At 35.4% G+C, this 72,089-nt stretch overlaps 1 protein-coding gene, 3 long non-coding RNA genes and 1 pseudogene across 6 annotated transcripts in view; 2 read left to right on the forward strand and 3 right to left on the reverse strand.

Moving 5' to 3' along the window:
• Positions 1 to 5,573: 5,573 nt before the first annotated feature.
• LOC131740162 (uncharacterized) lies at positions 5,574 to 7,015 on the reverse strand. Its single transcript, XR_009330790.1, has 3 exons — positions 6,836 to 7,015; positions 6,230 to 6,366; positions 5,574 to 5,875 (listed from the first exon to the last, which is right to left on the reverse strand). It is a non-coding gene; the product is annotated as an uncharacterized LOC131740162 (long non-coding RNA).
• Positions 7,016 to 15,933: 8,918 nt separating this feature from the next.
• LOC131740163 (uncharacterized) lies at positions 15,934 to 16,819 on the reverse strand. The gene is made up of 3 exons (XR_009330791.1): positions 16,675 to 16,819; positions 16,314 to 16,411; positions 15,934 to 16,040 (listed from the first exon to the last, which is right to left on the reverse strand). It is a non-coding gene; the product is annotated as an uncharacterized LOC131740163 (long non-coding RNA).
• Positions 16,820 to 21,893: 5,074 nt separating this feature from the next.
• LOC131740164 (uncharacterized) lies at positions 21,894 to 24,371 on the reverse strand. The gene is made up of 3 exons (XR_009330792.1): positions 24,255 to 24,371; positions 23,619 to 23,716; positions 21,894 to 22,715 (listed from the first exon to the last, which is right to left on the reverse strand). It is a non-coding gene; the product is annotated as an uncharacterized LOC131740164 (long non-coding RNA).
• Positions 24,372 to 29,235: 4,864 nt separating this feature from the next.
• Positions 29,236 to 46,211, forward strand: LOC117417972 (gamma-aminobutyric acid receptor subunit pi-like; annotated as a pseudogene).
• Positions 46,212 to 62,737: 16,526 nt separating this feature from the next.
• LOC117417637 (adhesion G protein-coupled receptor A3-like) overlaps positions 62,738 to 72,089 on the forward strand; it is an 80,787-nt gene continuing 71,435 nt past the window's right edge. For 2 of the 3 annotated variants that reach the window (XM_034029786.3, XM_034029787.3), the window contains exons 1-2: positions 62,795 to 63,567; positions 72,000 to 72,071. In XM_034029786.3, coding sequence (XP_033885677.3) covers positions 63,344 to 63,567; positions 72,000 to 72,071 — 296 coding nt within the window. In that variant the 5' untranslated portion in view covers positions 62,795 to 63,343. The other variant, XM_058985245.1, reaches the window with a different exon arrangement.

A 72,089-nucleotide genomic window follows, 5' to 3' on the forward strand; every position in this document is an offset into this window, starting at 1 on the left:
AAAGCCCTGTGTATTACATTTATGTTGTAAATAATGTTTGCTAAATTAAATGCAGGAGTCAATATAATTGATAGTTTCTAATGCTTATGAACAAAAACAATTATGCTAAATTCCAATTTTGAAGTTACCAATTATTTTTTATTTATTTATTTTTTAAAACTGTTTTACTGTCACCCCACCTTTAAAAAAAAAAGCTCCTTTGAAAAATATTGCATAAGAGGACAACACTTGCACTTTTTAAAACTGACATTGTTTGAGAATCATTTGTTTTGATTAGCTGAGAGGGACATAATGGTTCATAATAAATAATAAAATAGGCGTTTTTCTTTATTTATTAAGAAATTCAGGGCAAGCTATGATCCAACACTTACCAAATGAGTTAACCCTGGTTTCATTATGTTTTAATGTGTCAGTGAAGTGATCTCAAGTGACCCTTGACTATAAATCTTTTTTTATCTTTACATTTCTTGTATTCAGAAAATGACAGGAGTGCTCCATCATTTGCCTAATTTATTTCAGAAGGGTAAAATGAGAACAACACCCATTCCAAGCAGCACACACACGTCTGTGGTTATCAGAGTCCTGGTTACAAATTGCTATACAATTAGCAGTTCAGAAAACCAAAGGAGTCCGAAAGGTGTATAGCAAGATGAAAAAAAAAAAAACAACATACCTGTACTGCATTGGCTTGGGGTTTATAGTGTTATAGGGTTATAGTTTAGTCCTATCCTTAAGCCCCACTCTAAAGGGGTCATATGGTGTCATATTTTAATTACCCACAATGTACCCAAAGCTGATGGGCCCATATTTCGTGAAAGGAAAATTGCATCAGATTATCTTAATGCATGTACAGGTGAGTTATTTGTCCCAATATTGAAAAGCCTATCGATGCAAAATAAGTTTTACAGACACATACACTTTTAAATACACATTGAGTAAAGAAAGATAACATTGAAATCACCAAAACACTCCACGCTGTGTTGGGAGAACACAAAACACAATGCCGTAGATTTTCAAGAAAAGCACTGTGAGAAATACTTGAAAACCACTGTTTTACAGAAGCATGAGGCTTTCAAAATTGAAATAAAAAAAATACATTGGTCATTACGGTTCATTTGCAATATCAGTTGTTCTGTGTGATACATACAAAGTGTAAAGTGTATTCAGGTTTTAGAATTTTGGGTAACGGTAGCATAAAAGAGAGAATAGCAATAAACAGGTGTGCGTTGAGATGTTACTCATGCTATACAAAGGGGACACATTGTATTTGACATGGTATTAGCAAATGCAGCATACTATTACCATTACTGCTATACTCACTGACCTCTAAAATTCAAAGGCTGCAGGATTTTAAATGTACACAAAGCAGATCAGATGGTAAAAGCTGATACAATGTGAAGTGGTTACCCTGTATTTAGTATTCAAGACTAGTGGTTTCCTCTCCTAATGTGCTAGCATAATTGTGTGTTATTATTTATTATTTGTTTATTTAGCAGACGCCTTTATCCAAGGTGACTTACAGAGACTAGGGTGTGTGAATTATGCATCAACTGCAGAGTCACTTACAGTTATGTCTCACCCGAAAGACGGAGCACAAGGAGGTTAAGTGACTTGCTCAGGGTCACACAATGAGTCAGTGGCTGGGGTGGGATTTGAACCGAGGACCTCCTGGTTACAAGCCCTTTTCTTTAACCACTGGACCACACAGCCTCCTGTGTGTGGCTTTTAAATCTAATGGTACAGGGACCACTCCTGCAATAACGGTCGTCTATCCTAATTTCAATTAAAGCAAGCTAATTATACTCAAATGCAGAATAAAGTCAATTCAAATGAATGTATATATTACTGATTGTTTTTTTAATTAACAATGCATTATTTATATGTTCAAATGGAACATATTTATGTATGCCAGCAAGCAGCAAATAGTCAGGAATACAACAGTTGCTGAAAAGTTTTCTCCAAACTTCTTTATCCACAAAATCTACAGCTTTTTTGGAGTCTAAAATATTGTACCTTAAAATACAGTCAAGTAATTTTAATATTGAAAGATGGCATTTCTTTATAATAATTATGGCATTTTATTTAAGAAATAAACCCCACTCAGAAGGCAACAATTATACATGTTATTGACCATACAATCCATAATCTCTGGTGATGTTATTGGGATTATATGTTACTGTATATTTTAGTTTTGTTTTTAATGAAATATCTTTTCTTTTTCAGAGTTGTCCTCAGTTCAACCTGTTTTTACTGTAGTCTTAAAGAAGTTTAATTTCATCTGTTTTATTTTAAGAGGAATCCATTAGTATAGTATTACATCTCTTTTTCTTCTTCAATTTCACCTCAGATATATAAATATATAAATATTTTCCTTGATATTATTTTCTTGAAAATTTCGTTTAGATGTTTAAATAATCGTAAATATAAAAACGGTTTGTGTCCCATACCGTTATCCAATACTTTTTGAAAACATAGTATAAGAAGAAAAAGCAGCTTCCCAGGTATTTCTAAAATCTGACCTTACCACACAAAACATCACATTCCTGTTTTGCCTTTGGACCTTGTTTGAAAATGTTATTTTTAACCCTAAAACGGTGAAGGGAGTGCACAGTAGACTGGACTATTGAATGCCGACATCTACGAAATATATTTCCATGTAAAATTGATCATAGTTGTAGGATGCTCAGCTTCCCTTCTAATTTATTTCAAAATGTCAAGATTATAATCAATATAGCTCAATGCGGCGCTCAATGGCAAGCTGTGAATCCATCTCACATTAAATTGAAATATTACAGAAATTTATCCTCGGTGTGTTTGAATCGTTTATAAACGCAGGTGAACAGCTGAATATCCACATACACAGTTGACATAAACATTTTCAGAATAGGCATCATTGTGTTTGTTGTTTTACTTATTAGGAGGTTATCTAACTAGTACACCAGTAAGCTTGTGGACTGCAGTTTCATTTTTTGGGGCACAAAGGCTGTGTCTGGGATCAGAGGCAGTGTTCAGTTCCAAAAGAGACTTTTCTATGGTTACTATACCTATACGTGAGACAAGCACAAACTATATTATTTGAATATGGTAAAGATAAAAGCAAGTGGAAAGCTGTGAATTTAAAATAATCATCTGCAAAGCTTTGATATTGTGTTTATATCCGTGTCAGTGTGCTACTTACACTTGGCCAATATTAATCGAAAAGAGTAACTGCAAATATTAATGCTTTAATGCAGTTATACAGTATATCGGTTTTACTATTGAAAACATATAATTACTATAAAGAGAAAAAAAATAGTATAATGTCCTGACTTGTAGCCCTTTGTAATCTGTGATTCAACATACCTTTTCATCAAGTTCTGAATGCCTTTGTTTTTCATCTAGAGTTTTGGCATCAATATCATCTCCTTTCTCAAGCAGAGATCATATTGCTCTGGTTGTTTTGTGTTCCTGAGTTACAATACTTTTGCCACTTGCTCCCTTCAGGTTAGTTGAAATATCTTCCCTATCTTCTTGACATTTTGAAAAGAGAATTCCATTTTCCATACACTGTACACTGTACTGCTAATATTGAAATGGCTGGGGTTTTGCTCTGAAATGTTACTGTCCAGGAGGCAGAGGAGTACATTTGTTTTAACCAGGGGTAGTGGGTAAGATTGTTAGTTCCTCCCTATCCATCCTTTTCCACAAGCTGTCATGGCCAATAATGGAAATAATGGAGTTCTGATTCCAAACAAACAAACAATTATATATATATATATATATATATATATATATATATATATATATATATATATATATATATATATATATATATATATATATATATATATATATATATATACATATATATATATATATATATATATATATATATATATATATATATATATATATATATATAATTCGTTTTTGGCTGTAGATGAATGACCTAGGAATAGCAATAAGCTGACATGGTTGTATGATAAGTACATATATCTCCAGCCCAAGGTTATCAGTCATAGAGAATACAGAATAAAGGGTCCAAAATGAATGCATGGTTGATAAAACACTGTCCTTGAATTGCAAAGAGAAAATACTGGTGTCTGCATTCATTCAAAGACAAAAACAACATTAATCTGGGTGTCTGTGGCCTACAGCTGCATGTTGTTGTAGTCACTGAGGAAATGCAGCACATAAAATGAGAGCTTATGAACAATTTGGATGATGTATTGTGCCAAGTCCGAGTATTAATGTGATTTTTTATAATACAGTATACTCACTATTTAATGATGTTACCTTTTTATAAATATTGTTTCTTAAAACGCAATCACAAATGTTTTTATGTTTATTTTCATTGTACATCATTAATCATGATTTGTCAAGGATTAGGATTACAACAAGTTTTGTCTACAATGACATATTAGTAGTGCAACAGTGCAAGTAACGTGGTGCGTAGGTCAGCAAGTCCTGTGCATAGTAGGAGAGGTAGCTCAAGAGATCTACAAGTGCATTATTAATGATTATTCCCTTATTTATGTAATATTAGGAGTGATCTATAAGATCATATTATTTGTGTATTGTTCATATAAAAACAAACACTATTTTTTATAGAACAAGCTTGGATTATGTTTACATGCTTTCTGAATTAAGAGTGACACGAGGCTATAGATGAAAGCAGCGTTTGCTGCTGACAAGTGCACATAGGGGTGAATAAATCTTAAAACCCAACCCTGGTACTGGACCTCGTAACACTGCTCCTTTCTTCATATGGAGAAGCAGATATTTAACTGCTGCAATACTGCCCAAGGGAATTAAAGAATGTGTCACCTTGCTGGTTTGGCAGACTAAGGTCCAAACACAGCATTTTTTTAGCTGACATTAAATTCCAGCCAAACATGCAATGGGATTTCAAGTCACAGAAGGCCAATGAAACTTGTTTTTCTTCAACCTTGATTACCTAACTCAGTGCATTATTATGCCCATTAAGCAGAAGCTTTGTTCTGCTTTTAAACACTGAGTAGGAGGCTTTCACTTCTAGTGTTTTGTAGTGTATTTATTGTTGTCAGGAACACAATGTTTGTCCTTGTAGAACAAGCCTTTAAAAGATTCACTTTGTTGACCTTGCAATGCACATAAAAATAATAAAAAAGGCACAAATGAGATAGGAAACCATATTTCAAAAACTTCCCAGGTAATTATTATTGTGTACATATTGGGAATACAAAACAACATTGTTTTATATTTATTTCCAAAGACAATATTTTATTTTATTTTATGATACAGTTTAAGTATATTTTATGACGGGGGGGGGGGGGGGGGTATAGATTGTATTACAAATATGGAAAGCTATGGAAAGTAGATATATTACTAGTCTGTTCACTGTGCACTCATAAACATTTAGTTTTAAAAACTCATGTTATAACTAGGTTAGGAAGACCATATAACACATAGTTGAAAGACGAATGCAAAAGGACTGCATGTTCTGGAGGATATTATTATTATTATTATTATTATTATTATTATTATTAATAATAATAATAATAATAATAATAATAATAATAATAATAATAATAATAATTACAGTATAACTCTTCACTTAAATAAAACCAAAACACGTGTAATAAAGCACAGTGAAAGCATGGCAAAGCTGAGGTAAGCATTATAAAGCACAATGAGGTATGGTAAAACATATTAAATAAAAACATGGCAAACCAGGGCAAACTGTGGTAAATGCATAGTATAACCATGGAAAAAGCATAGGGAAAGTGAAAAAATGCACATTCATTGTTAATGGCTGATCTGGGAAGCTCCTCTGCTTCTATAGGTTCATTCTGCATTCCACGCTTTTGGACAGCACGCACTGACTGGCCAGCCGTCTGCCCCAGCTTCAGTAGATCTAAAAATAAAATTAAAAAAAAAAAATGAATTGAAAAAACACATAGTTCAACATTTTTAAACAATAATTAACAGGCTAACAATGAAGCACAGCAGCTTGCATGCTTTGGTGCAGGGGGTTCAATGACAGCATTTGACAAATCTCTAAAATCCAACCTTGGGCAACAGTCTGTTGAGTTTCTGTAAAAGTCTAATCCAACACACAGACATATCTTCTTACTATCTAATTTCTTAGATAGCCTGCAAGCCTGAGGCTTATGACAAAATGTGCTTCAGACAACAGAAATGAATTCAGTATCAGTAAGATGTTTTTTTTTTTTTACTAGTAAAGACTCTGCAGGAGTAAAGCACCTACTTTCAAATATTGTGTCCAGTTTTGCAGCATTTTGTCGAAGTGTACTATGCCACTGGTTAGCCATGTTGGAGCGAACACCAGTGAGGCTCGAAAGAATGGCTGTATCAAGAGGTCTTTCCAGTGATAACTGCAAAGCACTGGAAAAAATAAATAACCAAATCAACACAGGCATTACAGTTGTAATAGATATTTCACATGACTTTGCATCCTGAGGTCCCTTACTGCCTTTTAAGGAACTAATTAAATTGTTTCCCTTAGTTCAGAAGCGACAGTGTGGAAGGATAAGGCACCTGTGGGTGTTTGATGTGTGGTGTTTGACAAATCATTTTCCAAAAACTGATTTGCATTATACTGACAGTCACTGCTACATGCACAGCTTCCTTAGCAGCATACAGATATGTTTCTTTGATATACAGATTACTGATAAAATAATGCCTGGAGGGATCCCTATCTGAAAGGTATCAATCATTTTCACTTCACAAATGATACAACACGTCATTTACAATAGATTACATGGGCTACATTTACTGCCATTCGTTTTGTGTATCCTATAAAGCTGGATTATTATCTATGAATATATAAAGGAGCACAAAAGTTCATGTTTACCTTTTTTCTACATCCAGTTTTGACTGTCGCAAGAAACTAAGACTGCTCTGCACCAGATCAAATATGATCACCAGCTGGCACTCTAAAAAGAATAAGAAACAACATGGCTAAAGTTATAATTAGTGGAGTTAGAGCATTAAAATTGCACTATTATATAGTTTTGTAACTAAATAAGATTGTGATATTACTCATTGTCTCAACCCCAATAATAACAAAACTTACTTACAGTATTACCCCAAACATCTTTCCTTATACAATAAGCCACACCTGTGATATGCTGTTAAAACATTGCATTTTTGAAATATGTGCAACTAAGCCAATGCTTATATATATACAATTAAAAACTTCACAGATAGAATCAGCTGATAAACGTTTGAGTAGCATTGTCATTATTCTATGATAGGTGTCCTCAAAAAGCTAACCTGATTTTAGAATCTTAAAACTCGCTTTAAACACAAACTTAAATTTCAACAAGACAAAAATGTTCACCCCCAAAAATGGCCTGTGGATAATTAATTGCCTACTATATTACACTACATTTTTCAACAATAAATATCCACAACATTTCTAAATGGCTACTTCTAAATGGCTCTTTCCTCTAAAAGTATACCTTCGCTTACCCTTCTTGCCTAAGCTTGGTTGTTTGCTTTCCTTAGCTTTAACAGGAGCTGTATTGTACCATTTTACACCAAAAAAAAACCAAACACAATAAACATATTTCTCAAAAAAATAACGGATATGGCTATTGATGTAATTTTAGTTACAACTGTATAACAAAAATTAATAATAAAACAGATATACTGGTATATTCACTTTAACGTGTCAACCATATATTACTTATGTTTAGTTATTATAAATAAGGTACTAAAGGATAATGCAAGCTAATAAAGTAGATTTGGCATTTTGTGAATGCTAAATTGCTAGAAGAAAGATTCATGCATGCACAAACAAACTACTTTGTAATTGTAACCCTTTAACCCATTACTGCCCAGCGTATGTTCCGATTCTTGATGTCAAATATACTGGACACTGAGCAGCAAAGGATGTTTCTCTAAACTGCTGTTTCTCTAAAGGATGAACTGCTGTAAATGTGGGCAGGTGAACTTTAAAGTATTAAGGATGCACTTGCCCATCTTCCAACTACTTAAAACATATTTCAAGGAGAATATTATCTAAACATTTAAAGTGTACAGAAATGTTATACCAAATGTATTTCCTCAGATCCCCTCAGATGAACTATCATCTACCTACAATGTGTTTGCAGCATTATTCAAAACTAAACCCTCAATGATCCAAACTTTGATTAAGAACAGTAAACGTATTGGAAAGCAGTATCTGCATTGCAAACTCTGGTTCATTTATTGTGATGTTTAACTAGTTGAAAAGTGGTACCAAATAATGACTTTGAGAGTAAAATGATATTGTTTGTATTACCTATGTAAATAGTTTTTAAAAGTAGGCAATTGATGTGTTTGCATAACATAGCTAATTAAAAAGCACTTGCCATATGTTCTATGCACATGATATACATATAAATACTTAAATATATTACCTGAAAAATTCATTGCAACAAGTTTAGAAGGCATGAAGTTTGCCAGAAATCGTTCTGTCCCATAAAAAATAAATGCACTACATTGATATTGTAAATGAGGACACATTTAGGACAAAATTAACCTTAAATTAATCCTAAATTACAATCAGTAAAATTTATGAAATATAGGGCAATCTGGATTAGTTTTGTAACCCCCTTAAACCTAACTTTGTACCATAAAGACCCACAGAGAACATGTCATTCTACACTAAACTGCTGTAATTGCTCTCTCTCTCTCTCTCTCTGTTGATCTGAGTTTAAACTATTTTAACTAATTTAGTTTTATTTATTTCTATTTTTTTGTTTGTTTGTTCTAAACTTGCTGACATAATGTAAATAGTTATCTGGATTTATAATTGAAAAAAAAATGAAGGAAGAACATATGCATATGTAAACACGTGAAGTAAATAAGTAAAAATGTACCTTTTTTCTACTGCTAAATAAAAAGTTTAAAAAAATATATATCATGCTGTAAAAATTCGATAATTGTAATAAGTTTTGTTCAGTGTAACCTGTGTTGGTTTGAAGCAAACCAAGTTCATCTTTGGACAGTCTTATATTTAATAACTTTGAAAGGGCTTAGTGAGTGCAAAATAATGCCATGACAGTGATTTATTACTGCTCTGTTGAAGTCGGATATATTTCAGCATCTAGGACATAAATCATGAATTAAATGTTCTTGTCGGACCGTATAAGGTCCATTCCAAAATACATGATTTCTTTCACTTCTGTTGCTGCTTACTCTCTACTCAATTGTTGTTCTTCCTTTTGGGGACCTATATAAAATTACATTTGTAGTTAAAAAAAAAAAAAAAGTGCATCTGATAAAGTACGATCTTGCTGTTATTTGGCAATGATTTACAACCACCTTAAAGCCAGGGACAGTTCAGTTCTACAATAAGTATAACATGCCGTATTCTTCTGGAGAAAAAAGAGAGGTTCACTAAATATAGTACGCCATGCAATTCTACTTTTTGGTTACTTTTGTAGTAAGATCATTGATTACTTTGCTGGGCACAATCTTGGTTAATATACTCTGTGGCAACACATTCTCCTTCAGAAATCTCTGGGGATTAAAGTAAAGCAACTGATTAACTATCCTTGAGATACGATCCCCTTGAGAGGGCTTGATCTTAATCCATGGGCATGCAACTACGTATCTGTAAATATGGTAGATAAATGGAAACAACATTAAAGCAGGTCAACAAAGTAATCATTCCCATTTTTTTTGGAAGTCACCTACTGTTGCAAATGGATAACTTAATTTAAATACTAACAAAATATAATCACTCATATTACAGAACTATGATTTGAATATAAAACTTAATAATTGATTAAAAAAGTAAACTCTTCCAACTTATTTCAATTAACTTTAGAACAGTATAAACTATGTGCGGAAACCTGTTTAAATGAATAAAGAAAATAGAGAATGAGATAACAAAGGTTCAAAACAGATATTGGCTTATACAAACCCTGGAGTTATGAAACTACATTTGAAAAGTAATTTATCTATCTATCTATCTATCTATCTATACACACACACACACACACACACACACACACACACACACACACACACACACACACAGAGTCTACCTGACAAATAATAGAGAGAAAATAGGATTGTAAGTTTGAGATGTAATAAATGATGCACAGAATTCAGTGCCTGGAATTCAGTAAGAGGGTTAACAATATGTCAATTACGGTGAGACAGGCAGCAGCATGTAATGATCTGTATTAAAAGATAATAGGTTATATTGGTCAAATATTTTTTGTGTCAGACAGTGCAGTGCTGTCCAATAAATGTAGACATGCTGATACTTAATAATATCTTAAAGTATTTTGTTTCAAGAAATTGTCATTCTGTAATAAAATGGAAGGCCGTTTGAATTTGCAGAAGCTTTGAAAAGTACATCCAAATTACGTTACTTTAAAGGGTACATCAGCACTACATGAAAGATGAAATATAAACTATCACACCTTGCTGCCCCGAATGTATTTGGTCATTGTATAACAATCCCTATGCGCCCAAACATCGACATAATGCCACACTGCTATGTCCAAAATCACTGTTCTCAAGCATCTCTTCGGAGCCAAAAAATATGACTTCCGCATGTACCCTCACATGTACTCTGAAACATACCGGATAAGCTTACTGCATAAGCTATATTACCTCTGTGTGGAAACACACTAGTCTGTGTGACAAACATGGTCCATCTAATTTTCCATAAGGAAGGAACTTGTACCTGCTTTTGTTTTTTCACACTGTACAGGTATCCTTCGCATGTTGTACTTTGATGTATTATTACAATTAATGTTGCATTAAAAAAAACCAAAAAAAACAACAACAACAACAAAAAAAAACAGTCTGTGCTGTGTATGATGTGGTTGCGGGAAAAGGAAACCAAGACGGAGTTGTTCTCATTTCCAACTAATAAAAGGACCTACTCACAATTATAGCTCCAGCTGATTCGGAAAGTTTACAGAATTGACACGTATCAAATAAACTAGCAAATGAGATTCGGAAACAATGTATTTCATTTCGGAATGAGGTCTTTGAGGTCATTTTTTCATCCTTCGTATTTGGTTTTCAATTTGAATTTAAACTGTTAAGGACACAACTTCGATATGGCAGTGGAACGGTATGTTTTTCTTTCCATTTGTAGATTTTTACTTGTCATCACAGTTGCCAAGTCTGCTTATAATAAGCGGAATTGGGCTTGTATTTTTAAAACGTTGCTTTAATTTTTTGAGAGTCGTGGGGTGCGTGATTCCCTGGTGTAAATGTATATGCACGTCATTAGAATTTTAGAATCATCCTATCCCCACCAGTTCAACTAAGAAAAAATATGGAATTGGTATAAACACCCCACTTCCCTCCCTCTGAAATGTGTTGGGCTTGTTTTGAAAGGCAGTGCTGATTTTTTTTCTCTCGTGAGACTTGGCAACACTGCTTGCCATTGTTTGGGTGTTTTTGTTATCAGACACCTTGGGGTATACAGAACAAACTAAAACACTCAAATAGACACAGTTACAATGGCAAGCAAAAATCTACAAACGGAATAAAAAACACACTGTTTCACTGCCACAAGCTGTGGGGATTTACAGGGTGAACTGGAAACATGAGCGTTATTATAATGGAACCTCACGCCGTGTGCTTTCGTTGTTAAATATCAAAGTTGTGTCATTAACAGTTTCATTCAAATTTTCCTCAGCAACACAGTGTGACTGTATACAGGGAACGTCCAAAATAGCCAGACAATATTTCAACATCAGATTGTTCAGAAACTGATAGGGAGATGGAATTTGTGGCCGAATTCGACTTTCCCACTCAACGGTGTGTAGACGATTGTACAAGTGTCGTGTCAGGAAATGCAAATTAAAACCAAATACGAAGGATAAAAAAAAATTCAATATTCTTTAATTTTAGGTCGGATCATCCTCAAATACCACATTCCTAAAGGAAATGCATCGTTTCCGAATCTCATTTGCTAGTTTATTTGATACGTGTCCATTCTGCAAACATTCAGAATCAGCTGGAGCTATATCTAAGACTTTGAGGAAGTATATTGAAATAACACAATGCTGCTATAATTGTGGGTAGGTCCCTTCATTAGTTGGTAAAGAGAACAACTCTGTCTTGGGTTTTCTTTTCCCCGCAACCACTTACACAGCACAGACAGGTTTTTTTTTTTTTTAATTTATTGAATGCAACATTAATCATAATAATACATCAAAATACAGCATGCGAAGGAAACATGTACAATGTGAATGATGTCTACTGTACAAAATGAAAGCAGGGACAAGTTCTTTCCTTATGGAAAATTAGATGGACCATGTTTGTCACACAGACTATTGTTTTTCCACACGGAGGTAATATAGCCTGTCATGTTTTTTTGGCTCAGAAGAGATGCTTGCAAACAGTGACTTTGGACATAGCAGTGTGACGTTATGCAGATGTTTGGGCGCATACGGATTATTATACAATGATCAAATACATTCGGAACAGCAAGGTAGGATAGTTTGTTTTATTTTTCATGTAGTACTGATGTACCCTTTAATACTAACACCTAATTAGTTGATATCTCGTTTGTCTTACCGAAACATTATTACATCTTAACAGCATGTAGCTAGCATCAGCCCCAAATATGCTACATAAAATAACTGATTATCTACTTCTAATCTTGCTCTAGCTCTATATCTTCTTGAAACAATGCTAACTATAGATGTCAGAATTATGAAAATATGGGTCCTAGGGGAAGTAGCTAAATCAAATTTTGCTATGTACTAAATTTCTATATGTTCCATTGTATATTCCTTTGTTTATTATACTTGGATGTTGAAAAATCTATTATTTCAAAATCCTTTAAGTCTAATGTGTTGATTTTAGCAGAATAGTGTAGTTGCTATGAAGAAATGGAAATGGACAACAGGCCTGTGACCTTTTGACATGAACTTTTAAGTTCCTTATGTTTTAATGCTAAGTCTCACAGAGCTAGAGGTCTGAAACAAATTTCCCTTTCAAATGTCCCCTTGCATTTTACTTACCCATGTGAACAATAAAAGATGCTAAGGAATCTGATATCTAGATATATAAATGCTTCTTGTTTTTCACAGCTACAATAACATCTTTAATATTTGAATATAGTTGCCAATAAGACTAATTTGGCACTTTATTATCCTCATTCAGTTTAATTAACATTCTCTTCAAATAAGAAATATGTACATTGTCTCTAAAACCTTCCTTCCATTTTAAGGTCACATTATGTTTTCTACATTGTTGTTTCGAATAAAAAAAAAAAAACACACACACACACACACAAACACAGCTGTATCTTACTCCACCATTCACAATGTATTATGAAATATCAGAAATACAAACAGGTTCTGAATCTGAATGATTACAGGATAACTCTAACATTACTGGGTTTGGACAAAAGCCTGGGTTGTCTGGGGGCCGTACCATGACTTTAAAAGAAAAAAACAACACTGTAACATGCTGAGGTAACAAAGCATCTGTGATACTTTTATGGTCTCGGTTTTAATTATTTAAATTGGCAGATTACAATATCATTGCTGTTTAGATCATTAGAATATGTCACTTTATGAAGCCTGTTATGAGAACCCAGAGGAGGCCTTATGTCAATAATTTTTACCTGAAAAATATTTTGACACAGTTATAGTTGTGCGCACAATGTTTTTACCTCCTTCTTCCCTGTGCATACGGTTGTAGAGGAGCTGCAGTGAGAAATCTCTTGATACTGCGCTTATCCCATCCTCTTGAAGGACTTTCAATGCTTCCAAAGGCAGCTCCATAACCAATGTGTCTGCTAGCAGAATGACACATTCTCCCATATCTGCAGGCGCACCTGGTACACGGAAAATACTGATTGGAAATTATGCATAAAGAAGCTGTCATACACTACCATTCAAGGTTTAAAATCTTTATGTTACATATTTTGATACATCACTGCTATTAATCATATATTTACTGTATGTAAAGCTGTGCCAAGCACTCAAGTATAATGTTAAAGAACTTAAAATAGAACATGAAGGACAGAGCATGGTACTTGGTCTATAAACATTTAAGATAAGATTTATGATACATTTATAGCACTTTATATAAGTACTGAACTCTCAAGGATTTTTAGCTGTAAATGTGAAATAGCTGGATGAGACATAGGAACCTACTGTATATGTGTGAGATGTGTCAGTTGAAGCTAAGAAAAAGCATACACTTCAAATAAGAATTAATTTCAAATAGTGTGGATAGGGCAGCAGTGTGGAGTAGTGGTTAGGGCTCTGGACTCTTGACCAGAGGGTCGTGGGTTCAATCCCAGGTGGGGGACATTGCTGCTGTGCCCTTGAGCAAGGTACTTTACCTAGATTGCTCCAGTAAAAACCCAACTGTATAAATGGGTAATTGTGTGTAAAAAATAATGTAACTGTATGTAAAAATAATGTGATATCTTGTAACAATTTTAAGTCGCCCTGGATAAGGGCGTTGGCTAAGAAATAAACAATAATAATAATAGTGTTACTGAAACTTGTTGGGGACATCAGTTGAACATGGCATTGTCTATCCACTTCAGGACCATTACACAAGATTACAGTGTGTCTAGTACAAGTGTCTAGTACCTGGTAAAACTTTATCAGCTGCAGGTTTTTCTTCCTTGTCTTTGTCTTTTGTTTTCCCTGACTCTGCTGTTGAGGCTGATGGAGTCCGCATCCTGAAAGTCAAAGATAATAAGACTATGTTTATAGTAACACTATGTTTATAAAATCTAATCTACTGTCCATTGTATGGACATCATACCTGTAATGCTAAACATGCTTTCAAAAGGTATAGCTATAGACACTACACTATAAATTATTTTCAAAAATAAGTCTACAATTCAAATATGCCTAAAGGTAAAGCAAATTTATATATATATATATGACACACACTCATATACACACGTATACAGTAAAACCTGCCTAGAGCGACCACCCATGGGAGTAAGCAAAAGTGATCGCTTGTAAGAGGTGGTCACTCTTCAAAGGTCAGCTGTAAAATGGGCACTTTTACAATGTACAGAAAGGCTACTTTTGTTACTGATGTTTCCTATAAAATGTTAATTGCATGCTTCAAAAGGCATCCCACTACACTATCTTACTTTTTTATTATTTTTTTTATTAACTTTACATACAGTACTGCTGCCCACAATAGGATGGCACTTATGTACTATGATTTATACATACCTCAAACTTGGGAAGTCAAATTGGGAGATAACAGGATTGAGATAATCCTCCAAGTGTTTCACAATTTCACTGAAGTTTGATATCAGTGTTGGCTTCCTTTTTGTTGAGAAATGGAAAAAGCATAATAAAAAAATAACCTAGGATAACCTGGGATATCTGCTGTAAAGAACAGATTACAGATAAAGTTAAAAGGATATACTGCAGTATAAGATTTGACCATAAGAGGTATATTTTGTTTCTCCTCCAAATGAGTTACCATATGGAAACAGTGCTTTCAAAGAATACTGGTTAACCTACATTATGTGCTCCCTTGGTGTTGTGCAGTAAGTTTTCTAACATTCTCCTCTGCTGTGCATTGTGGCTACGCTGGTACTCCTTTTTAAGGAGTACTTGCATCACTTCTTTCTTATGAAGTCGAACTCTTGAAAGCAGCTTGGAGAATATTTCTGGGTCCACAGCTGCTCGTGCAACTCTAGCACGAACCAATGTGCCTGTCACAAAGAAAAATGAATATAATAGATCCCAAAGAGTTTAATATATATTCTTTTGTTAAAATATTAATCTTTTTAAACCCAATTAATTATTACAGTGCATTCAAACCAAAAACCTTTGTTCTAGGCATAATTATTGGAGGGATGATGCCCAGTCTGTAAAGTGTGTGTTCAAATTAAATCCAAAAGACATTTTCACCGACATAAATCCTTTGATACTAAATGAGGCCCAATAACAATGGTTGCACGCATGTTGGTTAAGATTAACAGTGAACCAGTAAAACACACTGAAGATCAAGAACAACAAAAACTCTTACCTGCTTGTTGAATACCCTTCCCTGTGGTTTTCAGTCTGTCCAGAAATGCTCCATACAGAACAGACCTTAGGTAACAATAACAGAATTCTTAAGAGATAAAGCCTCTTAAATAATAGAACTCCAAAGACCTTTACATTTTAATCTATATACAAGACTCAGTTACTGTACTTAGAACCACTGTAATGCCAATAATAATAACAGCATACTAGTCTATTTCCAATTTCTTTATATTATTGTTATTGTTACTGTAATATATAAAATAATGCTATGTATATTTCCTGTATTGATATCACTGAATATCAAAAGACAAACTGAAACGTATACACTTTCAATCATACCTGTCTTCAGAATGCTGAAGAATGATGATCTTAAATTTAGGTGGAAGTTTATTTAGGTGGTTGAGATGTTGTGGATTAATGCTGAGGTTTGCATAGGACTAAAGCAAAAAAAAAATAAAAAATAACAATATTACAAACCACACAATATTACAAATACGCAACGAGATGTATTATACATTATATTTCTTGTGCTATAAATCAAATGTCATATAAAGTGCTAAGGACTTATTAACTATAACTTTGAAAGTGGATGTTTTTGTTCAATGTTGTAACTCACAAATGGTGCCCGGGCCTAGGGCCTTTAAATCAATGTATTCACTTTATAACAGGTTACATAACTAATAGTGTTATCATACAATACCTTAGAAATCACAGTAAGCCTTTGCTCAACTGTTCTGAGAAGAGTGTTTGTTCCATCAGCCTTTGTTTGATGTAACTGATGCTGAAGATGCAGTAGAGCTGCAAGCTGGGAGCTGCTGGTGTCAGAGGTAGCTTCTTTCAAGATATCACCCATCATAAGAGATGCACGGCAACTCTAAATAAGTAATAATAATCATAACAACAATAGAAACAACAGCAATAATATGGTAGCTGTATCTGTACCATTTATGACCATCTGAAAAAAAATGGTTTTACACAACTGTCTTTTTAATACAATGCAATTCCTACCAAACTACATTTAGCCACTAGACTTCAATTTTACCCTCTGCTGTATGAATCAGTTTTGCCCCATCCCCACACCCCTCCCAAGATAAAGTTTCGACTCAACTGTAATGCAAGGTTTAGAGGCTCAGCTAAGGACTACAGTATGTGAAAATGTCTTTGTACAGTAGTTCATATGACCTTTACTTATCAGCATAATTTGGAGTACAGTATCTCCTACCAAACAAATATACTAGTGTTCCATCATAGTTAAGACCATGATTTCAGTGACACCCATTTAAACATATTTATTGGCATAGTTAAAGTCTATTAAAGAAACCGATAACAAACAAAGCTACACTAATACTAAGATGCATTTCACAGTGCATGGTCAATAACTGTCTCTCTACTGAGATTACTGCAGTTAAATTGAATCTCTGGTTATTGTTTGTACCTATAAATCAACAGTTTTACCTGATACAGAGCCAAGTATTGACCTAAAGAAACTGGGTCGAATTGTCCAATACATTCAAGCATATTAAGGCAAGCTGCTGCCAGGATTTCAGTGAATTTGTTGTTAAGAGATAAACTGATGGCTTGTGCCAAGTACTGCTGTGCCACGATCCTTGCATCCTAAAAAAATTAAAAACTTGCTTTTTATGAATGTATACTGTGGATTTTTTTGTTCTTTATGTAGAAAACAACAATAAATACAAAGTAGTATTGAAAAAAGTCTACAGTACCTTAAGCCTAATAGCTTTTGACATATACTGTAGCACTCCCTGGTGTGTAATGGGGTAGTCTCCCAAATTGTTTGTTTCTTGTGAATGTTCTTCTTCAACATGAATTTGTTTTAAAGAAAGCTTAATTTCCGCCTGTAAAAAGTATATATTAAAAATATATATTTTTTGTTGTTTTTTTTGGTTGTTTTTTTTTTGTTTCTGGGGGAAAAACAGAGTTAGTGTCTTAGGGTTGATGGAGGTCTGCAAAAGAGCTATCTGAAGATATTAAGATATACTTTCTTACTGAGATCAATAAATAAACTGCTCAAACAGTATGTTGTTTCTTGACTTACTGTGTACTGTACTATGTTCTATTTGCCTCAAACTTCAAAATAAGTTTAAAAGCAAGGTACACAATTATTAACCAATAAACCAATGTCTTAAAACCTGTAATTCAAAGAGAACATAATTCCACTTGGAAGCATTTGCTTGCCAGATATTTTAAATTCTAAAACCACTAGAATTACAAGTTTATGACATAGGTTGAAGATTTTGATCTGCCATTGTGGTGTACATGTAGCGTGTAAATATTGTTAATCGATTGCTTTTAGAATAGCATCAAAAAACATAAGTGATGCAAATTGTAGTCAATGTTGATAAAAAAATAAATAATAAAGTTACATTTTGTATGACCTTCTATTCGGTGAAATTATATGTTCTAGAACTAGTAATCCTATTATTCATGTAACCTCAACATTTCAACCCGTTTAAGTAAGTTGTGGCTTAATGTAATGTAAAATAATAAACAAATAAATAAATACAAATAATTCATACCACAAATTGACTGTCCCACTGAATTGAGGGTTGGAGTGGGTCAATCTGAACTGCTAGCAATCGTAGACACTTTCCTATCTGGCACAAGCACTTAGCCCTCATTTCCACAGAGCTAGAACAAAGATTATGTATACTTTCAAGTTGTGCCATAGCAACTTGCCCCAATGTCTTGCCAGTAGTGACCCATTCCTAAAAAAATGAAACACTCATACTTTATATAATCAGAATAACACATGTTTAAAAGGTTGCACATTCCAATCATATTTACTGAATAAAGGGACAATATTATTATTGATTTCTTAGCAGATGCCCTTATCCAGGATGACTTACAATTGTTACAATATATCACATTATACAGATATCACATTATTTAAATATTTATTTTTTTTACATGCAATTACCCATTTATACAGTTGGGTTTTTACTGTCAAGAGTCCAGAGCCCTAACCACTACTCCATACTGCTGCCCTATACACATAGAAGTCTGTTATCTCACATGATTTATCACCAACAAGGAAAGAAACAATTAATCATTTTGAAGAACTAGGCACAAAACTGAAATGTTGGAGGATGAGGATGCTAATTCTGACTGGCAAATTACGTTTATTATATACCTCATTGATTATTTTCTGAATGGACTGTGTCTGCAGTGTGAAAAAATATTTTCATCAAACAAAAAACAACACTTTAAATGTAAGTTAAAGTTAATAACTGACTTGCATTCAATGGGTGTATAATTTGGATTAATTTACCTGCCATACAGAAGAATAGTTTGGCGTACATCGCACAAAAGTTTCCACAATTGTCTGTGCTGAGCCTTTTCTTTCTTCAGCTAATGCTTGCTGCTTCTCTTCAGTGCAAACCAAATGAAGCATATCTAAGGTCAAGTCCACAAAGCTGAATTTCAGATTGGCCAGCTTTCTCAACAAAGGCAAAGTCAGGTTTCTCATCTGAAATAATTATTTACAAAAAGCATGGCTTGTTTGAAAACAATTAAGATTTTACTCTTTTTAAAGATTGACTCTGTAATGGAAAATATACAAAACTAAAAAAAAAAAAAAAACACAACATAAAGTAGAGGACCATACAAATAAAATGCACAGTAGCAAGTGACTGGTCTAAAGCACACCTTTTAACTGAAATGGGAGGAACTGGCAGTGAAACTCCTTTACCTATTTGGAAGGTGAGAAATTAAATAAATAAATAAATAAACAAATAAATAAATTACAAGCAAAATATCTCAACAGCTTTGAATGCAGAATTCTGCTACCTTGTCGTCATAGTATAGAGGTTCAGTATTTATTCAAATAACAGTGGCACAGATATTAATGACATAACAGCCAAGCCTCATGATGTGTCTTAGCCCCTTGTTATTAGGAGGAAAGGGGTACATTTCAAAGTGGCAAATTATGTATTTAAATATATCTTTGATCGTAATTGAAACTTGAGTGCCATCTGTTGGTGTACAGGATAAACACTACTCACATTTATTTTGTTACACATCTACTATTTCAACCCTAACATGCGTGACTATAAATACAATGCAATTATTTATTTCATGGGTTTAATAAAATATTTGGAAAAGGCTCAATTATATATATATATATATATATATATATATATATATATATATATATATATATATATATATATATATATATATATATATATTTTAATAAGAAGACAGGGTTTGCTTAAAAGGTACCTGTAAAAACATGAAGCTATATTTTAGACCCATCCAGCAGTACGGGTTTGTGCTGCCTTGAAAGAAACACCTTAACAATAAATCAAAATTAAAAGTATTTCGACTTGAACATCAAAAAGAGTCTTTAGATGGTCTATTGACACAGTTTTTGTTGTTGTTTTTCCCCTGTACTCAGCAAGCAAGACCCTAGTCACTAGAGTAACTACCAGAGAACCAGGACGGATTTGGACACATATGAAATCCAACTGAAGAATAGAAATTAATGAACACTTCACAAATGGAAAAACTATATGTTTACCTCTTGAGGTTGCAACAGGCTAAGTGTATTCTTGAATGTTTCTTCCTCTGTTGTAACTACTTGGAGCATCAGGGAATAGGAGTCTAACAGATAAAGATACTTGAGTTCTTTATCATCTGTGTGTTTAGCAAGCATTCTTAAGAAAAAAAGAAATAAAATAAAACATATATTGAATACATTATTAATGAAAACAAATGGATAAACGATTCACCAGGCTAGAGCAATGGCTTGTGGTGGGGTTTGCAGAGTACTGAGGTTTGGACCAGGGATCCCCCTCTGTCCAGATGAGCGGGTCCTGGAGTGGGTCAGGCCTGGCACTGCTAGACTTTTAAGACGGAGTGGTGAGTTTCGTCGCCTCCCCAAAGGGAGATGCTGTTGCAGAGGTGGTGGAGGAGAGGATGGAGGTAGCAAGACACAGATAAAATGTGAATGCTCAGACTGGGTATAAAAAGGGTTAAAATAAATTTAGTTTGCAAAAGCCTTCACTCCACCTTCAGAATCACGGCAAGGCTAAAACAAATAATATATATATTCTTTCATTTTTTACAGGTTAGGCCTAATATTCATGAATCACATATTAATTCATGTTTTACCATAACACTTTTGAATGTTCTAGCATGGCATCCACTCCTTGTTCTTTGTATCCATACTTAAAGAAATCCTTTGCAGACTGGTTTAATGTATCGCAGGATGCCATAAGTATCTTTACATGCTGAGGGTGCAGGAGCACATGGGCAGTTTCATGTTGTAATGACTCTATCTGTATAGTTGCCAACCTAAAGAATGGAACATGTATTTAGTCTATATAATAAAACTAATGCAGATGTGAAAAATAATTAAATAATTGTTAATCAACTACAGAAAGAAATGATTAAACAACACTGTATCCACAAGGTGGCGCTAATGTATTGGAATTCATTTTTATTTTTCAAAGTTAATAACCCCTGTAGGTTAAAATATTACTGTAGTCTCCCAATATTAGGATTTTAGAACAGAGACCTCTCTATTGACATTTTTTTTAAAATAAACTGACAAGCACAAGAATATTAGAACATACTTGCTCTCCAACGATGCAATCATGAATCTTAGTATTGTTACTCTGTTTTATGTTCAAACATAATATATAAGGCAGTGTGCAGTCAAAAGGTTTATTTGAATTGTAATTACCACATTACCTCTGTCACGCTGCATATGCTTTATTTTTTCATTTCTTTATTTTTTTTCAGTTGGATTCGACTTTTCAAAACGTGTGCAATTTCTCGGCATCACTGGTGTGCTTTCTGTGTAGGTGCCGTATCTTAGCAACCAAACGAGAGCCGTGAAACTAGAGGAAGAGAAAAGGGCCAAAGTTCTCTTCCTGCATTTAAAAACAGTGTTTTTCAGCGCCTGTTGCTGGATTCTCATCTTTTGTTTCTATTTTGCTATTTGTATCAAATTTTCTCTGTGTGTGTGTGCGTCATTTGTCATGCAACTGTATTTGTTTTGTTTTTTTTTCGAACAGCAGTTGCATCTTTTGTAGGTCAATTACTTTGGATAAATGCATCGTGGTATACGTTGCAAGCATTTTTGTATGTGTGTGTGAGGGCTAATTTGTCAATGTAGAAAGACAACCCAATAGGGGAATTCTTCATCAACCAAAAACAAAACAGGCTACATACGAAGTTTAAATTAATTAATTCATAGTGCATTTAACAAATGATCTTCAATAGCATTGCAGTGGCAATTCACCCATAACTATAAAGGTGGTATATGTCATAATAACAAAAGAAACTTATAAAATGTAGCAATAAATGTTTTTATTGTAAATCTTGCACTAATGGCACTAAAATGGCATTGCAACAGCTCTTTACCAATAGTAATGTTCTGGGCAACTGCAGCACAAGACAAACTACAATAGCATGAAACATTGGTAGAAAATGTTCATATTAACAAACCACAGGTAACACAATGGTACTGTGTGAACCGATACACATTGTCAATCCACTGTAGCAACATAGTAAAGTTTGGAAGATGGTCCCTCTCCAATTTCATTCAGTCTCTTGAATTGTACTGTTCTTTTTATATTAATATAGTACTGTATGTGGCTGCTTCGTTGGCTTTGTTGCTGTCAAGTGATTATAAATCCATTCAGTCATACTCTTCTGATGCTCATCTTTTAACTTTCTATCTGATGAACTGTTCAGAAGGCCTTGTTACAGCACCTGTAGGTACTGATGTTGTTGTTTTAAATATAATCTGCTGGTTAATTCACAAATGTTTAACTGGAAGAAATCTGAAAAGCATCAACAGATTATTTGCAAAAAAAATATCAAAATAATATTGTAACACACTTGAGAATGTAGGTTTGATGTAATTGTTTGTTTTTTAAGGTCAAGGACAGTTCAAATTCACTCGTGCGGTATTAACTCATGCTGCTGATTTGTTGGTGATTCATGGCTTGAGGGTGTTTCGCATCAACACCCACACACACACACACACAATCTTTACACCCATCACTTTTCTCCCTGCCTTCCCTTTAATCCCCATGCTTCAGTATAAATCTAATTCTTAATAATTGATTTACACAGTTCTTTGAACTGTATTTGAAGCCCCTGGTTTGTTTCTCTTTGGGAGATACAATCAATCATGTCTTCTATATCAGCCCTTGAATCCTAGCAGAGTAAAATTCAATTCTCTGTTTGTATTTACCTCCTGGTTTTTCCTTAAAGAGAAACGAGTCAGTGTTATCTGCTGTCACGCAACAAACTAAAGCAGAAGTTGTGAAGGACACGTGCTGTTGCATGTCACAGCACATGAGGAAAAGGACCTTTAGGGGTTCCTGGGGAAAAATGTCTTATAACCCGTTGTTAATATTTACCTTGAAAAAAGTATAGCAAAGTGTTGCAAAGCACAGTGAAATCATGTTAGAGCACAGTAAATCACACAGTGTCATGGTAAAGCACTGCAAGAAATGAAACATGCAAGATGTTTGTGGCAAAGTGGTTTGCAGTGCGCAGGTGTATGGGGTGATGTGTTTAGGAAACAGAAGACAGATAACAAAGTTCACAATCCAAATGGGTTTTGTTTTGTAATCCTGGTCTGGCGACCACAAAGAAGATTAATACCTCAGCATGATCTCATACAATCTCCCCATTCATTTCACCTTGTTGATCCCCGAGGTTCCAATCTTGAGCTTCCAAGATTGCTACGTTTCCAGCTGCAACTGGGAAAGAAAGTCATTTTACATTAAACGTGTTCATTTCCATCATCAGCAGGTCGAGATCAAATCAATTTCAATCACCGTTAATATATATTGAGTCTGGATTTTTTTTTCCCGTCAACGGAAATTTAACTGCCCGAAAGAATGAATATTGAATCATTCTGTTGCTACCTGAAAATGTTAGTACAGGAATAATTACTTTATCTTTAGTCATTGGCAGCCACAGAATTAATTCTAAGGGGGGCGGCAAGGTTTTTAAAAGTAGTCGGGTATCGTGGTTGTATTGCATAATAATTCTTCTGAGGGGGGGTTCTGTTCGTAATTTTATTTAAATATAGATGCTCAGAAATCGTGTCCTGAGAAGAAGTAAATTACAACAAAAAAAGCCTTTGCACAGTGGAGCTTTGAGATAGTAGCTCATACCCAAACGGCAATACGAGTGGTAACCCTAGCCTCCATTTTGACTTCGATTATCAAATACAGACTAAAGAAGTCAAGAAATACAGAGTAACATTATTTAATTTAATTAGTAATAAGGTACCTTACTGGTCCGGGTTCTTTGACGTCGCGCTGCCTTTCTCTCCCTGTAGTCTGCACACTGAACACACAAAAAAGGTCCTGCCGAAGACTCTCTGGACAGCAGCTTGTTATCCTTTTGATCAGCTCAGTGTGCGTTTCTGTAGCTTTCAAAAACACTATATCATCACCCGAATAGATGACTCCTCTGTACCACTGCATAGCACTAACTGAGACAGATAGATTTTTTTTGTTTGTTTTCTCACTATTTATTATTTACGATGTGTAAAGTAAATTACTAACAATTAATTAAGATTGGGACATTTTATATGCATTCTGAGACCAAAAAAAGGTAAAAGGTCAAATTTCATTATTTTATTTAGTAGTCGCCAATTCGTTTTTTATTATTTTCTCCACAATTTAGTAGTGTGCAATTATTTTGTCTTTCAAGGGTATTGAAATATGATAAAAAGTGAAGGTTGTCATTCTATACCTGAAAACCATGCTCCCCCCTAGAGCACACCAGCTCATCCACTTTGGTATAAAAACAAACTGAGGTGTGCTGAATGCAATTGTTCAGTCACAGACATTTTAGGTGGCATGGAAAGAGCCAGGAATGTACCTCCATGTATGTAATCACATTTTTATTAAGTTAAAAATGTGTTTTAATAATCAGATGTGTGCTTTTGATGAGAAAGCAGTATGATAAATCCATTCAGTGTTTTTTTTTTATGCATAAAAGAAATTAAAGGAGATTAACAAGCATAACATAACCAATGACAAACACAATGAAGTCACGTTCAGAGAATACTTAACAAGTCAGTGTTCCAGATGAAAGTAAGCAACTGGATTATGAAAAAATAATTTTATGATAAAAAGTGAAACTACACATAAAGGATGTTTGGAAAGTTAATTATACAGCACAGCTGAGGAGCTCCACAAAACAGCTAGTTCAGAAATCTTTTAATTAGAAGACCTTTGCCAGATCCGCTAATCCCATTAAGAAGAAACTTTCTCAAGGGCATTTTTGAGCCTTTCAGAATAAAAGATGTGAATTTTCAGGGCATGCCTCTTCATTTGAAAATGCATGGCTAGAAAAACTTAACTCGGGGCAGATATAAACTTTAGTACTCACACTGATGGTAGAAAGTGGCAGCTGCTGTAGATTTGACATTGTTGTTATCCTGGGACCTGTTCTTTCCTTAATGGATGAATTATATAATTTGTTTCTGTAAAAACAAATCCTTTTTTTCATACATGATGCTACCAACATGAACATATTATGTGAATTCTAATCTGAGAATTCATCTCAGTTTGTTGAAGATGACAACAGAATTAGGTACAATGTTCAAAGGCTTATAAGCACTACAGGGAAGTCTTTATGATGAAATTTATGTATATTTTGTTGAATAAAATATCTGGAGAGGGAGAGAGAGAGAGAGAGAGAGAGAGAGAGAGAGAGAGAGAGAGAGAGAGAGAGAGAGAGAGAGAGAGAGACGGGAGGGGGGGGTAGTTTATGCTGTAGCTTCGGTGCTGTTTGATTTGTTTGTTTAAACCTTGAGTTTGTTCCTGTTATCAAATACAATTAAGGGAAAGCGCTGTACTGCAGCTCTCAGAGTCTGGGTTTGCTATTTCTGCTGTTGGCCAGCCTTGACCTCACTCTACTACAACATCTCAGAGGTTATCCACATTTCATTTTGCCTAACAGAGCTGTCACTGTCACATTAGAATGTGCTAATCTGATGATGACAAGTCACATATTGAGATGGCAGTTCCTAAAACATCTTGCTATTTATCTAGCACATTAAAAAAGAAACATGTTTGTTTCTACAGGCACTTGTCACCTGTCAATTTTAACTCACAATTTCCAGCAAATGTAGCAAAGCCGCCCCTGTGGGCAAAGTGCCTCCAGTTTACAGTAAATGTCAAGTGAAAAAAAAAGTATTCATGATAAAAGTTTGGAAAAAAGATGTAGCAGTGGAAGTTCTAATATTTCTGAACTTCAGTCAACAGTCCAAAACTGTTAGTGGGAACCAAGAAAGCCTGCCCTTTTAAATGATGTGACTAGTTGTACAAGAATATAAAATGATTCAGGGAGATTATATTCTTCAATGCTGATTTCTCCTACATCCAATGTTTAATCCAACACTTTTTAAATGAATTACAAATGTAAAAACAATACTAATTTTCTCTTCTTTAAAGTCAACTTTATATTTGTAAATACTTGTACAGACCCAAGACCCCAGGACTGCGCATGCACCCCCCCCCCCCCATAACAGTGTATAATAGCAGGGCTGCCCAAACCTGGTTTTCATTCCAAATACTTAACTAAACCCTCAATTAAACTAATAATCTGCTTAATTGGACCTTTATTAATTGTTCTCAGCTCTTACCAAATTGCAGATTTCAAGTCAATGTGTATTTGATTATACTATTTTACACATTCATGCTTTATAGTGGATCTAAGTTATGCACTTCTGTGTGATATCATTTGCTTTACAGTTCTGTTTACAGCCATGGTGGGTGATGGACTTCATTAAAGCTTTTTGAATAAGCAGCTCTTATAATTTGATAAGGTTTGGTATAATACAACTAATCCGGCTATACAACTGTGTGAAAGCAGGGTCTCATGGGAGGCAGCATGGCATGGCAGCTGAGTTAAGAATTTACATGCTTGTACAGCTGTGTCCTGGGAGCATGCTCCTGGGGGCTAGATAAAACACTGGATCATAAGAGTAGGCTGTTCATGGCATTTTTTTGTATTTGAATATGGGAAATATTCCATTATGTAATAGTTTATATGTACTGTAATACTGTATATGCAAACTAAAGCAACATTTAGTAAGGGTGTCCTAACGTCAATCATGACATTTTCAAGTTGCAGAAGTTCAGCTTGAATATAATTACTTTGCTCATTCATGATTTCTTTAAACTGACGTGATGCATTTGTTTTAGTTACTCAAATTACATAAGCTATTAGCTTTAATTGAATTCCTCCACACCAAGTATATACCAGTATGCTGAATTAATTAAAACTTTACATTTTCATTAAATAAAAGAGCAAGCATTTTACAGAATGTAGCACTGTTACTTTAACATACACAGCAAGCCATTTTGGATTCAAATCTCCATAACAAGTAGGTGCAGCTTAAATTACAGGATTCTTAAAAGGATAAAATACAGTGAATTTGTTTCTTAGTAATGAGGAGAGGACAATCGATGTGAGAGTTTCCCCACAAACATTTTAACCCTCATTACAATGACAGGGGTTGCCTTCAGGCTTCATCTGCTTTCATTTGAATTTTGCGTCTTTGATTTAAACCAGCCTATTTAACATGTTTTGCTGAAATCCCACATAAATGTTTATTCTAGCAATACCTACTGCTAAAAGGATAAGGAAGTGTAACATGTATCCATGGTTTCCATTTCCATCCCAAGTGACAAAGAGACACAGAGTGAAAGAGCTCTTTATGCATGGAAACATTACAGATCAGAACTCAAATCCTCATCAGTTACTAATCTTTACCTTGGTATCTGAGGACTCTTTGTTTGTGTGCTGTATTCAGGCACAGACAGCCACAGCTCTTTTTCATCTGGATCCCATGCCAGGGCCAGTCAGAAAGTGCACACGCTGTTGCCAAACTGAATGGGAGTTGGAGTTGCTGCAAAGGGTGGCATGGATGTTATTTTAAAAAGAAAAAAAGAACAATGAAATAAAAATCCCAGCTGGTATAATGAAAAAAGGATAGAAAGAAATGAAGGAAAGATAAGCAATAAAAACATTTTAATTTCTTTACTTGAATTGATTTACAAGAAACTCTAGCAAAGGATGCTTGGAATGACAGGAACAGCTCCAAAGATACAAATACAGTACTAAATATATACCGCTAAGCACAGCAGTGAAATTCCATACAGCAGAAATCCAACAATCAGGTTTGGTGTGTTACATTTTTGCATATCATATACAATGTTTATGAATAAACTTATACATACAAAGATCTCCACATTCTAAATATGCGCAGTGTAGCCTGAAAGCAATCGCGGTCTCTTTCTATCTCTTGTTGGTGATGCACATCCCTGTCTGTGTGGTCCAGTGGTTAAAGAAAAGGGCTTGTAACCAGGAAATTTAGTACACAGAGTAAACATTTTATGAAAATGTATTTCAGGAACAGAAGGCGAAAGGCAAAAATATTCTAAGAGATTACTAGGGGGGATTATTAATGTGACTTGCATAAACAAATGAAGACAGCAAAATAAACCCACAATATGCCCCAAGGATAGACCAGTTCTATCCTCATGAATATCAGTTTAGCTGGCTCTGCAATGCTTGGAGGAAGGAATCAAATAGAAAAAAAAGGTTGTTTTTATTTTCTTGGTACAATACTTGGTATAATTGTTTGAATTGTCAAAAATGCTTTTGAGAATGGTTTCTGGTATATTCCAAGGGCCATCTAGAATGAGAACATACACCTTTGTGTACTGAATCTTCCACATTTGGTCTGATACATTCTCTGTAAGAAAAGTGTCATGTCTTGCAATTAGTATTTAAGTACAGTACATGTACAGTATTTTTATGAGCAATCCAATCTGGAACAACCCAAATATATAAAGCAGTATAATCTGTGAACCAAATGTCCATACAACATTTAATGTAATTCTGGAAAGTGGTTCCCAATAAATAGCCTTCATTAGCCTAAGCTCCTTGGGCAAAACTGACCATGTCTGAGACAGCAATATCCCTCACCTAGAGTCTGTGGGGAGGACCCTTACTCCTCAAGACTGCTTAAGACATCTGAAAATGAGGATGAGCTACCCTCATTTGTTTATGAGATCTATATTTCACTCACTTAATTCCTACAGTAGTGTTAAACAAGCTAATTAATCAGGGTTTTTTATTTTTTATTTTTTTTAATTTTTTTTACCAGGAATGACTGGTGCAATCGATATATTACTTTTAATTGCTATACTACCGCACGTATTTGACTAAAGTACAATGTAAAAAGATCTTAACCTAAAAGGGTCTGACAGAAACGCTATCATCTAGTGCGTAATAATAATCTTCTAATCTCTCCTCCCAGTTTGTGGAAAGTGTTTAAATTAGATTCCAACCAGTTGTCCAGAGGCTGAGACCGATACACGTGCAACCAAACTATTCCCTTCACAACAGACTGGAGAGAACTGGACACATATCTTGTTGCTAAGGAACAGTCGTCATCTTTGTTATACAGACCTTTATTGCACTTGAGCATTGCTTGAGATTTGCGTGGTTAGGGTGTGCTGAAGAGTGTGATGCTGGCTCTAAGACCCCTTCGTTATAGGTAAGTTATATCCATATAAACCAGTGTAAATTTAAATGTATATGTAGCATAATAATTAAACTTTTGTATATTATCAGAAAAAAATCATATACATACAGTATTGCAATAAATATGATTTCGGCTTTGCTATTTACAAAAATGAAATATTTAGTTTTAGTTTAACAGGTGATGTGTATATTTTCAGGCTGTTAAATCTGGAGGTAATCTATATTGTGCACATGCATTTGTTATATTTTTTGAGTTAGTCAATCGCTGTAAGTGTCTACCCTGTTAAAAAGTTAAAACCATTAAGATGATCATTTAATTAATAATGCGGCGCTATTAACAGCTAAATACTTCAGCAGTGGGTGTTTCATCTGAATGATTCTAAAGGCAAATGTTTAAAATTACACGTTTTACAACGTTTTGCATTTACATGGTCTTTGAGTAAATGTCTTCTGTATTATTATTATTATTATTATTATTATTATTATTATTATTATTATTATTATTATTATTATTATTATTATTATACGTTATTTGCTGTATCAATGCCTTGGATTTCATATTTCTAAGAAACACAATTTGATGGTGAAACGAATCAATATCCTATAGATTATACATTATTAGCAACCATGTCAACACTCTGTTCTGCAACAGCTACAATTGTGTACAATATTGCATAATTTGGAATAAAGTGGAATAACATTGAGCCTTTATAATATTGTAGCGTGCACGGGGAAGGCAGCAGTAGGGCTGGTAGGTGATGTAATCACACACAGAGACATAAACCCGATATACGCTCCTTGCAATGGATCCGGCTTTTTTGTACAGCGGTATCGGCGCTATGCTTTAGTGCGAGAAGTCCCGGGTTCGCGCCCGCCCTTTGCCTGTGTGTGGATTGCCTCGCCGTGTGTGATACAACTGCCTGCGGGAACCGAGATCGCTACAATATAATAAGGTTAAGTCGATAGCTTTGAAAGTGGTCCGTGACAGAATTGTCCAATATTGCTCTTCTTGACATCGTACATCCTCAAAATGAGATTTATATGCATTGCAGTCATCTTAGATCAGATTTGCAAAGCTTTCTTCCTTAGTCTGGGAAATAGTGACAGACACTTGAAAAGATGCATACAGACATCTGGTTTGGTTTCTCGCATGCACCTTAGCTAGGTTTCGCAGATGAATACAAATACAGATGGATTTCTATCCTCTATATTGGACTTCATCAATATCCATATGTTTTATTGACCCGTTTCAGGGAAATCAAAGATATAATCCTGAGAAACTGTTGGTTCAACTATCGTATTGCCCGGCAACTCATTCTTTATGAGAATTTAACTCACTTATGAACATTTCTGCATAAATTCTGTATGTACCATAACCAGAGGTAAATCATTTCCATCAATCAAAATCTGAATCCATCGAGTTTTATTTGTTTTACTCTATAGGTACAGTGCCATTTCAAGGCCTTGTTAAAATCTGAGGATGTTGTTACTAGTATAACAGTTTAAAAGTTGCACTATAATCCCTTCATAATGCATGTATTAAGCATTGTGCAGTTTCTATGAAGTATTTATAAATTGGACCATGTCTATTGTATTGAGATGCTAGTAACCCCACAGATTCTATGTATGGCATCTCACTTTTCTTATCTTTTCCTTTTCAGATAAACACTGTGCGCATCTATTCCTGCCAAAGCGACAATGCGTTTGTTTAGTTCTTGCGGGACAGTAGTTGCCTTCCTAATCGTCAGCAGGTATGATCGGAAATTGACTTTCTGATGTAATGTTGGTACTCCACTAACAAAAAATTCTACTGTCTACAGTTTATTGGCAAACATTATGACTATACTAGCTACATTTAAAGATTATTTAATTTATTACCTTTTTAAGACTTAATGATGTGTGTATTGTTTTTTTTCTGCTGCGATTTGCCAGGCTTCAAGTACAGAAAAGACTCCTAAAAACATTTCTGAAGTGGTGGTTTTAGAAATGAACACTAGGGGTGCACAACTGTACTTACCACATCCTCAAACTGTGGCAGCTGTGTGTTAATCATTGAACACATTGAAAGACAAAATCACAGGGCAGTGGAATAACCCAAGGGATAATTTTTTCAAGCACCTCACTTTAGGAGTATTTTCACAGAGGTCGTAAAGGGGCATTTTTCTGGAATAGTTAGTAATCTAAGCAGAAACGAAAACAGAATAAAAAAGAACATGGAGCAGTTGACAATAGCAACTCACAATAATACATTCTAATTCTACATTCTAGAATTCTGTATCTTAGTTATTACATTACACCAGTTCAGATATATCTAATGTATATCTAATCAGAATAAACATGCAAAGTTTATATTTCTTTGCTAAAATGTCATTTATACAGAAACCCACACCAACCATTTTCTTTCATTTTTCTAGTTGTTTATACAGTTCTATATTTAGGTTGGACGTTTCACATAAAATATCTGTGTATATTACTATGGGATGGCACAGAGGTACTGTTTTTGTTTCATCTAGAATTGATTATTGAAATGCACTTTTTTCTGGTGTCCCAAAATGTGTGGTATCCCACTTGTAGCTTGTTCAGAATACCACCGCTAGAATTCTGACTAAAACCAGGAAAAGGGAACATATTACCCGTTTTGGCCTCTTTACACTGCCTCCCTGTGTAGCATAGAAGTGATTTTAAGATTTTGCTGACGCCATATCTTCCAATCCGCACTCTGAGATCGCAGGATGCGGGGCTGCTGGTTATTCCCAGGGGCAACAAAAGCAACATGGGAGGAGGGAGGGCTTTTTCTTGTAGAGCTCCTAATGTATGGAATGTTCTTCGTTTGCCAGTGAAGCTGGGGCCGTTACAGTTTTCAAGTCAAGACTAAAAACACACTTTGATAAAATGGCTTTCGTATCTTAGTGGGTTTTAATGAAACCTTAAAATTACTGCTTTTGTATTGTGTATACTGTTATTTAAATATGTTATTTAAATGGTCTGATTGTGGCAGTTGTATGTGTGACATGATACTTTTGTATAAAAAGTGCTATATAAATGCAACAAATAAATAAATAAAAATACTGTAGCTAGCAACAATACAATAATGTCTTATATCAGATTTCACTGCTGTTAATCTAGACAGATTCGACTGTCACATCCAACTTTAAAGTTTGAAATGATGGGTTTAAATGACCCTTTGCAGAGAGAAAATAACAGGGGGTTTTACATTCATGTGTGAGTGCTAAACCATCGGTGATGGGAAGCATAATTGGTACAAAGGGAGACATGTGTGATTTGAGGCCCTACATTCCAAATGAATGTAGCTTTATATTATTTGTACGTTTAAAATATAAAAACAGAATGCATCACACAATCAAATATGGAAATGCATAAAATGTGATATGGCCTTCACTGTGAATGTACTGTAAATAGCACACAATAATACAAATTACTTTAAAAACATATAATATAGTTTCCAATATTTCATATAGCTGCTCAAATATAATTATAAAAATAAATAAACAGAAATGTGCAAAATGTGTATGATTTCTTTGGCATTTGCTAAATTTGTGATAGGAATTAGATGATAAGCTTGAGATCATTAGAAGTACCTCAATAATGTTTTATCCACACAGTGCTACAATTGGATCAATCTGGAGGGAACTAATGTTGAATAGAATGCCCTAAAAAGATGTTCCTTTGTTGACAGGTAGTTTTATAAGTAGCTTAGATATTTAATGTTAGTGTCTTAATGTGGTAATATAGCTGATCCACACCCAGACACACACCCAGAAAACAACACGCAAACACACACAGTAGTCTACAGTTGAAACCTGAAAGAGTGGATACAATGTATAGGTTCATGAAAACCAATAGTAAGAGAGACCCAAATATGTCCTCCTCCTCACAGATAGACTCAGTAAAATACAGCATGCAGAATATGATGTATGATTAGGGCTCAAGGCCACCACTGAGAGGGCATGTGAATGACCCACATGCCCACATGCCACTTACATTTGAAGGGAGAGAAATCTGGACTTTCATGTCAGTCATCCAAACATATCTGTTGGGTTGCCGCGAAGGCCAAACACACAGATGCCGATTCACAATGATGCATGTACAATATCTCAGTGGCATCCATGCAGTTGGTGCTCACAGCCATATTGCAGCTGTCCCATGGCTTAGCCCTCTGGCTCTGTAAATCCTCAGGATGTATGCAGACCCACTTCTGGCAGTCTCTGACAGGTACTGGGGTAGAACTATGACAAACTCAAGTAGATTCAAAGTACTGTTTTCAGGTAAAATATATAAATCCTTGAACATACTATTTTTTACCTACACAAATAACATTGATATTAGTGATTGGGCAAGAACACATGTAAAATAAGTGAGTAACATTTGGGCCACTGCTAATTTCACACATGATTTGCTGCAGGATTGCTTCTCAAAAGGCTGAGCTTTTGTGTGAAATGGGGATCATAAAATTACTTGTCAGATACACAGACTAAGGCACCAGAATGAAAAAAACATCAGAGACATTTCAGTTTCTTATTGATGTCTGTAATCCTTTTGAATGTGATGGATGGTCTGGTACATAGGCTTGCTGTTGCTGTAGACATTTCCACAACAATTAGTGGTGCTGTTTCACTGCAGAAACATAATCATCATTAAATAGAGACAGTCTATTCCTCTTTTTAAGATAGTTGTGAAACGTCTGCTTCCTTATAGGCCATTCTGCACAATGGGTCATAAAATAAAGTGTTATTGGTATTATCTGACATCAATTAATTACACTGTAATAATAAAGTGTGATATTAATATTTTAACAAAACAAAACAAAATTTGAACCATCCAGCAGAAAAGTCTTTGAAGAATAATAAACATTTAGGTGTGGTATTGACAAGCAAAGTCTGAATGTAATCATAGGTTAATATATATATATATATATATATATATATATATATATATATATATATATATATATATATATATATTGCTGGTGCATTGCTGGTGTCTACATGAATTTTGTAAGCTCAATTTTGTACAGCATCTGTGATAAGATAAAGCATGTCTTGTGATAATATCACTACCACAGAAAATTAGTTTAATATATTAATGAAACAAAAAGCTGGAAGTTTTATTGAATAGCTCTGGAATCAGGGAAATAAGATGGTCATAAGATGGCACTGTTTTTTTCTATTGAATCTATTGAAGCTACTCTAACTCAAAGCATGGCATGCAAACACATATATCTTTAACCAATTGTGGTATCATATGTCATGTTTTTTTTTTAAAAAATCATGTTTACATGTATTTCTTTTAAAACTGGACGCCTGAGACCTATGTAAAGAATAGAAGGGCACTTGTGTAAGATTATTATGTACAATAACTATTATATACTGCTTTATTATTAATTATACACAAGTTAAAAATGCAGCTATATTTGTTTTATAATCATTACCAACCTTTATTTAGTCCATTGTCCATTTCATTGAAAAGAGGGGAAAGTCTGGTGCAGAGAATACTGTTAAGTGGCTGAGGTACGTGGCCCATTGTGATGTCATCGTTTTGGATGGACTTTGCATTTGAATGGAATCCAGAGTATCAGGTATGATTTTTGTAAAGCAGGTGACGGCAACTGTGCAGATTTGTAGAATACAGCATGGTCAAAACTGAAAGTGACAAGGTTGATGTCATGAATAGCGTTTTTCTATTATGTGTCATGGAATACAATATGAGTGACTGAAATGATCCTGAGCAGTCTATAACGGCTGATAACCCTGTTCTTTTAAAAGAAGATATCATCCACAAAATGACTGCTTTTGTTCCATTATGCATTCAATGAATCTAAATAATTGCTTGAGATCATTTTTTTTCAAACACTGTGATTCATAGTCTGGGAGTGTTGTACAGTCTTTTTCTGCAGAGGAAGGACAGTAAGTGAGATTAATTGGAATAGCTAACACATAAATAACAGGAACACGTTAAACTGTTGGTCTATTTTCAAATAAAGGTTATATGAGGTAAGCTTGACAAACGTAATTAAAATAAATGTCATTTGATACAGCAAAATACAATTTGTGCAGCACATTTACATAAACCTACATTTAGAAAACCGAGATTATGATTGCAAATTTAAAAGTGTATTTACATAATACCATTTTCAATATTCTGCTATGGCATTCCTTAATTACAGTGATTTGTGATGCACAGTATCTTGCCTCTGATGAATGTATATCAGTGAAAATCTCCCAGATGAATTTCAGTTGACTAGCGCAGCAAGAAAGACATCAGCCTGGTTACTTAAGAGAACAAGTGGTGATATTCATAAGAATCTGGTATACGCATTGATTTATTGAGCCTTTGTCTGTATTACTGCAGTTTGACACCACTGAGCACCTTTAACCTTCCTCTGTCACTGATCATGAATGTCAAACTCAGGGCTTCGAAGTTACATCTCATTTCCCTTTTCTATGTCTCTGTCACAGGATTATGGAAAATTCACTCCTCAATGCTGAGGTGAAAGAAGGAGAAATTCTTCCACCTACAATCCAGAAACTAATGAAAGGATATAACAAATATCTTCGACCCTTCTTTGACAGTAAGGAACTCTTTTTTTGTTTGTTTGTTTGTTTTTTGCTTTTGGAAGGATTGCCAAAATGTTTTTTGAATAACTAAAAACAACAGGATATAATAAGAATCGTTCATCCAATTATAATGAAAGTTGGTATGAACATTCCTTGACACATGTTCTTCAGAGTGTCAGAATCTTAGACTTGACTTGTGAGTATGAGTTCTGACCGATTTGACTGATTTGTTTTTCTAACAGATTAAGAAAAACCTTAATTTTGTTTGTACCTGAAGTTGTCAAGGTACTGAAACCTGAGGGATGGTATTAAAGGCTCTTATTGGATACTCATGTGATTTTGATTAAACTACTGTATCCACAGGCATTTGCGACGAGATACTGTTCTACATGCTGTAGTTGTTAGCCAAAAGTTTTAGAAAATACAATAGTATCTTAAAATGTGGAGCTGTTAGAGATGTGATAGCTGTGTGACAGTACAGTATATCATATTGCACAATTTGCCAGAAATTACATTTTAAAATTGAAGTGCATTACACCTATCAATAATGTCAGTTATTGAACTCTCTTTTTTTGTGTGTGAAATATGTCTTGTCAGTGGATTCATTAAAACCTCACTGAAACACTTCTCCATTATACACTGTGCAACCAATTTATTAGAAAATCCATCTGGAAAGCTGACATTCAGACAATTAAGTAGGTTCTCTGGATGTTCTCCAGACAGCTTTCACATATGTTTAGTTGATGCCCTGGTTAATCACCCTTAGCTATCTCTTAAGGTTCTTGACGATGGCTTGCCCAGGCTGTTCCGCTATGTTGGAACAGACTCTATTAACCTCATGACTGCTTATTTCCCAAATCTCCATGAGTGTTTGCCAGAACCCTACTTGTGTAGTTTACATACAGGAGGGAAGGGCAAGACAAGTCACATGACAAGTGTCAGACCTTATAGTGTGTGCAGAAGGAAGGATGCCACTATCATAGCAAAACCTGAGGTGGTGAGGAGGAGTGAACCACTATGAAGCTCAATTGTTATACTTTTCTCTAGATGGGCCTGTCAGTGTTGGAATGAGCCTGGATATTGCGAGTATTGACACAGTATCAGAAATAAATATGGTAAGAGTTTCTTGTTAACTGTTCTCTTATGGTTTTAAAATTGAATGGGAAACAAAAGGCTTTAGTTTTCAAGCAGACAGTCAATTAAAATGAATTAAAGCCCTATTAAGTTAATATATATATATATATATATATATATATATATATATATAGCTTGTTATGGCGCGAATATATTAAAATATTTTTTTTTGTTGTTGTAGGATTATACTGCAACTATATTTTTGAGACAGCGATGGACTGATGAACGCCTGTGCTTCGATGGCAATAAGAGTTTGAGCTTAGATGGAAGACTTGTAGAATTGCTTTGGGTTCCTGATACTTTCATAGTGGATTCAAAGAAATCTTTCCTTCATGACATCACTGTAGAAAATAGACTTATAAGAATCTTCCCCAATGGGACGGTCCTTTATGCTCTAAGGTACACTGTGTATGCTTCTCAGCTTTAAACTGTACACACATCAGAGTGGGTGGTGAAAGCACTAGTAAGAGTAATGAATGATAGGGGCCAGAGTTATTTTATTGTTAATGCTTCTCCAATGCTTCTACAATAAGTTGTAATTGGATTGCTACATTGTGATTTCATATGTAATCTATAACAGAAAATATTTGTATTACAGTTTTAGTTCAATGGTATACTTTGCACCCAGTAAGGAGCGATAGGAATGTATGTGCAATTTCCTGCTGATAAACTAAGTTATAACAGTTGTGTGTGAGTTGCATTGAACCATGCTTTTGATGACAAGTGAACTTGCTAGAAATACCTGATTTATTAAAATACAGGACATATTTGTCAATCGATCCACTGACTGTTTAAATTAAACCTGATGCTCTTTATAGGATAACTACCACTGTTGCCTGCAATATGGATTTAACAAAATATCCAATGGACAAACAGACATGTACCCTGCAACTAGAAAGCTGTAAGAAACTTTTAAAAATGTATTTAAGCCTACAGTATGCTTTTATAGGAATGCTTCAGCATGACTAAAGCCTTTTAATATCATGGTGACAGTTTGTTGTTATTTTCTGATCATACAGCGTAGGTGCCGATCATTAAAAAATGTCTTATTTCCAAACAATATGTGAGACTTTTGCTTGAACCGCATACCACCAAATTCATCATTTATTTTATACAGTACAGGGTATGTTTCATTAAAAACTATGTGTATTTAAAACTTAAACTGTGAGAAGATTAAGGGAATGTATGTTATTGTGATGTTTCAGACAGAGGTAGTCTTTTTTATTCACCACTTCAGTGCCACTTTTTAATCCAAGAGTTAGGTCATATTTTAAAAACGTTTCTAGACTCACTGTAACATACAATATGTATAGCATATAAACAATTCCTGACCTCGTTTCTTACATAACGGTGTATAATGTCCCAAGGTCTGCCTTAGGGTACAGAGCATATGCACCTTATTTGAAGTTACTTTTGAAGGCACGAGGAGTCACTGAGAAAATTGCCAGGTAGTCCCTTCAACTTTGTTTCATCATATACAACTCCCTCTGTAAATCAACAACACTAAGCTTCTTGAGAAAAAAAAAAAAAAAAAACCTGATTCCCTAAATTCACAGCATGGAAGAACGTGATTCTGTAGCACCCCCTAGAGGTGAAACTGTATACAGTTACAATCATGAGAATGTTATATTTTCCATGAGGAAACTACTTGATGTTTGGGCTTGTTGGTACTACTGTATGGTTTCTGTTTTTCAGGGGGTTATAACATTAATGATGTGATGTTTTACTGGACCAGAGGAAATGATTCGGTCAGTGGGTTAGACACGCTGCGTTTAGCCCAGCACACAGTGGGAGATTATCGCACATCAGTGTCAGAAGCCATTTATGAGACTGGTAAGTCTGTGAATCTGTGTGGACAGTGCCATGAATCACAAATAACTGCATCCTTTATTCCCAAAAACAACAATTCAAAACAATTCATCCATTGGTGCATTAATAAATACACTGCAATTCAAAGGTATATAAGAACAAACTGTATTAATACATATATTTTTTAGATCATTTTGAAAATAATAATAGTAATAATAACCTCTGATCTATTGGAATGCATTTGGATTTGCAGACATTATTTGAATGTGTTTCTGAATTAAGTAACTTCTGCTTAGAGTATAATAACATAAAGCAAATTTACGAACAAGAGGAAGCCATTTGGCCCATTGTTGTTCATCCAGTTCCTATTAGATGGTTGATCTCAAAAGTGGGGTACTTTCAAAAATATGACAAAATAATAATGTTCTTTTCTATTACACTACAGTAATCATCAATTACTAACAATCTCACATAATCATATGAGCTTTATTGCTATGAAAACAGGTGTTAAAAACAGAATAATCAAGTTCCATAAACAGACCTGTAAGTGATATCTTTTGCTTTCATTCATCGATGAGATTTTTATAGCAGTAGCTATACACTACACTCTATATTTGATATAGTCCTCTCACCTTTGCAATGATAATTTGCAAATGACGGAGAAAGTCAGTAGTATTACGTAATACATTTTTAATCCATCAAGTTGTATTATTTTACAGTAAATCTTTCTTTATCATCAGTGTAAGTCTGCTTCTGTTGTGTCTTTCCCTGTGGTAGCCGACCTCCTAGCAGATGCTGTAACAGCAACAAGAGGCATGCCTGTCAGCTCTGTTTGAATACAGTGTTGTCTCTTTGCCCCTCGTAGGAGTGATATATTTGAAATCATCTAAACAGCAGCCAACATGCCGTGTATAATTCCTCCTCCAGTTTAAAATGCTCTGTTGTCTCAATGTCATGATGCTAAGCAGGCATGGAATACAGCAGGCGATACCACAAGGCATTATTTAGTGCTGCAGTTTTTGCCATGCCTGTCAACTCATAACAGGATGTGATTTTGGCACGATTCCAGTGTGCAGTGCGTGAAACAAGGCCATCTCAAACCTGCAAGACAGCAGTGAATATTTCAATCAACGGACAGGTTTTAAGTTGGCTATAGTTTGTGGGATTTCAGCTCATTGCTTATCACCAGTAAACCAGTAGTGCTGTTTTTCGTTTTTCTTATTTGTGTTTATATTATACTAAGTGGAAGAAAGATATACAATATACATACTGTAACCCTATCCAAAATGAAAAACATCTTATAAAATCAGTACGAACTGGGGCAACCTCAATTGCAGATGTGGATCCAGTTGAAACATTCTGAAATACTGCTTTAAATGTTATTCAGAATGCCTCCACTGCATCCACATGTAAAGCAGGCCATACCAGTTTTTAAGAAAGATATACGGACTGAGTGTCAGTACTTCTGATCAAGACTTTCCTTTCAAATGAGTATTGTCATTCAAGCTTATGCAACTGAAAGTTAATTAATAATGATATCTAATTGCCATTAACCCTGACACTTCAAACCACAGCTTGTCAATACTGAGAATAAATAAGTCTGCCATCAGTGTGATCTATTCATTGTAACCGTCACATGAGGTGGGGTTTCTCTGAATATAATCCCTTCTCTGCAGTTCTGCTTGTCATTTTTAGTTTAAATACTATACAAAAACCCTTATGAGAGGAATATCTGTAGTCATGGTTACAGTTCGACATAAACCACCTCCTGAAACTCTGTAAAGAACTCTGCTTCTATTCCTCTGCTAGCAGTATAGTGTGCTACCCAGGAAAACACCTCACACCTTGATCTTTCTGTTTCTTCACAGGTCACTACCCCAAATTGGTTTTTCACTTTGATCTCAAAAGGAATATTTTGTATTTTATTCTGGAGACCTAAGTGCCATCAAGCCTGCTTGTTGTTCTATCATGGGTATCCTTCTGGATCAGCCAGTCTTCAGTTCCCGCGCGAATCTGTATAGGTAAGTGCCTTTAATAACCTTGCTGGCATGGGAGAAAATCAAACACTGAAAGACAGTTGAAATCAGGGTGTGAATATTTAAAAGTTTGCATCTAGAAGAGATAGAATAGACTACAAACCCATTGCTGCCTTTCCAGCTTAAAGAGTGCTCCCTGCCTCACTGCTGCAAATGTTCTCATTGTCAATCAGATCCTCACTCCCATAACTAGGCATTTTTAAAGTTTCATTTGGTTGCACAGATAAGCTTGTGCAGTACTTAGCCTGATGTTTGCCTTCTAAGGACAAATAACACTGATTTATGTTATGAATAGGAGCTTTTACAGTGAATAATTTATGCAGCCTACTTCAGTTTTAACAAAGAGGAGCACAGAAACAATTCAGGCAGGCACAATTATACAAAATTAAACTGAATCTACCAAAATGCACTACATAGTCATACAGAACACACATAAAGTGATATACAGTACAATAAGGCATAATTTCATAAAACTGAACAGACTAGACATGCACAATATGATTTGGCAAAACAATTCCTCCTTCCTCCCCTGCAGCTTGTTAGTTTTGTTTAACCAAACAGTCTGGTCCTCTCAGCGAGCAGTTCCAAAAACCTGTTCCTGGTCCCATTGAACACACTGATAAAGAAACTCAGTTATACAGTAAGTCACTGAATAGTAGTGGTAATTAGATAACCATTGTATACCACTAGGTGGCGCTTTACTTGAGGAAACTGGACTTTACATCGGAGGCCTGTTCTGAGACCTGAGTGGTTGTGATCTGAGTGGACCACGTGGCAAAACCATCCACAATAGCACTCAGCTGCAAATTAGACCAGATAAAATAAACAATGATTTACTCTTGGCTTCCTTGTAATATTTCTGTTAGTGTTGCTCGATTTTGTATGCAAATAATGGAATGGAATACTTTGTGTAGCTGACTGAGATAAGTGCTTTCATTTCCCTTCTGATTGAGCCATTGCTGGCAGGGTGTTCTTGTGCGATCCTCATTCACTACCTCTTTATAATGTTGAGGATGCTGGTGTACTGTACCTTCCCAGCAGTTCCTTACAATATGTATTTGTGTCTGTAGGAGTCACAACAGTTCTTACTATGACAACACTGATGATGGGAGCCAGGACCTCCCTACCCAATGCTAACTGCTTCATCAAAGCCATCGATGTGTATTTGGGCATCTGTTTCAGTTTCATCTTTGGGGCTTTGATAGAATATGCAGTGGCTCACTTCTGCACCCTTCACCACCCTGATTCTTCCAGTCTGTTAATGGTAAGCTTCATATTTAAACATATTGCATTGTCTAAATTGAGATTGATGATAATATTGAACTTTTCGATTACTGTTTGAAAAAAAAAAATCAAGTGTAAGTATATTTTGTTTGTATGTAAAAACATGTATTACTTTAGCTTACTTTAACAATCTACACATACTGTAGTTGTACAGTGAATACCATATAACACATTTAATCAGCAGGGGGCGACTGAGAAATATTGACTATTAAGTACTATTGTATTGTCATGTGATCTACATCAATCTCACAGCCCCGAATTCTTTGGAACAAGTCACACGATTATGGTGTTAATGTCAGTGTTCAATTCTCTGCTTTTTGTATGGACATGAACTAAACAAGAGAGAAGAGGAAATGAATGGAGTTGTGACAACGATTGCGAGCAACTCCAGGCAAGCAAAAAAGAAAGAGGATGCTTCAGCTGTAAGCAACTGCAGCCTGTCCAACAGTGACATAAAAACTGAGGCCAAGGAGCAGCAGAGCAAGTGCGCTAAAACGTTCTACATCGTAAAGAAGGTGGTTTGTTTTTTAAACTGCTGCCGAATTGAAAACCCCCATTACATTGACAATTATTCCAGAATGTCTTTCCCACTTTCATTCATATTTGTGAATCTGCTGTACTGGGTATATTACCTTTATTTTTAATTGTTATACAAAAAAAACTGTTTAGAAGTCATACCGACAAGCCGCTATACAACAAGAATGCAGCCTACATTTTAGCAGGGCACAAGGTGGAGCACAATGCTCATATATAGTAACAGGCATTGTTATGGTAACAGCAGCATGCATGTGGTCATTTTCATCATGAACAGCTCTCGCATGATCCGCTAAAGTGTTTTAGTTTGTGAAGCAAAGCTCACGCCAAATGCCAATTTTTTTTTTTTTTTTTTTTTTTTTTATTATTGAAAATCGAGTGTGAATAATTTTGAATGCACATTCTTTCACATATAAATAGCAATGCATTTTTCTTTCAATTTAAAAGAACATACAATTTAAACCAGTTCTAAAGGGAGGCTGGTCCAATGAACATTACAATCCATTAACTGGGCAGCTGTCTACAGACATCTACCTGTTGTCACCACTATACAGCACCAGAAAACCTCTCAAATCTGTGTTATAAGAACAATTCAGACATTTGTAACAAACTACAAATGTTGGGGTTAAGTCCTTTTGATTTGGAATCTCAACTCCTGACTTGACTTTATCAAGACACTGGTACAGAGTCATTGGACCTCCTAATCTGATTATGGTGAACAGCACTGAACAACACGGTTGTGGTATGCATGTCAAGTTGAAGATAATCTCTTGGTTGTCAGCTAAAACCGTTATACATACATCATCATACATGTTCCTTTACCAAACTTAGGATTCACCCTTTTTAACCAAAGAAGCGTTCATAATGGTGAGAAAGCTCTGGGTTTAAAATGATCCTAAGACCCATGACAAATACTGTATTGCTGACGTCATGATTCTTGTTACATATGTCTGTAATAGAGCACCATTCCACCATAAGATGGCAGTGTATAACCTGCTTTACTCTAGTGCTAAAGCTCAATAACATTGTCTAATATAAAGACAGTGTATAAGTAAAATTGTAAGCGTTTAAATAAATATTAAATAACAAAACAGAAAATGTTTCTTCTCATTCTATTCAGTGTTAGCATTAAACAATTGCAGGCAGTTATATCATTTTTTGTAATTTAGATTTTAAAAGAGAAGCCTTTATAAAGTCTAACTTTAAACGGGTTACCCTGTAATGGAGCTGCCACTGTCTGTGAGTGTTTTGGTCTAGTTATTTCAAATGTATTTTAACATAAATTCTACAAATATCATGCAAACTGGCACACCCAGTATATGAGGCAGAAGTTCTTTAGTTGAAATAGTTTCCATTGGTGTTGTGGTTCAATGGCTTCAATCTATTCAGTGCAGCATTGGATTTAAATCCCATTAATAACCAAGCCCATATGACTGTTGGTAAATACAGTGTGCTATGCCCTTAGGCAGGCCATTGTTACATTTTTTTCAGCATAGTTCCATTAGTTTTCATGGTGCATGCTCCTCAGGGAATACATGTGCTCCTCATTCTAAGAAAAGGTTAAACTAAGCTTTAGCTGTGCCTTGTTTAGCATTATGCCAGGATATAATGAGGCTAAAAAGCATGATTTCCTATGTAAGTGAAAAACACTATGCTATCACACATCTTTTAGGTCTGCTCACTTTGAAACCTCTGCCAGAATTGCATCTACAATTAGGTTTGTTCAGTGGAATTGCTAATGACCTTCTCACTCTCTTAAGTGAATGCTGCAATCCTGCCTCGATAGATCATTTTATGCTCTAGGAATGGCTATTTTCTTTTTCAAAAATGTATCTCAGGAAGTGTTATTTTTTTATTTTTTTATTTTATTTAATTTATTTTGTGGCAGATCATTTTTGGTAATGAAAGCATGGTTAAGAAGTGTGTTGCATCGTTTCCTCGCGTTCCTGCATTAATGTTGCTGGCAGGAACCTGATTAATTATCTTTCCCTCTATTTCTAAAAGAATCCCTGGATATCAGTATAATCTAACAATTATAATGTTCATGCCCCAGCCGTGTGCCATTAAAAACATTTTAGCATTTCCTGAAAAAATAAAAAGTAGAAACGTATAGGAAATGTATCACATTGTATGAAAAGGCAGGCGGTTCAGTGGCTTGCCAATGTATTAAGAAGCGGCTCACCTTTAGGTCACGGTTCACTTCTAGCTCATGTTGGAACATGATGGGAAATCATTTGGAGCTGGTGGCTGTTACAGGCCTCTGTTATACGAGTTCTGGGGGCCTCAGCACAGGTCCACACCACATACTTACACTGGAACATTAGGAGGCCTTCTCACAGATTGAGTAAACAAGAAATGTATCATATAAATGAAATGAAATTAACTATGTTATGTAAGACAATGTGGTTGTAAAAGCCAGTATGCAAAGTTAATAAGAATCTTTGTTTTGTTTTTATTGCATGCTCTTATTCACCTGAGAACTGTTGGTCTCAGTTTTGTCTCTTGGAGACCCAAATGCTTGTCTGAAACTACAGCCCATCCAGCTGATTATTATACCGAGCATCAAAAGAAATGTATCACTATTATAACACGTTTATTTAAAAAAAAAAAAAGGTATATAAATGATGGACATTGACACAATGTTTTTGGTTTCTTTTTAATCACTCCATCATTCATCCTTGACCATGACACGCTTGAGTGACTATGACTGAATCATATGCACTTAATCACCTAATTAGTGAGACAGTTAATTGGACACTGGATATGGAGAGATTTCAGCTGTTGAATTGCAAGCAATAAAGAAAATGACAGAAAAAAAACAATATGCCACATCTATCAAGAGAGCAGCGCCTTCGTGCGATCGGCATGTTGGAGGTTGGACTAGGGCAGCGTACCGTGGCTTGCCATCTTGGGAGCACACAGCCAGCAATTTCAAACCTGGCGAGACGGTATAACCAGACACACTCTGTCAATGAACTGGGAGACCAAGAGTCACAACACCTGCCCAAGATCGACAGATTAATTTTGTCCATTTTTAATCAGCACAATAAAAAGACACTGCACCTGCTCTAAAATAGAGTTTGTCATTTTTCGATCACATCTAGTGTATTTGATCCAAATATAAGTGATATGTTTCTTTTGATACTCAAATATTAGTAGTAGTAGTAGTAGTAGTAGCAGTAGTGTTTGCAGCTTCATTATTACACATTTTGAAGACTTTCTTGAACAGATGGCTATCTAGCTAAAGGGGAAACTATTTCCGGAATGCATACGTGCTTTTCATATCATTGGCTTTGTTTTTGGTCAGAATGAGAACACAGATTGGACATTCAGGTCATGTCATCCACTGCGCACAGCTTTATAATGCAATCAATGCCGAATGATGATGAACATTAACACAGCATAACCCTGAAAGTCACAGTGAAATAAAGGAGATTCTTCTGGAGGCAGTGTTTTTTATTTATTACACAAATGGCTCTGCAGCTTCCTTAAGCAAAACAAATATCACACATCAGCAAATATCAAGTCATAAATTGTTGCACTTGCACTTGCTTGCTGTATTTATAGGAAACCAGTACAATATGCTAAAAGCACTGTACACAACCTACCTGGCATAGCTTTGACGTTATTGATAGCTACCATTTTTTTCACCCTATTCTGGTTGTGCAGGTAACAAAAGATGGAATATGATGCCCTACTCTACCTCCTGCCCAGTCTATACAGAATAATTTAAAAAAGCAGATCAATGGAAGAAATATTCCCTTCTATGAGCTACCATCCCAGTGCACAAGATGGAGGAACAGCAGGAAATCACTACTTTCCAGTATGAAGCACACTTATTTAATGATGCTTGACGTGACTCACATGACTCATCCTCTAGTTCATGTACCAGTAGAAGCTGTAAGAACCTTTCCTGTACAAAGATCACATTTAAACATTCAACATATTTTCTTCTGTTGTACATTGGAGAATATATTCTTCTACTTGGAAACTGTTTTATCATGTAATGCAACATTTCTGTGTCTTTTTGTCTGGTGCTGTAGATAGACACGTATATTTTTGGATATGTTTATTTCATGGATGCCACACATTATACAAGTTATTGTTCTAAAACACTGTTTACATTTTAAATATTAGACTGTTATGTGTGTTCAACCAATGGAAAGATTCCAGGTGTTTTGTTATTTATATAGATGTGTGCGGCTAGTTTATTATTAGGAATGGTTGCAGGAAAAGCACATTTAGCGGGGATTTGCAATGAGTTCAGGTCTACTGCCATTTTTGTTATTTTTCTTTCTTCCTTCCATATACTTCCCTTGAGCCAGGAACCTAAACTTCCTGTGATGTGGTTTTTTACATATTCTCAAGGGAGATTTGATTTCAAGATCACAACCTATCCTGGTTCTCAGTTTAATGCACATTTTTAGGCAGTGCATCAAAATTTCAGTTTTGCATAGCTTTCAGTTTTCTTACTGCACTCTCAGCAAATCTGACCTTATAAGTAACATAATAAATGCATACAATAATTGTCCTATCTTATTCACTAGTAATCTAAAGAGCATTTTTGGAAGACAAAATCTCTATTAAATAATTGAATTTAGTAATTACTGACTATGTATCCCCACAAGAACAGTTTGTCCCATAAACATTAATTAGAGTGGTGTTGATGTGTTCCATGGTTTCATGCATACAGTATGTGTGTGTAAACCAGTCGAGTCTAATGAAAGATGGAAGCTATTTGAACAGCAATTAAGCATCAAATACAAGGTTAGACTTAGATCAAAGATTGCAATGATTGTTGTGTTATGATCCAGAGAAAAATAATAATAGATAGCTGTTCTTTAAAGAGGTCAATAAGGTTACAATCCAATCCCAATATCTATAATATATAAAGTATGGAGGTCACAAGTCATAATGCACCGTGGTTCTTCTGTAATTGATGGCAACAGCATTCAGTATCTACAGCCAGCTTGATAAAACTGGAGGGTAAGAAATGTATATTGTTGGGGATGTCAATAGCCCAATGGGTAACAAACAGAAAGTGACCATCAGACAGGGAACAACATAAGTGCAACACAACCCTTATGGTACAAGATCCATTTCACCGAGATACAAATGTAACTGACACATGAGTTACATGGATTTATGATGAATTATGGCCATGCTAATTATACAAACAAATGATAATATCTACCAAGAGAAATACAGGGATGATACCCACTGGAAGGTATAAATAGCAAATGTCACAAAGATCTTTCACAACCATCAATTTGTGAATATTCTACAAACATTATACAGGTGAGTGTTTATTAGAGAAAAGATCTAAGGGACTTTGTAAAGCTGGAGGAGAGAATGCTAGCATACTGGAATGTGCTTCATGGTTAATGTAAGGAAGCATGCACTTGTAACTAAAACAGGAAGAGAATTTGTTTAAGATAAACAACACTTCCATTTTCTGCTCGAGCTAGAGGCCAGTGTTCTATTTATTAATTCCAGGTTAGGTTGAGGTTTACTCAGATTAGCTTTAACATACTGTGGAGCTGGATTAGATGTACTAACACTGTGAAATGCAAAACACTCGTGGGAGTGTTTTAATCAAATATAATTTTACAAGTTGTGTTAGACAGAAAATAGCTTTCATCTATGGTGGTGAACTCGGGTCTTTCAGTACTGGTTATTTTTTTTATTGAGACTGGTGAATTAAAATACTGTATATTAAACCTAGTATTTACATAAATTGTATGATGTGAGTCTCCTTAAACAATCATTGCTGTTTTACTATATAATTAACATGAATCTGTTGACATATTCTTCCTTTCCTATTCTGTTATCAAAATAATTAAAAACTATGATAATGATAAACGATGAGTAGTTCATACATAATCCTATTACTGTGAGCAATCTTCTTATCTATATGCTTATAACTCATGAATGAGGTCAAGGAATTAAAGCACTTTTGCAAGTGGATGCAGGGTTTGGTCATTATTAATATTAATATTGCAGATCATATTACACTGTAGGTGCAAGGACAGAGATTTCTAAAATGTACAGACAGAGACAGAGTTTCTAAAATGTACAGGTGGCAATACAATGTGCATGTATTTATTTATGTAACAGCTGCATTATACATATCACTATATATGTCAAAACATACCCTGTTCCAGATGTGTTTTGTCTTTTCTTATTTGGAAAGGACTAACACTTTTTTTAACGGCATCTTTAATTTCATAATACCCACCTGCTGAAATCAGAAAACTGGAGATGTAGCAATTCCCTGTTACAAATATATATATATATATATATATATATATATATATATATATATATATATATATATGACACAGATTGTGTGCAGGATTAGAAAACTATATTAAAAAAGGAAGGATCTGAATTCTGGTCATTTTTAATGTATTTTTTTTCGTATGCAGGTGTACGCTTGATAAGGTAACTGATTCAATGTATTTTGTTGTTTCAATGAGCAGTAACTAAAATCAAAATGGGGTTTTTACTGACGAACAATTCATTCTAAACAAGCTTAAGGAAACAACAAGTAATAGATTATTTTTCCATCTTTATAATGTATGAGTAACGGGGACAACTAATATATTACCCCTGTAAAGAGGATCTCAGGATCTGCAATATATCAGTGATCTGTCAGTGCTGATCTGTATTTATGTTTACTGGGTAAGGAAAACAATAACACAGAATTCAACTGAGCAGGATTGTTTCGATGTTGTTCTAACCAAAGTTAGAGACATAAAACCGAAGAAGCTGGAGCTGCTTTTAGAAACTGATCACCAATATCCAGCAGCTAAATACAAAAAAAGTACTTCAGTTATGGCTTGGGAATGTTTATTTAATAAATATTGCTTTTTTCTTTTATAGTGAAAACTTCGGACATGACAGGATTAAAAGGAAAATGTTGAATGTTTTCTGTAGAAAAGCACTCAGACAGAGACTGCCATGAGAGTGGGCTTTTTGTGTTGCTGCCTGTCATTTACTTGTAAAGGGATGGGGTTAAACAAGTGCACTGATGGTAAAAAATTTACGTCCGCAGTTGAGCAGTTGTTTGCACTATGGAGTGATATGAACTGAACCAGACATTAAAATCCAGAGGGACTGTATTGATAACAGCAGATTAAAAGAAGTAACAGAGTGCACAAGAACCTGAAAGCAGAGCAACATAAGTCATGGAAAAGTCAATGAACAAGAGAAGAGAAGCTGGGATGCTACTAACATTTATGTGCTGCCCTGACTAACCCCTAAACAGGCAGCTCACAGGTCAGCTGAGCCCCCGCACAGTACAGTACATCCTGTTTTTGGAAACAAAGGTTTAGTTCTCTAAAAGGACCGATATAGACAGATTCTAGAGTTGGGGAACATCCAACAAAGGGCCTGTTATATATTATAGCACGTGGGGCCTGCAAAATACATGTGTATACCTAGACAGTGCAGAGGACAGCCAGTGTAAAAGTTATCAAAAACATGAACCCATTAAGTACAAAATTAATTTTTCTTTGAAAAAATCAGAACACAAGCTGTATTTATGTAATTTGATATGTTACATTTAGACTTGATATTTGCGGTTAACAGAATTAGAGTAAGTTACGAAAAAATATAGTTAAAGAGAAAATTTAAATAACAGTAAATGCTCCAAAAATTACAAAGTAGCCTGTCTTCAAATGTGGACAATGGCACTTAATGGGTTAAGGGGACTATAACTATTTTGAAATAATCACATAATGGAGAAATAACAAGCATGTAATACGGAGATGCACAGCATTTTTTGGATTCCCCCAAAGAAGTAAAAGCTTAGTACTGGTGATGTCTGGTGCAAGTCAAGTCCATATGGCCCCAAATTCCAACAGACATTTAATGTAACATGAATACAATCTAATGCAATGAAGGCAGGTTCTTGAGTGAGTCAGGATTCTTCAGTGGAGTGGTCCCTAATGGGGATCAGTCTGCAACTCAAAACCTAAGAAAAATAAAAATGTTTAGAAGAAAAACTGAATTACCATTCTGTCCAGGAGAGAGTGGGGCTGCGCATGATGGCACAAGTTCACTCGTGGGGCAGAGTTGGTCCTGTAAAATGATGTGTAGAAATCCGTCAGATACCAGCAATGTCAGCCCATAGTAGAAGCATCCAACATGAGATTAAAGCCAAGAACTACAACTAAACATAAAAAAGTGCTGGTTGTTGTTTTAACTTTTGAATTGAGTATGTATGTTCTATGCACGGAATGACATCATTACACCAGGTAAGATGGGCTGGAATTCTAACAAACCCTTAAAGGGGATTGGTTGATTACTCATGTGTGATTTAGAACAGAATAACATAAAGTGGTTCCATTTTCATTTTGAAGATGTCCTGTATGCTGAATATACAAAGAAACTTCCTGCACGTATGTAATATGTAAATACATTAGGCACAGCATCTGCTTTCTGATTCTGTTATACATGTGGATTAGTTCTCCAATGTCCACTATTTCCCTTCCTTTATATTTGTTGAATAGGCCGTTACTACAACTTAACAGCTGTTGAACTTTGTTTTGTTTATCATATTTTCCAAGGTGGCATACTTTAGCCTAGAGACCAACCTTCTTGTATTGTGATGTGGCGAATAAGTGCAAACTGTTAGTTAAGCCATCTAACTTGGCAGGAGGCCATTAACATCTGTATCGGCGGAGTGGCATACGCCAATAGTAATTTTATTGAACGGCTTAAAAAAATCCTTATAGTTCTGGAAATCTTTTCATTATCAACATTAATGAGTTTTTGCCACTAATGAAAATGAGAAACATAAGGAAACACAAGAATGTTACCAGCTGGTAAAAAGTGTGTTTCATAGTGCCCTGGGGGAACCTAAGAAAAAACCAGAACACGACTAATGATATTTCAGGTTTTTTGTTTGTTATTAACACGTTACTGGTACATTGCTAACAACATAGCTACAGCTATCCATGTTGAATATAGCCTGTTGCCCCCTCTTGAAAGTACTTTGCTATTATTATTATTATTTATTTCTTAGCAGACACCCTTATCCAGGGTGACTTACAATTTTTACAAGATCACATTATTTTTACATACAATTACCCATTTATACAGTTGGGTTTTTACTGGAGCAATCTAGGTAAAGTACAGCAGGAGTGTCCTCCACCTGGGATTGAACCCACAACCCTCTGGTCAAGAGTCCAGAGCCCTAACCACTAGTTTCTCTTTCCAGTTTGGACAGTCCTGATACGGAGAAGCAGCCTGTATGCAGTCGCCACTCCCTTTTTAAGCAATGTTGTGAAATGACACACTGCCCGGTATAACAGTAAGAAAACAAAAGCTTAGCGATGAGGCTAACTTTATTCTCAATCAGTTTATTGCAAATTAAAGTTTAACAAGAATGTTCTGCTACAACAAAATTAAAAGTATATGATAAACCTGCCCAATATACAATGTGCAACCTTATTTATCAGAACAGTGAAACACAACCTGGCAACTAAGTTTGGCATGGTACATTTGCCATGCTTTGCCACGCTTCTCTGTACAAATAAACAGGTAGGGTTTTTTATTCAAAGACAAAATCTGTTACATGAAAACAATACAGATTTTAGATTAATGAAGGAACTACTACTGTATATTAAGAAAACAGGAAGGGAAAAATCATACATTTTAGAAAAAAAAGGCAACAGTTTACAAAATCAGGCCAAGGCACGTAAGCTTTAACAATATATGCCATCAAAAGACAACTCAGAAACAAAGATGAGAATGAGTTTTTATCTGCAGCCAAAATATCTGAAACTGAGGAGCACTGATGGACTAGGACTTCCTATTCTCACCACCATGATTACAAAATCTTAGTCACAGAGAACTGCTACAAATGTTTTTGTGGTGATACTTTTTAATAGGACAAGCTAAATGTTTATAGTATATCAACTACACTAGCTTTTAAGACTAAAGAGATCTAACCAGCACTGCCTGTTAACCCAAACCACATTATTCTTCTCACCGGGCCATTGTATAACATTTCAAACAGGAATCACCCACTCATAATTTTGATACATTGGAACTACAGTATACAGACCATAACCTTTTTTTTTGTCAGATTAGAAACACAACTGCAAGTCCTAGCCACTAGACATAGTTTACCACATTTTCTCTGGAGTGTTTTTCACTGGATGTTCATGCTTTCACTGAGGAATGCCCTGTCATAATTTATCATTTTCTTTTACAGACAGGCTGTCTTCAGATATTGCCTTTTGAAAAATAGCTACCAGAGAAAAGCCACAGATGATGGCAAGTTTGTTGTCCAAGAATTTAGTGGTAATATTTGACGTATTGTGACTTCTGGTCTTAAGGGAGAAATTTTTTAGAAGAACACGTACAATATGTGTTGATTCAGCTGGTGTCTGTATACCATGGCTGCCACTGTAGATTTTTTTTTTTATCATAGACAATCCTATTAAATGCCAACATATGACAGAGTTGTCAAGATGTTTACCGCTCAAAAAGGTGTGAATGCTTTTTAAAATAAGTGTAAACATTAAATGAAAATGGAAGAAATTGAGATTTTATTATTTTTTTATGAAATACAAAATAGTTAAGCGTTGTAATGCTGTTTTATATCAAATTAAAGCATCAGAAAGAACCTTCTTTACCCAGTTCAGAGCGTTGAATCCAGCTTGTGTTGTTCTGTGCATTCTTAGTTGCTAATTGCTTGCAGGTTCTTCAGGAGTGCAAAAGCCTCATTTGAGAAGAATGTACTTAGCAGGGAGCCTTTTTTCATTAACCTATTGCTGTGTTCTGTTATGTCTGTTTATCCACTGTTTATTCACTTTAAAAAGTAGATTACACCCTTTAATAAAAAAAGATAAAACAGTAGAATAATAGCTATTAAACTGTATTGGCATAGCGTTTGATTTGTTTAAAAAAGATTTTTCAAAAAAGGGTTTCAGTTTTATATCAAGTACAGTGCCTTGCGAAAGTATTCGGCCCCCTTGAACTTTGCGACCTTTTGCCACATTTCAGGCTTCAAACATAAAGATATGAAACTGTAATTTTTTGTGAAGAATCAACAACAAGTGGGACACAATCATGAAGTGGAACGAAATTTATTGGATATTTCAAACTTTTTTAACAAATAAAAAACTGAAAAATTGGGCGTGCAAAATTATTCAGCCCCTTTACTTTCAGTGCAGCAAACTCTCTCCAGAAGTTCAGTGAGGATCTCTGAATGATCCAATGTTGACCTAAATGACTAATGATGATAAATAGAATCCACCTGTGTGTAATCAAGTCTCCGTATAAATGCACCTGCACTGTGATAGTCTCAGAGGTCCGTTTAAAGCGCAGAGAGCATCATGAAGAACAAGGAACACACCAGGCAGGTCCGAGATACTGTTGTGGAGAAGTTTAAAGCCGGATTTGGATACAAAAAGATTTCCCAAGCTTTAAACATCCCAAGGAGCACTGTGCAAGCGATAATATTGAAATGGAAGGAGTATCAGACCACTGCAAATCTACCAAGACCTGGCCGTCCCTCTAAACTTTCAGCTCATACAAGGAGAAGACTGATCAGAGATGCAGCCAAGAGGCCCATGATCACTCTGGATTAACTGCAGAGATCTACAGCTGAGGTGGGAGACTCTGTCCATAGGACAACAATCAGTCGTATACTGCACAAATCTGGCCTTTATGGAAGAGTGGCAAGAAGAAAGCCATTTCTTAAAGATATCCATAAAAAGTGTCGTTTACAGTTTGCCACAAGCCACCTGGGAGACACACCAATCATGTGGAAGAAGGTGCTCTGGTCAGATGAAACCAAAATCGAACTTTTTGGCAACAATGCAAAACGTTATGTTTGGCGTAAAAGCAACACAGCTCATCACCCTGAACACACCATCCCCACTGTCAAACATGGTGGTGGCAGCATCATGGTTTGGGCCTGCTTTTCTTCAGCAGGGACAGGGAAGATGGTTAAAATTGATGGGAAGATGGATGGAGCCAAATACAGGACCATTCTGGAAGAAAACCTGATGGAGTCTGCAAAAGACCTGAGACTGGGACGGAGATTTGTCTTCCAACAAGACAATGATCCAAAACATAAAGCAAAATCTACAATGGAATGGTTCACAAATAAACATATCCAGGTGTTAGAATGGCCAAGTCAAAGTCCAGACCTGAATCCAATCGAGAATCTGTGGAAAGAACTGAAAACTGCTGTTCACAAATGCTCTCCATCCAACCTCACTGAGCTCGAGCTGTTTTGCAAGGAGGAATGGGCAAAAATTTCAGTCTCTCGATGTGCAAAACTGTTAGAGACATACCCCAAGCGACTTACAGCTGTAATCGCAGCAAAAGGTGGCGCTACAAAGTATTAACTTAAGGGGGCTGAATAATTTTGCACGCCCAATTTTTCAGTTTTTTATTTGTTAAAAAAGTTTGAAATATCCAATAAATTTCGTTCCACTTCATGATTGTGTCCCACTTGTTGTTGATTCTTCACAAAAAATTACAGTTTCATATCTTTATGTTTGAAGCCTGAAATGTGGCAAAAGGTCGCAAAGTTCAAGGGGGCCAAATACTTTCGCAAGGCACTGTATGTATAGTAGTATCCATATCTAACATACATAGGTTAGCAATCTGCATACATGATATGTAATTCAAATATTTGCACTCATACAGATAGATCAATATGATGTCCATAGTCAACATGATTTAACTTGACGAATGGATCTTGAAATAAACGTTGTTCTCTCAGTTCAGTCTTCTCCAAGCACTTCTCAAGCTTTTGACTTCGAACTTGGTAACTGATTTAGAATTGGTGCTTTAACTGACTACTGGGAAAATCAGGGCACAGGAAGAGACTTGAGAGGTTGTAAGAAATGATAGAAACTGTTTTACAGTAGAATCATACATTAAGTACAGTTTCATGTTATAGTCAAAAACACAATATATATAGTTGCAGTGTACTATTAAAGTTGTTTACCACTTTATATAGAACAAATATAAGTGAAAAAAACATAGATCTATAAGGAAATTGACAGAGAAAAATCCCTAATAAAGTAATTGGATGTAATGTCGTTCCAATTTATATTCCTAATGTTGCAAACCAGAGTAGATAATATGCCCAGCATGTTAGCACCAATGATCATGGTTAATCAAGCATGAGACCACACCAGCTGGAGCTGTTGGCAGACAGCTTCATCCACCCATCACAGTAGAACCAAGCTTGACGACAGCAACAGCACTGTGTCGTGCAGCTGTTGAAGGAAGGTTGGCATGCGAATGCCTGGAGGTCATCCATGAAACACTTTTAAAGGCCACCATTCCAGGGGTGTAACAAACTAACCTTTGGTTAAATTATGTCAGGATACAGTATGAATGGAAGCAGAAACTTGTAAAAAAAAAAAAAAAAATTAAATTAAAGACATTAAACCAAATAATACATGCAATAAAAACAGATATAATAATATCTACTACTACTACTACTACTACTGCTACTACTACTACTACTAATAATAATAATAATAATAATAATAATAATAATAATAGCAAGGTACATGTATTAAATTCAGTTATTAGACCAGACCTGAGTTATCTTTGATAAAGATGTGACAGAGGATTCCGATGTGAAAAGTTAAACTTTCATTTAGCCTGGCAGTTAGCCACAGAAAACAACTGTTGATGTTTATTACTGTGGCTATAGCCGTATAGTTCCTCAGTTGTCTCCACTCCATCGACTTCTGTATTGCTTGTAAACTCAGAAGCCATCATGTTAAATTCAATGAAAATCGTTTACCTTTCTGCATTCCTGAGTGTAAGGTTGTGACAGCACGTTTAATCTGTAATGTTTTAATCAAAATTTGTACGCAAAGATTATTCATTTTATTGGGCAAACGCATGAAGTGAGTAACCATTCATCTTGAAAACATACGAGCATTCAAACATTATCCTACAACACTGCTCTATTCCTCAGTCCCCCAAACTGACCTCTACAAACAATGGAAATAAAATCTACTCTTTAATGAAGACAGGATGTAACTTCTGTATATCATTGACAGCTGAGCCACATTGCATGAAATTATAGTTATGAAACTCTTCAGACAGCTTGAGACTTTATGCCAACCTGTTTCACACGAATGCACAACTACCAATTATACAGCAGACAAGAATACAATGTGACCTTTTTCCCACTGGCCATAAAATCCTTTAGTTCCAGCAGTGTGACAATCAAGAACACAGCTACAAATACGCGTTTTAATGTGAAATGAAAAACAGTGTTCCTTTTGTGTTTAGGTTCCAAGAAATAAAGCATAATAATAAACAAAGCCCTTTGGTAGCCCTAATGGAGCTTGCTTTTTTGGATTAGACAAGGAACACCCGTTCAAGGCAGTCTATATTATCATGTGTTATGAATAGATAAATTGTCAGAGCTGCCAATGGGATTACTTCCTTATTTAGCAATGCAATGTTTCTGGCAATCCTGCAAACAGTTCGATGGTAAAAAAAACACAGTAGTATAGCTTTGTTCCCACCCTTAAGTCAAGTTTTAATGAGCTAAAACACTCCCATGAGTTCTGGGAGAATGGGGCTTGTGTATGACTCTCTGGAGCCAGCTATGGAGGGCCTTTGTTTCTGCACTGCTCTTTCCCACCACTTATCAGCATAAAGAGGGGGGAGGCGAGGGTCGGTTATGCGTACATCATACCATACAGCTGGAAAAGTATTTCATTTCAACAACATGTTCCCATGGGTTTCATTTTATTTTTCATAAGTAATAGAAATTGAATTAACAAATGCAGTATATTGCCTCATGCCCAGTTGATCTTGATACAAGTTTTTGAAAGGTGTCATGGTCAGGTGAACAGCTGCATGAAACTTGAGGGTGTGAAAACAACAACGCTTTCAGTTGATTGCAATGCCTTGTATTTCCCTCATTACCTGTCATGAGGTACCATCGATCATCTGATTAATAAGGTCTAATCTATGCATCCAGGAAATTCTGATGAGTGTGCCAGTGAATGCAAATGTTTTTTTGTGATCCATTCTCCCCTACTATTGGAGATTATGACATGATCACTGTACGTATGAGAGAATCAGAATTCACAAAATCGGAATTCTTTAATATAACTACCAGATGTCGCAACAAAAATGAAATGTCATTTAGATATGATGGCACCTCTCCTTTTTGAGTTCATCATTCAAAGACATAAAGTAAAATTTACTATTACAGTATTACAAAAATATATAATTGAAGTCCCCATTATTTTGAGATAATGACACATTGCTACCCTATTGCTAGTGCCTTGCAAGTCTACAGCTATGGCCAAACATTTTGCATCACCTACAATTTTAGGATTGAGACATCATTTAAAAAAAATAAAAATAAAACTATATGAACATCATTTAGATCTTTAATTTAACATCATGCAATCAATGAAACTACAAAATAATATCGCAAAAGTCTACCGGGAGCCATAATAACAGTACAGTATTACATGTTAGATTTCAAAATGTCACATTTGTAAATGTTGTCAGTTTTTCATTAAGTGCATGGAAAACTACAAAGCGGTATGTAATTCAATAGGTTAACATAACTTTATGAAGCAAAATAAGTAAATTCTATAGGGTGATGCAAAATGATTCGTCATAGCTGTACACCTTGCTTCCAGTATGATTAGTAAAGAAACAAAAAAGGGCAATGTTCAACATTAGCCCCCTGGCCGTGTTTTAAGGGAAAATGTTCAGCAATGCCCGTGAGACAGGTATTTACAGCATAAATCTGTAAACAATGTGCTTCCCAATTAAGGACCACACAATGCAAATGGGATTGACACATTGGAACAGTAAACCAGCATTCCCACAGTATTTGGAAATGTATTTTTAAATTGTGTGTGAATATCAATATACTGATTTGAGGTTCTACAGTCTATTAATCAATGTCTAGATCTGATAATGAATAGATTATGGCAATCTAAACAAATTGGTTAAAATAATATTTAGACTTATTTTAACCAATTTGTTTAGATTGCCATAATCAGGTTCTGATAATGACAGTAAAAATGTTAACGCTCCTACAGCTATAAAAATTCAAACTGGTTTCAGTTGCTTAACCGTATATTTGAATGAATTCCTGCTCCTGTTTGGACTGCAGGTGTACAATTTCTTTTTCACCCGTGAGGAATGCAAGTTTGTTGAAGGTCCCTAATTATCAAGCTTTTGAGAACATTTTTAAGACAATGAATTACTCACATAAAACACTATCGTTGTGTAATAGCCTCCAGATTGCTATATCTGCTCAACAAGCACTGCACTGATTGTCAGTTCCTCAAAGTAGATACTGTGTTATTTTTTTCCCCACCCACAATTAATGTTTGAATAATTGAATTTTGTCTTCCTAATGAACTACGACAGACCCCAGCAGTTGGGATAAAGAAGTGCTTGTTTCCCAATAACACTGCTTCTTGGCCTCCCATTATTATTGAACAACTTGAGCAGAAATGGCAGAGAGCAAACCACATTAAATTCTGCAGACTTGTATAAGTTTTTTTGTGGTGCTTGTCAGCTGGCTAAAGACTATAAAGAAGTATATTTCATGCACAGGTACAGAGCAACTTGTTTTGGGTATGACATATTTAGACTTATTTGTTTAGATTCACTTTGTAAATGTATTTATTTATTTATTTATTTTTGTTTGTTTGTTTCAGTCATAACATAATTGCGTGTCTTAACACTTAAAGCACCTCTGTGGCATCAACAGAAAAGTACTCCAGTGTAACCATTAACCTTTCCCCCTGCAACACCCCAGCAGATTTAAGAAATACCACATTTTCCACAAATATTATGGAGAAAAAATATTACAATTATTTCTAAAATGCAATAAAAACCTGGGTTGCTATTTCAATACTGCTTTACAAAAATATTTTCAAAATGTAAGACCAATTAGTTCTTTTTTCCCATTAATATGATAGCCAAGTTAAAGTTTGGGGCACTTGTCCAAAATATTTTCTGTCTTCAAAATTGTATAAAAGATGATGTCAAGGGAGTTCATTCCTAAGTGTTTTGGGGTCGTTTCCCAAGAAGATCTAGTTATTATAAATAGAGGTGTACATCTGTGTAAACAAAATATGATTCACAGAAAGAAAATGTAAAAACTTGAAAGTATGTCTTATCCAACAATGAACAAGCTTGGGTCAGTCTTCTTTAGAGAGTGGATTCATGTGTGCCTTTGGCTATAACAGATGAATGACTGTAAACATTTGGCAGGTCAGAAATCTGTTTAAAAACTTAATCTTTCTGGTTGAACTCCTCTCAGAGGCAGTCTGTGAGTATGAAGCACTGGGCAACAAATGTACAAGAGAAACGTTTCTTTCTTTCTTGAACATTTCTTGAGTTTATCCAGCTGGAGTCCCTGCCCGGAGCTATTATGATCACACACAATATGAACAGTTGATTGATATTCCTGTCTAACTGTCTACATAACCTCAAACTGGAGCAGTCTTTTTCAGGAAATAAACCACATATGCTTCCATATATACCAATGTGCAAATGACTGAACTATCAGTTTATGAGTTAAATGGAATGGGAATGGGATTTTAATCTGCAATTGTACTGACTGAATGTTATCACATTGGACATGCTTGAAAAGTTATTTTGACTTGTGAGCAATGAAGCTGAGGATGGACCCAAAATACTGTTTTATAGAACACCAGAGCAAGATGGTTTAAGTATTTGTGTTAGCAAAAACAACTAGGGTAAAGCTTCATATTATCTGAAAATCAATCAGATTAATACTCTATCCAGAAACGGGTCCTTTTTCAGAACCCTACAGGAGCTGTACTTACACAATGAGTGTGTTTATCCATGGTTTTGATTCTTTTTTTTTGTGAATTGTGTTTGTCAGTTTCCTAGAAACATAGTAATGCCTTGTCTGTGGAGTTCATAGTGCCGTCTCAACCCATACTCTTCGATTGCTCTCAGAACAACAATAGGAATATTTGCTCCACTTCAAAAGCTTTCCATTGCATTTTTTATTACTTAGCTTCCATTTATAAAACAACATGTGAATGATGTGAAAGCAAAAAGTATGATAACATCTGCCTGTCAAACATAAATAAAATAAATAAATAAAATAAAATGCACTGTTACATATTGTTGCAGTGCATATTTTAATATTTAATAATCAGATGAATGTTCTCAGAGATGGTGGTCCTTTCCTCTGTCTCCCAACTAGAGGTGGAAAAGTTTTAGAAACAGCACCTAATCTAATAATCTAGAGAATGTCCACTCCTACTAATCCACACATTGAGTGTAGTGTTGCCCATGTGTTATACCAAAGGTGTGCAACTCAACTTTTATCACAGGCCGCATATCCAAAAAATCGATTTAACCATTTCATAAAACGGGCCGCATATAGCTCAAAATAATCCGACATTCACCCATATCTGCAATACCCTTCACCCTTAGCTGCAATATACATAGGATATCTAACTACAGTTGTAGTCAAAAGTTTACATACCCCAAAGGAAATTTATAACTTCTAGAAATTTCTTAAAAACAAATAATTATAGGAAAAATCTTTTGTAGCAGAAGTTTTGCTTCTGTGGATGAGGAAAAAAGTTACAAGAAATAGATGTCTACAATTATTTGTTTCAGTAGTACTGTTTTTTAAGGTTGCTGTGTCCAGTAAGTCACAGGGCGAGCTTTGATATCACCAAACAACGATTCACCTGCAGATTCACTTTAATCTTCTGTATATCTCAGCTCGCAAAACACACAAATGAGGCACCTCTGCCAATGCTTTGATTCTAAGTTTGAGCCACAGAGAAGTATGAAAACACAGCAACCTTCTTATGTTTATTCCACTCAATGATATATTCTTTGGACGCCCCCTCTTTTTCAGGTTTATATGACTTCTGTAAAACGTCAAAACTGTAGCAAATAAACTGCTTTCTAACTTTATATATGAACCAACTGCAAATACTATCATGATTAAAGCAGATTTCCAGTTTAAACATTTCAGACATCAACTGCTCTGCCTGAATTACTCCAGTTTCCTGAAGCTCCCTCAGAGATACTCAACACATCAATGCCTACAGAACACCATGCAGGAAACTGGATTCCTCAATTTGACTTATTTTTTTTCTTCTTTACCATGAGTTAAAGAGCAACTTGGTATAGGTATGAAACATCTCATATATTCTTGTTTAACTTTAGATTCACAAGTTTTAAGCACCTCTGTGGCATAAACAGCGCTCACAGAAGCATGTCTAACCTGCAAGTACATCTGTAACGGAGTCTAAACACTAACCTGTTCCCCTGCAGCACTGCCTGAAAAAAGTACATTTCTTCTATGAATTGTTTCTTACGAACGTAATTGTTACATCCGGTCAGGGTTTCAGGACATATTAATAGGAACACCTTGTTTAAGGTGGATTCTTCTGTCAATAAAACTAACATAACTTTGGGGAAATGTAATCTGGGCTGTTCAAAATGTATATAACTACTGCAGACTTTCCCTCGAAAAAAAAAAAAGCATTAATATGAACTTGTTATTTATCAATTTCTTCTTTTACGTGTTTTGCTTTGCAGTGTTTCTTATTTATTATTATTTTATAGTGGTATAACACACCAAATAATTCACCCCACCCTGCACTAAGTTTGATTTTGAAAGCTTATTAGCATGTAAAATAATATATACCATATCTCTCCAAAAGCCACTTGCCCATTTAGCGTTTCCACACTCAAGTCTCCACTGATTTTAACTTGTACCTCATCACGTGATTCTTTGTCTGCCAATAAAAATGCAGAAGGACTTCCATTCGTCTTGTAAGAGGCGGGGTGGTGTGTCTCTGGCATTTTAGCAGCCCCGGCAATACACACATAAAAAGTGAGTTTCTGCTTCAATGCCCATTAGGCAGAGCCGCTGTAATCAGTGTCTGGGTAACCTGTTGATTGCTGAGGTTCCATGCCTGCACCACTCGGCAACTTTTGCATCTCAGAAAACCAGTATAGGTCCAGAACTCAGACACCGCTTGATTGAAGCATTTTTTTACTAATCTAGCCTTGCTGAAGATGGAAATTATACTTAAAAGAACAATAATAATAAATCAGTGGATTAAGCGCAACAAATAATTTTGGACATCAATCAGTGATCATGATAGACATGTGATTTAAACAAACGCAAGGATACTACAAACTGACATGTTAATGACATGTTTTTTAATATATATTAGTCGGGTCACTACATTTAACAAAACATGCTTGTATATGATATTATGTTGCTTTCACTGGGGAAAGGACGCTGTGTGACACTCATCTATAACGGTCTGTATTGCCATGGATAAGACTTATTATGGCCTATGTAAAACAACAGTGACATGAGCGATTGTCATGTTCCGTGTTGGAAAGGGCTAAGACAATTCAAACCGAGGTTCTGTTCACGATGAAATTCTTGTGCATGGTATGTTTAGTCGCTGGATTTTGGGGAATTTCTTCAGCAAACAGAAACTGTCCTGACCTAATCATTGACAGTTGCCGCTGCACAGCCGAGCGCTCCAAAGTCAAAGGGTTTGGGAGACAAACTATTCGCATCAAAGTTGTTTGTAACACCGGAGAGTTACTGGAAACTTTACAGCCCAGCTTTTTGCCCAACAAGACAGTTTCTCTGTGAGTATGGTGTTTAATATGAGTAATCTACAGCATACTTTCCTTAAAGTAACTTGGGTATTTATTTTAACAAGTTTGTTTAATTACCGCGCAATTTCTTAGTCATGTTGTTTATAAGTCGTTATACTTGTGTTTCTTTCTGTTTTAAAAAATGAAAACACATATACAAATAACACACGCACACTATAAGACCCCAAGAAGGCATGGCATTGTAGTTGTACTTTTTTTTTTTTTTTTTTTTTTTTTTTTTTAATTAACAAACATTATAAAACTAAAAAGTCTAGTATTTAGGTTTGAGAGAAAGAGAAGGCGTGTAGGGATATTTACTGTACTGTTTAATTTTCTGGAATGAAACACCACCACTTAATGAGTTCACTTTCTTAAAATATACCCCGCGTTTCTTACCGGGGGGGACACACACATCTGGTTAATGTTTGTGCTTTTAAAACAGGTCATATGCATGATCTAGGTGAATATTCATCAGTTTCTCCAGTTTCTGTGTGCTCTCCATATTGGTCAATATGTCTGTGTGAGAAAACAAAACTTAGAATATAGCCATCATCTTTTGAATTTAATGCTACCTTACAACACCCACCAGTGACAACATCCATATCCAGGCATCTTCCGGCACTAACAGACACAGTTATAATTCTACTGCAGCCAAAGCTACTAGTCTGGTAGGGCTCTATGTAAACTTCTAAAGAAAAAAAGTGTTTAATCCACAAAAAAATTAGGCGTTTCGTTTGCATTCCTTATTGAAGTAAGCTGACCGGAAGTAGATTTTAAATGAGACAATATCAAACAATAATGCTGTGTTGCAAATGTGTCTTTCTTTTAATTGTGTTTGTCGGTGCAGTTTACTCTTAACATCACATGCATTCTGCAAGTCTCTTTTTACATTTCTGTAACAATGCCTTTATAAAGTGAAGCACTCCAAGCTGGACACAAGCCTGCAGTAATTGTACAGTTCTGCTCTCCTTGGTAGCTGTCCTCTTAAAACCTGTACAGAAATGGTTCCGCACCAACCTACTTCCCTGCAATTGAAATGTTATGAACTTAGCTTTATTAGTAACAGCTCCTATTTGGCAAAGTGCTTTTCCTGCATTAGGAAATGTGACCTTTAGCTACTTCAAGTGGTTTCCCTCCACTCAATTCTGTTGTGTTATATAATGAAAATAAACAATAATGGTTTGAAAGAAGTACATTAGTAATAACTCCATTACAAGCAGATTTTTTTTTTTTAACATTTGCCGGTAGTTTGTGAAGATACAGCAATATCAGATTTGTGCTATGCTTTTCAATTATGTCAAGTATCTCTAATGACAAATCTTTAGAATAAATATTTCAATTTAAAGTTACGTGCATTTTCAGAATGGTATTGTTCAAGTGTTTAAGTTAAAACTTTAAATACATCAATAACTAACATTCCCTTACAATAATATACATGCTGTAAATAGTTATTTAATGAATTGCATTATAATTATTAACTTCAGGAAACTATATAACAGCCTGTTCAAGTCTGTACTGCCTGAATGCTTTTTGTATCCATCACCAGTGATGCTTGGAGTGGAAGGCTTTCTGCTGATGGATACCAGTCACCTGAAAAGGTCTTAACACCTGTTACTGTCACACAGTAGCTCTCAAACATGCTCTGAGCAAACACTGAGGTCAATGGAAAGCAGATTAACCTGAGGCAGCTCAGTGGTGAAAGGAAGCTGTAGTCAGTGTTGCACTTCAAAACTCCTGTGCTTTCTTAACCTAGACGTTACATATGACAAGATTTGTGTTCCTCAATCGTACTGTATAACAAGATCAGGGCAAAGGAGAGCAAAACTGTCTGGAAAAGTGATACAAAATGATCAGGCTGAAATCAAATAGGGGGCTTTATAATTTACTGTCATTTTCAGTTTTTGCACTACTTATAGTAAAATTACTCCATCGGTATGCATATATTAACCAAACACTTATATGGCTCCATATAGTAGTTTAATAGAAAAATCCCAAACAAACATAAATGCCAGCTGTTTGTGTCCACATTTCATTTAGACCCTTAGTTTTCTCAACATTGAAATCTACAGTAAAACAAAATGGGGAGTGGTGAAAGAATTCCCATAACGAGACTTTGTCAAAAGGCTATAGCAAGTTGGCAGCAATTTCTCTATAATAGTAACACTGGTGTTAAGCTGTTGGCGCTGGTAGTGTGGGTTAGCTGCCGATCAGTCATGCTGGTTCAGAAGATTGTAATGATGGCTTAAGAGCTCATTATACATGGAAGCAAGTCAAAATCAGTGTACAGTCTACAAAGAGATGATCATCATTAAACAATCTGATTTACTGTTAATCTAGTCAAGACACTTTACTAAAGGAAGATTTCTGGAATTTCTTGCTGAGTACAACTGTTGTGCATTGTAGTGCCTGGACCACAGATCAGTTTTTTTTTTTTAATCAAAATAAGATGCATTGTTTTATTGTTATAATAACACACATTCCTGCAAAAGCCTGTTTTATAATGTTTTTTAAATTGAAAACCTACAGTTTGTGTACTGCAGATCTAAAGAAACATTTACAATCAGAATGGGAAAAATAGCAGACATTTAGGAAAAAGTCCTGGACAAACCTTCAGTGTTTGAAATAACCAGTGCTGTTTTGTTATTATAAAAAGTGTACAGTTTAGTGGCGCACATATAACCAGAGAGTTTTTCAGGTCTGATGCAAATTTGTATTATTTGTTCTCTTTTTTTTTTTTGCTTCAGTCTGCTTCCTGAGTCAGGAACCATAACTTCCTGCAATGTGTTTTTAAACATTCTCCATAGAAACTGGATCATTAAACTATCCACATGGGTTTTATATCAGCAATGGCATAATATATAAGCATTAAGTGAACTTGAGTACAGTTTTGTGGTTTATTGCTGTTTTGTCATGTAAATTGGAGCAGTTTGTGTACTTGTAATCTGGCACGCAGTACATTGACTCTTGAGGGACCAATATCTGGGAAGAAAACAAAACAGAATTACATTTATGTTACCAGACTTAAATAATGTTGTGAGTTGTTAAGGCAATGTTTGTGGTATGTATGGATTCCATTAATAACAACTACATTAGTCCTCATTTTTAGATTCATAACCATCTTCACAGTTGGTTTTATGAGTTTTGATCCATAGACATCTCAAGCCATTCATATCAGTACTCTCTAGAATCCAAGGTTCAATTAAGCCTGTTCTGTTCAGACTCGTGAGTTTCACTCAAACACAAGAGAAGAAGCTTCCAGGTGCATACAGTATAAGCAGCATTTGGCATGTGTACCCACCCGTTAGATACTGTATATCATTTGATAGACACTTTGAGACCGAGTGTTCCAGATTGTACAGTGATGCATTGTCGTCACCTGAGATTGAATGTGTGTAGAGTCAATTGACTCGGCTGTAGACTGTGCTAGTAATGTCTGGGTGTGCAGGAAGTCACACTTATTCAATACAGTAGCTGCCATGCTTCCATCACTTTGCATTACAAATCAAGTTATGATATTGCATTTGATTGCTGTAGTTTCATTAATGCCAAGTGATTTTCCTGCTACTTTTATGCATAGAGAAGCTGGTGAAAGCTGTCTTAAAACATACAGGAATGGCTTTTATATTAATCATTTGTGATGTGAATTCATCTACTGTATAGATTTTATAGATTTCTGTGCCTTCCAGACCCTCAGTGAACAGGAGTGATTGTCAGTTATTGGCAGCCGTGCCCTTCAGGGCTCTCAGAGGTAATTGTGCCATACAGAGAAGATAACTAAGATAGATCCTCAGAGATTGGTGAACTGGATTTGAAGTCTGGATTTCCCCAGTGGCAGAGTGACATTGACGCTGCTTAGGCGGGTTCATACTTCAATTAGGAGACCATCGCTGGGGGAGATTGCCAGTCTCTCCAGTTGTGTAGCTGTCTTGCTGTCAAAGGGAGACTGGACGCCACCAGGGTTTCATTGTTTTCAGCTCAAGCTGGTTGTGTTGCACACCCTTTGCACCACTGTCTCCTGGCATTGTGACCACAAGACTGAAGTATAACCAGTCTGTAGTGGTTGCATCGGCTGAGAGATGAAGGGTGTCTCACACTTCATGTAACAAAACACATATGTAGTTAGCATTTCTCTCATGTAATTACTAGTATTAACACAACTTTAGCTCAGCGCATTAATAAATAGTTTATAGCTATGAGGGAATCATAAGGGATACTTTATTATCACTATGGGGCGAATTAACAGATACCCTTAAAAATCTATATTTATTCCACTGCCATGTTATAGAGCCAATGTTTTATTTATCCTGAATAATTAGTGAATGTACCAAATTGGCATATGTGTGATCATTAACTCTTTCAACATGAAATAACTTTAAAAAATACAACTCCACTTGAAATAGTTTCAGCGTTAGGAAAGGAAACTGTCCCAAACCAAATCCAGCCCAGTTAACTTATTTGGCCAGGGCATACGGCCACAGATCTTTAGCTGTAGCTTAATTGAAGCACTCCTAATACCACGTTAAGCTCTATAACAGTCTGTGTTTCATGTCCAAGGTCAATGTTTGTTGATATGAAATATGTTATTTTGGTTTGCTGAGCATAGCAACCTGATATTATAGAATAACAGAGGTTCAGTGTTTGAAGCACAGTGGCCAGAACCCATTGAGTTGGCAGTGCAAGTTATTTGTAATACTTCGTGTCGTGCTCTTTACCCTATTTGGTTACTGTGATTGGTTTCATTGAAATATAAGTATTTAAGTTATTTCATTTTTCTGCAGTTTTGTGTTGCATCTTTATTTATTTCTTACCTCACCCATTATACCCAGCATGTTTAAATTACATAAACCAAAAGGAATGTGATAGGTTGTTCACTCAGAAGGTACCCATGCTACTTTTAGCTGTATTTCTTTAATCTTATAAAATGGTGACTATAATTTTTAAAATGAATCATTCTCCTTGTGGCTTAACCCAAATATAAGAATTTTCCTCCTTAGTCAGCAATTATCAATTATCATTCTCTGACATTTTTTTCAGTGCTCAAGTAATTTTAATGAAAGCATTAAGTTATGTTTATTAAGGCCTTTTCTTTCAAAAATAATGATATGGATAAATGTGAAATATACATTGCTTAAACTGTGCATATGTCACATTTACTCTGGTATTACTTAAGTATACTGCATGTAGACTGAATTGATTTAAAAACTCATGACTTGGCAGTTTTGTTTTAGAAACAACTTTTTTTTTATTTTTTATCTTTATTGAAGTATTTCATTCAGTTTCTGTCATTGCTATTTGTGCATGCTTTTATAAAAGGTCATTGTTTAGCTGAGTGTATCAGACTCTGGGGATGCAAGGAGGTGTCTGTCGTGTGTATGACATGTTGGCTTGCACATACTGTGAATGCAGGTCATGGTGATCCACTTTTTTATGACGGTAATAGCAATATGTATGCTGTAACAGTTAGGTATAATTGTACTATTTATTTATTTCTTAGCAGTTAATGTATGTTTATGCTGAACATCTTAAATTCCCCAAGACTAAACAATTCCCAGAAAAAATGTCAAATGAATGTAGTAGACTTGCTGGAGTGGACACGATACAAAACATTTATTTTGATGGGAAAAATTTACTGTGCTTGAAAATGTGTAAACAGTTGCTGCAATTCTATTTTGTTCAGTAAAAGGAATTTGATTATATTCCACTCCTAATTATTATTATTTGTTTATTTAGCAGACACCTTTATCCAAGGCAACTTACAGAGACTAGGGTCTGTGAACCATGCATCCGCTGCAGTGTTACTTACAACTACGTCTCATCCGAAAGATGGAGCACAAGGAGGTTAAGTGACTTGCTCAGGGTCACACAATGAGTCAGTGGCTGAGGTGGGATTTGAACCGGTGACCTCCTGGTTACAAGCCCGTTTCTTTAACCACTGGACCTCACAGCCTCCATTAAATCATGTCATTGTATTGCTCAATGCTGCTAGCATTTTATGTGTACCGAAACTGTAAAGTAAATGAAAAATGAATGATAGAAATATATGCTGTTGGGAGTGCTTGTATTCCTGCTCTAAAATGTAGGTACACCTGGAAATGGTATGTGTACTTCTGTAACTAAATTACCAGTACAGATGGAATGGGGAGATCTCTGCAATTGAATGCAACAAAGAAAATATACACACTTGGGGTGTAGTCATTTGTCAGCATCTGTTCTCTATTGTTGGCTATGTCCTTATAATGTAGAACTTAACCACTGTATTTTTGCATGATATTTGTGCCATTTTACAATGCTTTCCCGTGATTATACTATACATTTACCATAGTTTACCCTGGGGTTCTTTCACTGAGCTGCTCTGAGTGTCTCACTTACTTAACACACCCAGTATCACAGTGAACTTTAGTCGTTTACTATTTAAACCATCATATGCATGGCCATTGCCTCAGGAATTATGCTCAAGATGTGTGTGGTGAGGAACAATGCAATGTTATTGAATATTTGGCGGTGTTTGTTTTTCTTTCCAGTTGTTCAGGAGACACATGCAGTACAGTACGTGCTTGGATGAGGGTTAATGAAATAGTTCCCTTTGAAATGAAAGGAGATTCTGGGATTTGTTCTTGTTTGTTTTTCCAGGAACATGTGGGGTCAGGTTTAACCTTTGATCTATTCTTATCGAAGTGCATTAGCCTACATGTATATTACTAATCAGTTGTGCTAGGAAGACTGTCAGTTTGGGGAGATCAGGATCAGTCCTTAGGAGATTGACAAAGGAGGATGATAACTAAGCCGAAAAAACGTTCCCTATAGTCCCTGACAGTGGTGTAACATAAGCCCCCGCGGACCCTGCACTGCGGGGCGGGACGGGGCGGGGCGAGGGTGAGGGCGCGTTACAAGAGGCCCCGCCTCCACGTCCGTAACAGGAGGCCTCAGATTGGAAGACAATTTGTCCATCTTCATTGGTTTAAAATGTTGTGGTGTGTATAGGAATTGAGATTTATAGGAATAAAATTATTTTGTTTAAGTAACTGTTGTTCATCTTGGTTAAAAGTTAAAAGTGTTTATATATGTGTGTGTGTGTGTGTGTGTGTGTGTGTGTGCTGCACGAGAGGAGGCTCCTCAGCTCTGCTGATGTGCTTAGAGCCCCCCCCACCCTACCCCACCATATGTGGTGGGGGGGGGGGCACTGCATTGTGTGTTATGTCACTGGTCCCTGATAACAGCAACTTGGATCAAGGAGCCCGTGACACAAGGCATCCTGACAGAGGACCGAGTGTAATATCATCTTCTCCTTACAATCACCCACTTTTGTTGTGTCATACATATATAGAGAGAGTATATACTGTATGTAGGGGGTCTATTATTAATGTAGAGAGATGTCATTTCTAGGTTACCTGTATTACTTGTATTGTAACACTTAATGTATTTGCTTACGATTGTAAGTCGCCCTGGATAAGGGCGTCTGCTAAGAAATAAATAATAATAATAATAATAATAGAACCGATTTGCCTTGTATTTATGTCACATTTTATTCAAATAGAATGAGGTGACTCTTGTGAATACATCACCGATGGGGAAAAAAAAAATGTATAAAGTAAGTTGTTAAGAGGTGTTTAGTCTTGGCTAAAAAAAAGTACTAAGAAAAAAATGTAAAGGAATCAATGACTATCCTTTAAACTGAACCATAACACTGGCTTCAGGAGCAATGTATTGTTCAGTTTGTTTGCTGCATATTTAAATCAGTGTTTATTAGCAAAGGTCTGTAAATACCGGTAGCTAGGTCTTTTTTTGTTTGACATTTGCATACTAATTTAGAGTTAGCCCTTATATGAACAAAGTGCTCTATTCAGCTGAATAAACCAGTTGACCCATGTTGGGGAAGCAGCCCCATGGCACTGTCTCTATTACATATAATGTACAGTTTTAGGCTTGTTGTCTGTGTAGCTGAACCTCAAGTATTTTGATGGTAATTGTCTTAACCGACTGAATTAGAACCTCTTAATTGATATATGAAGTATGCAACACATAAAGTAAGACCATGGTATATACTGTAAAGCACCCATAAAGTGCAAATTCTGTTTTATAACTTGCACAAAGGTTTGTTATTTTCTGTCATAAATCTTACCAAAAACTTGAAATATAAAACAGTAATATACATTTTTTTATGCAAAAGGTTGTTTTTCATGTAGATGAAACATGTCTTTCACATCTTTAGTTTTGACTTAATAAATTATTTTGTTTTATTTATTTTAAATGACTAATGCACCTAAACGCACTTCATGATAGTAATTTATGTTGTATTACTTTTACGCTACTGTGTTAACCTTATTTTGTTTTTCACTGATGTCAACTTCTTTTTTTTTTTTTTTTTAATTTGACAGTCCATCTCATTTGTTGTTCTAACCAAATTCCTTTCTCGCTTCTTGCAGAATTCTCAGTAATAACAAAATCTCACTGCTGAAGAACGGCTCATTCTTTGGTCTGCGGTCCCTGGAGAGACTGTGAGTAGCTGACCCAGT

Source organism: Acipenser ruthenus, chromosome 13, assembly GCF_902713425.1.
Source record: "Acipenser ruthenus chromosome 13, fAciRut3.2 maternal haplotype, whole genome shotgun sequence".
NCBI classification, from domain to species: Eukaryota; Metazoa; Chordata; class Actinopteri; order Acipenseriformes; family Acipenseridae; genus Acipenser; species Acipenser ruthenus.